Raw genomic sequence first — 72,089 nt, forward strand, 5'->3', positions numbered from 1 at the left:
GGCGGCTGAATTAGCATTCCCTCTGCTGCGACCGCCTCGCTGCTGTGACCCCCACACTCTCCTGCGCCAGGGGGCTGCGCCATTGTATCTATCTGCAGACTGCCGCGCGCTCAAAGAGACGACTAAGTACATTTTCCTTCGTCATTTGGATCTTAAAACACGCTGTAATGCCCCAGATCTGATTTGGGATACACTGGGGTACGTTCCTAGTCAAATAGATTTTTGTTCTTTTTTTAAATGTAAATTTTTGCAAATCTTCGACCGTTTAAAGAGAACTCACTGGAGGGTTATTGCATTGCAAGGACTTCTTTTCTTGAGTTGAAATGTTAATTTGAGGTTTATATTTAGTCTCAGCTTGAGCTCTCTTTTTCTTGTTTATAACGACAATAATTCTGTCAGTCATGGGCACTTTTTTGTAGTTTCTAACAGGATTTGGGTTCCCATTAGATCTAAGACCAGCCAGCCAAAGCTTCATAGGCATGGATGATGCAAACTACAATGATTCAGTAATTAAATAAAAATAATTATGCCTCCCTCTCTGCTTTCCAAACTAAATCTCGGTTGTGTGTAGCTGCCTTTAAAATTTTTTTTCTATAAGTGTTCACATAAATAGTACATTATTTAATGTGGTTGTGTTTGTACCAGGAAAACCAGAGCTTTAAATAGGTTTGTCAGATTGGGTAAACGAGATAAGGACTTTAATAACACATTTTGTTTTAAAGCCTGGCGGCATTTGGCAAGGGTATCTCTCTGCAATGAATCTGAGTTGTATCTGAGACCTGTCATAGTTATGTTTAGCTTGGATAGGATGTTTAGGGAAAGGAGGCGGGGGAGGGAGGGCTTGGATCTTGACATGAAAAAGATCCCTTTGCTGAGGGAATTAGTCCAGAGGGGAAGGAGGAATTTCACTGATAAGTGCATACAAAGAGACTGAGTTCACAAGAGGATCATATTTGAATAAGAGACCGCGTTGACTCATTTCTGGCGCTAGCTTTGGGCTGGCTCCATATCTGAGGTCGAACTGCAGTTGACTGTCACTTGATCTGCTGACACAACGTGTTGCGCTAAGTAGCTGACCGTAGGCTTTCCAAATATAAAAGAGAACAATGAAAAGTGACTTCATACCCTCCTCTAAAGACTGGAGCCAGAATGCTCAGGTTTTTAATATCTTGATATGAATGTAAGAAAAATGAAACACCATAGTAAAAAAACAACTCTAGGAAACTCTTAAAGTGTTTAAATGAAGTTGCTTCTTCAAACAAAGTCAGTCTTTTCCAATATATAATTATCTGTATGTAATAGCCCTGCACGTATAAAAAATACCTTTTAAGAAAAAAGTAAAATATTATAAAGGGTATAAAATTATTAGTACAATAGTTTCATACCAGTAATTGAAAACTTTTATTGTGTTTAAATAAATAGAATATATACAGTTCATACATGAGAAGGAATTTGCTGGTGAACCTCATGAAATGCTTCCTGGCAAGATACTCCTCCTAAGAGCTGGAGGTCAAACGGAAGGTTCTGGGGACACTGTGCTTAGCATTGTGGGACACGTTCAAGTTCCCCTTTGAGGGAATGCCATTTTACACAGCCCTTACCAGCCAAGTGAGTGTCACCTTGGCTTCTGAAGTCAAGTTGATGTCACCATCAACATAGGTGTTCAACTGGAACTTGAAGTTATATAAGTATTTGGAAATTCATCATGTTTCGTTGAATATATGTCATTTCTAATTCTAATTCTATGGTTGATAGATAAATGCTTGGTCATACCAAATGCTTTCCCTGGGATCACACTGTATGCTTTTGAGTTGTGTCCAAGTAGTGCTCTCTATATGTCAAGGTACAGTATCAGGCATCTCCTAGAATGAAGATTTTTACCATGTAGGGCCTGATTTACTGAGACCACTAGCATGTACTAAACCTTTTAGCATGTGCTAAACCAATGACATGACCTATGACTAGTTGTGATATATGTTTTGCACCAATCATTGTATATGCTGGAGGTACATCATTAGTACCTTAGCTTTTTGTTACCCATCTTTAGTCTTAAGGGTATTCTCGGGATCTCTCCTTGTTTAGTGTCCAGGAAGACTTTTTTGGGCGTGTAAAGGATTCCTCTTTGAGGAAAGCCTGTGAAACATTCCTCCCCAAGGAGTGATTGTTTTTATGGGATATTCATTTGGAAGCTGCTGGAAGTCAAAATACTGAAAATATATTATGATTGTATGATACTGGGTTATGATTAATAATATGTATCTTATCATTTATTCACCTTTGAAAATATCACGGGTGTGTTTTGAAGACAGGCAAACAAAATATTTTTATGAATTGGTTGGACTATAAGATGTATAAGCCACAGATGTTCTTTCAAATTTTAATAGACTTTCGATGTTAGGGTTTTGATGTAACTAATGATTCTCTGGATACACAAACAAGAAGTAGTTCCCATTCTAGTTTGCATTCTTGTACAGTCTTGGTGCATCAAAGTCAGTGGATTGTTCTCTTCCTGTCTGTCTGAAAATTAAAGGTGTATCAGTGAAACGTAAAATAACGTTTCAAATCCGACAGTTTAACTAAATTCTTGGTTCGGCTAAATTAGGTCATGCTCATATCTGTGATGATCCTTATTAATATGCATATTCCTAACTGCGTCAACTCTTGAGAAATTCTCTTTTATGTTTGTTTTGCAAAAACATAATATTGTCGGTTACCGAATACATTCTATAACTTGTTCTTTTATTTTGTAGGAGTGTGTTAAAAGTTTGCCCACTAGGAATAAAAACTTTGTTTCTGTCATGTTGTTGTCATATTTTTTTTTTTTTATAATTTGGTTGTCTGCAAAATGTAAGCCTTAATAATATTCTGCAAAAGCATACATTCTGTTCAGCTGATACAGTGTGCTCTGGCTTTCACTAAAATGAAAGTGTTTGATTTTGCATTGCATTGAATATTAATAAACAGTTTTCCACATAAAAAATCGCATGAATACCTAATTACCTGCACTGAGGTGTACAGTATATATGGCATTTAAATGATCAGCAGAGAGCTTTGAATGAGCCTATTCAGTGACAGTAGATTGCACCTACAGTTACGCCTACTCAGTACATAAACCTTGTGCAGCTTATATCTTGGGGCAGTTGATACCAGTAAGGTATTATTTGTTTGGAGTACTATGCCCTTGTACAGTTGTGTGCACTGATACTCTGTGCAAATCAATTTTCTCTGTAGAAGTGGGGGAAAAAATGTGACATTACTAGTAAGTGAATACTTTTTTTTTTTTTTTTTTTTGCTTTTTTCATTTTTGTATACAAATCTCCATGGACATGAATTAACATCGTTTTCGTTATCAAAATAAATAATCGTTAGCAGTTCAAACAAAATGAAATGTACATCCAGTAGTTTGGTACCTAAACAAATGTGGTGTAGGTTAACCACAGTAAGTACTTGAGGAAGTCTCGAGGAGGTCGTTTGAAACATGCAGAAGTAATGCTTCAAGTTGAAGCAGCCCGCTTTGGAAGAGGCCTTTGTTATTGCCGGCGTGTGAGTCGCATCATCGGTCTTTCTTAATCCAGCGTTGCCTTAGCCCCAGGGAGCTCAGATCTGCGTGGCGATGATCTCCTCGTAGTGAATGTCCGCGCTTTGGACGTCCGCGTCCAGCTCCGTCCGGCTCTCCATCTCCGCGGTCAGCTCCCGCAGGATCTTCTCCAGGTCCTTGTTCTTCCTGTGCATCTGCAGGTAGTTGTACTGGAGCTGCTTCTGGTACTTGATGACCTTGTCCTTCTCCCTGTTCCACGTCTGACGCTCCTGCTGGAAGCTGCTGGCCATCTTCTCCTTCCTCTGCCTCTCCTCCCTGAGCTCCCGCCTCAGCCTGTCCACCTCCCTCAGCAGGGCCTCCGCGTCCTCCTTGGCCCCGCCCTCCGGCTGACCTTTGACCCCGCCCTGGCCCCCTCTGGCGGCCTCCCTGCTGCTCCGCTGTTGCTCCTTGGCCAGGGCCAGGTCCTGCTTCATGGCCCTGACGTCCGTCTCCAGCCGGCTCACTTTCTCCCTGAGCAGGTCGGCCTCGTTCTTCTTCCTCTGGAGCTCGTTTTCGCACACCTGCGACAGAAGAGCACATATGTTAGAAACAAGTGTGGAGATTTACCGTAATCCATGGCTGCAGCTCCCAGCAGAACATCTACATTTCCTGTTCCTCCATCTGCATTCCCTGTTCCTCCGTCTACATGCACTTCTCCATTTTTTTTTTTACATCTAATTATTTATTTAGATCGAAAATTCTGGTGATCCATAATTCAGTACTCCCTATGAATGATATATGTATGTATAGCCACTCAAGGTTTCTTTAAATGCTTGTAGTGCAATAGGGATTTGGGTGCTTAGTACCTCCACCTCCACGATCCGTGAGCGGACGGCCTCCTCTTGCTCCTTGTTTTTTTGCTCCAGCGCCTCCACCCCGCTCTTTGTCTCCTTGAGCGCCGCTTTCAGGCTCACAATCTCGTTCAGCTTGTGAGTCACGTCGGCCTGAGAGTCTTTCAGCTGCTGCTTCAACAGGGAGATCTCTCCAGATTTCTGGCAGACCTGCAGATCAACACAGTGACAGCTGGGTTGCCATTTCCGATGATTTAAGCTGCAATAACGCACAAAGTACATCACCGCCGTTGCTGACGCATCACAAAAACCCAATTCTACAAGTGCCCAGCCGCACAGAGGAAAAAAGCTTGGAGTTAAACGAGATTAATGGGGAAGTCCTGATAATATTTCATGAACAGATTTTTTTGTTTGTTTTTTGTGCCCTGGACACTTACTTCCCATTGAGTTTCCTCCAGCGTTGGGACCAGTTGGGTCTGCTTCGTCTCGTAGGACCTGAGCTTGACCTCCATCAGGTCCTTCTCCTGAGACAGTTGGGTCATGTCCTCCTCCAGCTGCTTCTTCTCCTCCTGGAGCTGGAGGACCTGCTGCTGGAGGAGCTGCTGCGCCCGGACGCCCCTCTGGGAAACCTGGCGCAGTTTGGTGGAGCACCTCTGCTTGAGGCCCTCCATCTCCTCGGCGCAGTACTTCTGCTTCTCCTGGAAGAACTGGCAGGTGTCGGTCTCCTTCTCCTCGAAGCTGACCTGCAGCTCCTGGAGCTCCGTCTCCCTCTCCAGGAGCCTCTGCTCCAGCTGCTGGATGAGGGACTCGTCCATGGAGATGGGGGTGCGCACGCAGCCCCAGGCGATCTCCGAGAGGGGGTCGTGCTGCTCGGGTGAGGGGCCGGGGGCCTTGGTGGCGCCCCCCCCAGGCCCAGACAGCGCGACACCGAGGTGCTGGGGGAGGCCGACGCCGTGCGCGGAGCCGCCGCAGCGGATCAGCAGGCCCGTGGAGCCGCTGAGGTTGTCCGTCTGGCTGCTGCCGCTGGTGCTGTGGGTGGGCAGGCTGGACATGGAGTTGCGGCCCGAATCTGACAGAGTCCCAGAGCTAGCGTCCGGCTTCCGCTCCGGCTGGTCCTTGGCCCTGTCGGAGGGGCTCAGTCTTTTGCCATTGATCTGGCTCAGGGGGTTATGGCTGTCTGAGTAAGTGCTGCTCCTGGGAATGACGGGCTTGAAAGCTGTCGGCCGCACCAGACCCTTCTCGATGCCCTGAGTGAGACAGAAAATAAGGGAGGGTCTGTGTTGTTGTGGCGACTGATTTTTCATTGGTGTTTTGTTGATGAAAACGGTTTGTTGGATGCAGCCTGATTGTAAAGTTGTCAGTGTGTTCAAAAGGTAGATTTCAAGCCATCACATAACTACCAGTTCTTTTGTAGAACTCTGAGGCATTCTGTGACAGTCAAATCATGGAATGTTTCAGGAAAATACAGATGCACTCAGTATCTGTTCTGTAAAAAGCAGCACATATTTACTGTCTTTCTGAAAACTGTTTTATGACGTCAGTTTACCTGCCTATTGCCTTTGTATTCCATGGTGTTTTAAGTATCCAAATTGCAGAGAATGACAACAGAAATTTTATCTTTTTAACAGATACATTTTAATTGACGTATACAAAAATTGGTTCAGTTAGCGTAACCTACTTTAATTGTGTAACGATTATACAGGCACCACATACCGTGACTTCGTTTTTCAACTGAAAAGTGACTTGAAAAGTGCTTAAATAATTGCTTAACTGCACTGACTAGACAGGCCCCAAGGCAGCCATTCTTAAATGTAATTACACATAGGCTGCCCCCCACTAGTTTACAAGTGGGGCAGAATGTTAACTTAAATGTGAATTAGGGGCACTATCTTTTCCCTCAGAATCTCTTTGAGACTATTAAGCTTATGTGTATTATTGCGGTGTGCAACCTGAGCTCTCAATGCCATTAAAACTCAAGGTCACGTTTCTGTAGGCTAATGTTTGCCCGGTCACAACTCCAAAGGGAAAATAAATGACTTGTTTTCTGGACTCATTGGTCTTCAGAAGCCCACAGGGATTTATCCAGGGAAAAACCTAAAAGCTTCCTCTCTAATGCTGAAGTTGATATGAACTGACCCAGGAAAATTGTCAATATGTTGTGTTCTTTATTGACTTTTTTTCACTGAGTAGACTGAAGTTAAAGTCTGGACTGAAATAAAAGCTTTGAGCTGTGAGATTGAATTATTGCAGCCCCAGGTTTGAATGTTTGGGTTGAAGTTGCATTTTTTGCTTTGTAGCTGATTAAGAAAATGCCTAAATTAAACAATACAAAGCATGCCTGTTGCTTGGCGCATTGAAACTTTGGAAATATTTATTTCCATATGCATAAAAAATGTGCTGAATAATCACATTCGTTTGCAATACATTTCAAAGATAAAATTGCAATATATTTGTGAGGGATGATGAGGAAGAAACAGTGCCTTCATGAGTTCCCAAATTTAACTAGGCGAGATGTGGGAAATAACATTGCTTGCGTATATGTAAATGCAGTGACCGCAGTACTGTGATTACATTTGCTCAAATACTTTGACACATGGTCAGTTATGAAAATCATGAATTTCTTCTGCTTTTTATAACTGGTTAGATATGTTGCAGGCTGCAGTGTGGCTGCAGGCCCCTGCACAGGCTTCTGATCTTCTGCTGTTATGAAAGGAGTGGATTCCACACTCATACCCCCTCCAACCCCACCCCCACCACCCCCACCCCACTCGTACCCTCAGCATTGTTTCACAGCGATGGATGGCACCACCGTCTCGTATTAATAACAGGCATCGCTGGAGTGCGAGAGGTGAGCTTGTTGATTCAGCATTCCTGTTCACTGACTTCATGCCTGAAGACTGGGATCTCTTCCACAGTCAGAGGCTTATGCTCATCCTGAGTATAAAGGCCTATTGAGAGGGTGTAGGTTTGCATAAGCTTGACCCTGGCAGCGGATGAAATCTTTTAGGAGATCAAGGCATTCTTAACTCGTCAATCTTGGGGCTTAATGAAGTCGACTGGACAACGCTAATCTTTCAGAGTTTCGCTGCCTGGCCTGAGGGATTATGAGCCATCTACTGTACTTGTCTCATGTCTTTTTTTCATTGCAAAAGATCAGCACTAACTGGCTCTCATCTCCTCAAATTTACAAACACTTTCACGCAGACACTGCAGTGTGTCTCCTTAAAAAGAAAAGGGTCGTAAGTGCATAAGTAGGCTTTTACTCTATTCCTGGTGAAAGTCTAACTTTGTAAAGTTTTATTTATTTATTTTTTTTGGAAATTTAGAGAATTTTTGCATGATCAAAAGACATGGAAGAAAGTCAGGTAGTTTTAGTGTGTATTGCCTACGTAATTTATTGCAAATATGATTTTCCTTTCTATTAAGAAATTTGTTTGAAATAATGCTAGCTGACAGTTTCTGCTGCTTATTGGCCAACCTCACTAAAACACTATCCCTCATGTAGGACAGGACACATTCAAAATCAGGTGAGGACCCGGGGGCTATCGCTCGCTCGGCTGGTATGCTCACCTTCTCCAGCTTTCCAGACATGGGCACGAGTTTTGGCGGTGTGCGCCTGCCCGTTTCCATGACAGCCAGTCCCTCTGGTTGGTCCTCCTCCGTGGTGCTCCTGCGGTGGCCCGCCCTTGGCTTTTGGCTTACCTTGATGTAAAAGAAGTCGTCGCTCTTGCCCGACTGGAAGGCGGCTTTGGCTTCGTTGTGGGCGGGGTCCTGAGAGAAGCCATATCTCAGCAGGCCGTCCAGGCTGCGGCCCGACTTCTTGGACGACGGGGCCTTCTTTGGCCTGTGTTCGGAGGCGCGGCAGTGTTTGCTGTGGAGGCTGTGACCCGATATCAGGCTGCTCACACTTCCCATGGTTCTCCGGGCCTCTGTGGGGGCGTGGCGACGGTGGTGGAGGATCTCGGATCAACAGACGCGGAGGGGGTTGACGTGGGATCTGTACTTAACGGATTCATAGTCCCTGGAAGAAGTGCTCACTACTCTCTTCAGCAGACCTGAGAAAAGTAGTAGAGAAAAAATCTGTTGAGAAATTTGTTTAGGATTTGTAGAATGCATGACATTCAGGAGTTCTTTGCATGACATCTAAGGCAGATGAATTTTGAAAAATAAAATTGATAATGGAATCATTAGAAAAATGCAGTACAGGAATTCCCGCTTTCTTTGATGATTGTCAGGAAATGGAGAAAAGTGTAAAGCAATATTGCAATAAAGCAATACTTTAGCCTCTTTCCCAGATAGTTTCAACGGCATTTTGCTTTATTGCTAGTTAACTTCCGTTTCTCTGCTTGCTTAATCTAAATTTGTTAGGGAAGAAAACAAACAATGAAAGATAAGGAAAGGTCCAGAGGAACCACAGCAATGAAAGAGATAAGGTATTACAGCCGTTGGCAGTTATTCTGCGTTTCCTCTTTTCAGAGCATGTAGGATAGGCCTCGGTTCTGCTGCTTGTTCAGGATCTGTAAACTGGAAGCCGTTTTTATGTGAACGATTGCGCGAGCTCGTGTTTCCAGCAGACAGAATGTCCCGGCGTGTTCCACTGCAGTAAGCCATTTCCCCCAAGAATCGGATGTCTACTCTGCCATGCAGCGGAAGCACACAAGGTCATGTAGGTCTAGAAAAAAAAGATCAGAATTCAAAATGCCTCACCTTTGGCAGATTGTGTCTTTGTCAGTTTGGTGTGGATTTTGCATGATTTAAGAGAGGCCTGTTGGGGCCAAGGTGCGAATGAAGTCGGATCAACATCCAGAACCAAGATCAGTGATTCTGAATGCTCTGGCGCACTACATTGTCTTCCATTTAATGTGATATTGAGAGAAAGTGTGCAGGTTAAGGTGATATAGCCTGGAGCCTCAAAAAGCACTGCGGATATAGTTTAAAAAATATTGAAATGCACGCCAACATCTCATGCATAATGCCAATACACTGGCATGAGAGATTTCATATCCCTTCGGTTAGAGATAATGAATGTAATATAGCACTCATGTCATTTCCTTCGCTTGCCTTCATAAATGTAATCAATACTTTAGCTCTTAGCTGCATTATTAGTTTTGTGCTTTGTAAAGTGCCATAATGACCCAGTGCAATACCTTCCTCTCTCTGCTGCTGATACTGGTCAGGGCTCTTGAATTAGAGGAACTAAGAAACGGCGTTGTCCTCTGCTGAACTTTAATTTCCAATTTAAAGCCCTTATCACTGGTTTTATTCGCTGTTAACGAGCTCAACCGTTTTTAAGAAATGCGATTTGCGAATGCAGCGTGCGTGTGAACATGCCTGTGTGCCACCGCCGGTGTGCAGTTCGCAGCGTCTCCCGTGCGTTTGCGCTCGTGACCCTGCCGCAGCGTTGTGATTAGCGGGGTGCAGGTGGTAACGTGAGACAGGGCATCCATCCGGGCTGTTTGTGTCTATGGATTTGCGGCTCTGAATTTTGATGAGGCCGAATCCAGTCGGCCTTTTTCCAAGATAAGCGGCTAATTCCGCGGGCCCGCGGGCCCTGTCCTCTTGGCTCGGAGCGCCGCAGCTGTAATTAAAAGCCTGAAATCCTGTTTCCTCTCGGCCCTCCTGACAGCGGCCCGGCCTAGCCTCGAAATACGGCAGCTTCCCCGCGGAAGAGCTAATCGGCGCAATCAGCTCCGTGGCAGGCCCTCCAGCTCCCCAGCCGGCTGCCCGCCCCCCCCCTCCATCCCAGCTCGAGGACCCAGGTGTTCCCCACTGCGAGCTGCACCTCCCTGGAGGACCGAACCCATAGGAACGACTTGCAGTCATCTCTCCCCTGACTGAATACCAGGGGTCCCACAAGTTAATCCACAGGCCTCTAGGCATGGAATCACCTGCCCCCTTTCCCCCGTTTAATATAGTTTACCAAATGAGCACAGATGCTGTACTGACTACCCTTCTGCGATCACTCCGTGTACAGAGCAGTGGCTGCTGGGATAGACATTTGGAGGTCTCGTACAGCGCATCCTAGGGCAAAGCTTTAAATCTTTACGTTGGATTTTTTTTGCAGGATGAGTGGCGTTTGTAATTTAGCTAATTCCATCTCAGGAAGAAAGGGGTGGGGTGTCGGCTAGCCAGGCGGCGGGCGCACATTGGCTCGTTATCGTCGGCGGTTACCAACGCGACTGCGCGTACCCCGCGTTCTCCCCGTTACGCATGAGAGCTGAAAACGAGACGGGCGCGTGGCCATCCCGTTACTCCAGACATCTGCGCACAGCCACGTGGGACCAGCGATTTGTCAACACGGCCCGTGCCCTTTCAGCAAAAAAATATTCATAAAAAATCACCCAAAGCTAACAAGTCCCATTAGCAAGTCCTCCGATACAAGCTTTTCCTCTCTCTCTCCTCCATTTCGGGGGGCTTCTTACAGAAAGCCCCAGGAACGCTGCTAAAAGACCAGTGACTCACTTGCCTTTGACTCGCCTGATTTTTATTTGTCATTTGTCACAGCACGAACGCCCCGGTCCCTCAGCCGTGCAGATTGGACAACAAAACAACTGATTTCTGTGCGTGCGCGGGTTTGATTTGGACCCGGCGAAAATGACGTTCATTTTGCCCGCCCGCCCGCCTGCCCGCTAGGGCTGCACTTCTAGAAAATTCCCTTTAAATCATCCTCCAGTCCTGAGAGCAACAGCGAGAATAATAATGGAGATTTGACTTACTGCTAGAGCAAAACATCCCCTTGGCAAGCTATTGCAGAGCCATCCTTCCCATCCCGGGACGCGGAGGAGACACGCGTGTGTCCCTGAATGAACCAGCCGGTGAATGCATGGAGCTGCCAGCAGCCACGCAGATACCACGCGGAGGGGCGGGCTCGCCTCATTCAGAGGCTCGCCGGCTTTGCATAACTGACATGTAAATGCTGCCGGGGGGAGGCGGGACCTTTGCCCCCCCGCCCTTTCCCCCCCAGGGGACGGGGGGGGGGGCGCGCGACACGCTCTTCTTTACACAAACGTGTGCCGCTAAAGTGATTAACTCCCTTTCCCAACAATGGCTTTTTACACCAACGTTTTTTTTTCTCCTTTCTTTTTTTTCTTCTTCTCTCGGCTCTTGACTAGCTAGCTCACTTTGTAACCCCTCCTCCTCCTCCTCCTCCTCCTCCTCTGCAGACCTCTCTGTAGCACTAGTGGAAAAAGCACCCCTGTATAAAGAAGGAAGCCCTTGCTCTTTGTTTGCTGAAGTGTGCCGCCTTTGTGCTCTTTCCTGACCGAACCCTTATTCACTCTTGCAGTGCATCATTTTTCAGACATAGTTAAGTAGCAGCATTATCCTAGTGCTTAGTGGCATTATTTTCTTTTTTTCCTTTTTTTCATTTTTTCAGAAACAAATTTTGACATTTTAAGACACGAATATGCTACAAAAGAGGCAAAGTGCCTTTCAAAAGTGGTGTGTGTTAAGCCTTCTTTCTTCCTCTCAGGGTTGCACTTTAAATTCTCAGCGCACGCTTGCGTCCGTGCCCTCCTTGCTGAGCGCGGTGAATTTTTTACGGCGCGTTCCGTCTTTTGTCGAGCGTGTTCAGACGCATCGTGTTTTACACAGTCTGCCGCGCGTATCGGTTTTCTGCGAAAACCAGTTTGAACAGATTGCGAAGAAATGGCATATCAGAGAAGTGTAACGCAGCGCCTTCACAAGCCAAAGCCTGATTCATGGCCGCTTCGCTGAAGACTGAACGTCAGAGAGGGCACGGTGTTATGCTTGTGCGTTACGGCCCCCTCACAAAAGCACTGCGGGAAAGTCTGAGGAATATTAAGACGTATTGCATTTCATATACCTGTCACATCCCACTGCTTTAATTCACAATTCACATTTTGATTTGGCTTCTGGAACAACAGTCGCCCATTCCATCGCCGGGGTTAAGTTTGATGTAGTGTTATATCGGCCGCATAAATCATTGGCAGTCTCTATGTGTGCATTAGTTTGATGAAAGGTGGTAGTAGTGAGGTAATGCTACATTTATGGATAATTGTTAGGCACTAGATCTATATCGACGCGTAAGGAAATGGTTCGGGGTCATTTTAAAGTGATGTGTGAATGCTTAAATCCACTGTGGTTGTAAAACTGGAACCTCAGCACTTTTACCCAGCATATAGCTTTTACGTTGATGTGCTGCTTGCTACTCTGTGGCAGTTCCTGTTCCCTTGTTGCTGTTGTTCCTTTGTGACACACACTTTGTGCGTCTTGGCACTGTGGTCCCCTCGCATTAGAGTCTCCCTTGTGAATAAATACATAATATTAGTGTAACTTCATTCAAGGAAACCAATTCAGCTTCTCTTGTTTTGAAGATGCACTTTACATGGTGGTGTGATAATGTATCTTGCGGCTGTTTCTGAGCCATCTTTCAGGTCTGGGGAGGAGCAGATTCAGGGCAGTCCGGTCGTCTCTTTCAACAACAAAAACAAACATAAAAAGTCCGCAAAGCGGTCTGAAGTACAGCTCCCAGCAGAGATCCCTCCACCGCCAAGAAACGCCGTGCCTGGAGGCGTTCAAAGGCAAAGCAACCCTCCCCCCCAAAAAAAAAATCTCATTCGTTTCTCCCTCAGTGGGGTCTCTCAGTCTGTGAAAGGCCGTGTGGCACGAATGCACAGTGTTCCCTGACTCTGTGGGCACCAGGAGACCACAACTGTTTTTATCATTTTCCCTACCGCATAAAAAAAAAATCTTTTCAGTTCATAAAACGCAAAAATGAGACCGAAGAATAGGTGTTTTATGCAGCGTTTTGTGTCAGGTGTTTGTATCTGCTTTCCTCATTGAAATCCATGCAAACGTTTTGTTGTGCGACATCACAGAGGATTAATTACTCTGGGACCGGGTTGCCATGTTTGCTCATAACCGTCCTCTCGCTGTCGCCTATGTCGAAAATGCGAAACGACTGCGATCGACCCTGACGTGCGGCTGCTGCAAGTTGCTCGGTCTGTTCCAATTCTGCGCCTCGCCTTTGATGCCGTTTCAAAGCGCGTCGAAATAACGAAGAGCGAAGTGTTCGCGTGCCTCCGAGAGTATATCCCATCCAGTTCTTATTTTCTTGGAACGGCAGACGGTCGCAGAGATGCGTCGAGCGCTGAAACGCTGTCTCATCCGAGCTGCTCAGTCAGCACCTGAGGGAGGATGACTAAGCCACAGAGCTCCGGCACAGGAAGAACACCTCAGCACCTCTGGATGAGGCCCTTTCTGTTTAAGACCGCAGGGGAAATGTACCGCTAGCTGTGTCATTAAAAGACAACAAAAGACGGCCCGTTTCTAATACTTTTCGGATTGAAGAAAGAAGGAAAGCAGAAGGAGAGGATGGCGGACGTGGCCAGTTGATGAAAACGTTCCCCCGAGCCGGCGTTTCTGTACATTTCCATTTCAACGTATGATTGAAGAACCCTCGTCTCCGAGCTAATCAAATAAAAAATAAAAAAAAAACACATTTCACTTGCCATCCCTAATGAGATGTTGCTTTGAAGAATACTTTGATCACACATAATAACAACAGAAGGCGTGATATTGATTCTGTGCGGCCCATTGTATGCGCTCAGCTGAGAAATCAATGCGTAAACAGTCAATTCCCTCTGAACAATGCCCCGATGCAGTTGTTAGGAGCGCGATAAATTAAAGGATGCGCATCTGAAGCTCGATCTGCGGCACCCCTGGGACACGGACCGCAGACGTTGCAGAGAAAATAATCTCTTTAATAATGAATGCCATTTTAAGTGGCTGAAAGTCCCCGGCTGTACGTAGAGGAGGACTCTGCGGCAGGGGGATGCTGATGGTGATGTCACAATGGGGGGGTCAACTATGCACTCGCTGTTGGTCAGCGATTAGCCAACCACCCATCTTAATGTCTGTTTACATGTCCACGTTTGCAAGAGAGCGGTCTGATTGGTCAGTTCGTTCCGAAGGCTCCAGCAGGTACGGCTGCTCACGAGTTGGAAATCCATGGGGTTGATTTCACCCCTGGCAGTGGGCCAGATCGCAGGGGACACAGGAAGCTTGGGGGTACTCTGACCGCGGAGGGCTGTAATCACCGGAGGAAGAGGAAGGCTAAAATTTCGAAAGGCGGCAAAACCATTATCGGATCCAGAAATGTCACCCCCCCTCCACCCCCACACACAGGCCAGTGCCATTGTTATGAGGAGAAATTACACAGAATGTAGGCTGCTAGTCTGCTTATTTTTAATTTTTGATAGTGCCAGTTAAAGTATGCTTCCTACTCAACAGCATTAAAACAATACTTTTTCTCTGTTATTCCGTGTATTTTAGTCACATTTTCAAAATAAAGTCGATTATAACGAAACACAAAAAACTCTTTAACCTCTGGGTCATTCTGCAGTTTGACTAAACAACCACATGCTGTGTTTCAAAGGACATGATCTTTCTCATATAGTTCCTTGCATGGATAATTTGGTGACATTTCTGCCTGATGCAAATGTTAAATTTGCATTTATTTCTATTAAGATTGCAGACAGGATAGGATTATTTATACTGATTTAAACAGAACACCAATACCTTTACAAAAAGACAAAAGAGGACAAATTAAAAAAATAAAAAGGTTGATTTGCATGAAAAGAAATACAAAGGCAAACCACCTGACCTCTCTCTGCAGTCTGATTGGTCAGTACTGGAACAGAGGATGGATACTACTAGATGAGCAGCCCTAATATCAGGGCAGTCATCCATTATATACTCCTCACATATACCTCAGCGTTATCTCAGTTACTCAGCTTTGATTAGTAATCTCACATTTGATCTGTTCTTCCAAAGTCAGAAATGGTGTGTGCTTGTTGCTCACAAAAGTAGCCTCTTGGCATAATCACTGGTTTATATATCAGGAAGTCGGCAGTGCAGTGAAACAGTCAGTATACAGTAACAGAAAACAAGCCTGACTTGGGTCACTGCTCTGTGTAGCTAATGCGCTAGGCCATATATATCCCTTCAGTATTCCTGCATTCTGACTATGACTACCAGCACACACTGGCTCCATTAGGCACGGGGGAGTTCAGCTTCCCGCTGTGCCTCTCTTTAGTGGGCTTTCCTGCCTGAAAGCCTGTGCGTTTGCGGCCTGCTGTTCTCGCCCGTCTTCCCGCTCCCTCCCACTTCCTCCGTTCCCCTCCGCCCGGGGGAGCCCCCCCCCCCCCCCCATCCAAGAGGTAGAGCGGCCTTACGCCTTCAGCTTAATGGGTCTTAAGTGTCTGAGAGGAAGCGAGCGGTCTCCCGGGTAACGGTCCCGGTGCTCGCGGGCGCCCCGCGGTAAAGTAGGGATTACGCTGTGCAGTACAACCAAAGGGCGTTTCGCAGAAGACTCGCGCTGTTTAGGGTTTGCCGCGTGTGTGCTGCTGTTCTTCTCAGGTCCCGGGTGGGGTTCCCTCATCTCCGTGGTTACGTTCCGCATATTTCCAGAAACAATCTAGCAATACCGGCCCCGGTGCTAAGCCAGAACACGCTCGGCGGTGGCGTGCGAAAGATAGCATTCTCATGCGAGCGGAGCTGTGTAGGAGCTGGTTGGTGAGGAGCAGGGCTGAGCGGGGGCTGGGGGAGGGTGGACTATCAGGGAACAGTGAGCTCTTCCACCTGACGGGCTCCTACGCCGCGCGGCCGTCCGTGGGAGAGCCGATGCCGTCTCGCCCGTCCCGCGCATTCGTCCCTCTCTCAGGCCCTTTCAGCCTCCGCCCCCTGATGGGCCCGCTTTGAGGGCGTGCCAAACCGGCCGAGGTCATTCGTTGTGCTCCGCCCCCGTGTCTCATCTCATGCGCAATCCACGCCTGCCCTCCCACACAGCTGTACATTCTCCACGCCGCTGTACACTCACACACTGATTACCTACAGACAGCTATCTAGTCTGTAGGTAATCAGCACTAGGTGCAATTTAGTTGGCGAAAATGGCGAGCATTGTTGGGCTGAACGGCCTGTTCTCGCCATTATGTTATTTTATGTTATGTTATGTTATTTCTTGTAGACTTGTACCAAGGTATAAAAGTGAGACATGCCCTCCCACACAGCCGTACCTGCTCCATACCGCTGTAAACCTGCGTTTGTACTAAAGCATAAAAGTGAGATATTTTTGAGTCGTTGGCCCTATAATCCCAGAGAGGGACTCTAATGGATTAAGTGTTCTTTTCTGTGTGTCTTGCCTCTTGTCTCAGTCTTGCACTCCTGACCAAGGGCTTGTGAGTTTGAATCCCTGCTGGAAACGCTCCTGTCTTACACTTTAGCAAAGTGTTTTAATATTACACGTTTGCTCCACTCAACAAGCAACAAAACAAGAAACAGGAACAGCAGTAGTTGCCCTTGACAAGGTGTCTGCTAAGTGTTACCAATATTAATTATTCTCTCGGTCTACACCAGCGTCCCCGTGAAAAGGGGCGTAAGCACAATTTATGGTTGCTGTCAGTAATAAGCATTTTGCGATAAGCATTATTGCCGACACGATTGTGTCTAGCTCCATTGTTTAAGCGTTAATGCGTAATCAATTTTAATGATGCATGTCAGCACGGCTGAAGGGCCTTAATAACAGAAGAGCTGATTGGATCGCGGCGCCGGCGCGCTGCTTTCTCGCTCGGTCGGCGGTGAGATTTCTACGCGAAACGGCGAAGCCTTTAAACGGTGTCCGGGCCTGATCAGATTTTTTCTGTTCGCATTAACGGGCTCTGCCTGCCTGTCTCGTTATTGCTGTCAGGTGGCCGTCCCCGGGGGGGCGTCCCGCTGATCTCTCGTAAGCCTGCCGTCCTCGCTCTGGGCGATTACGGGGGGGGGGAAACGCGCGCGGACAGCCAGCGAAAGGTTACGCGGCCGAATCGGCGCTGGTTTTTTTATCTCCGGCGGACTGCGGGCCCCGTGGCTATCGGCGCCGGCTCCAGGGGTCGGCCGCGTGGTGTTGCGGGTGGGGGGGCTGGCGGTCAGTGAAGGGGGGGGGGGGATCTGCTTCCTGCTGACCCTGGCAGGCTGCAGAGAGCGGCAGGGGGAGCATGCTGTCTGTACAAGTCACACCACAATGGCCTGCTCCCTGTTCACTACTGCACAGCGAGCTAGGCTGTGGGGGATAGTGCAGAGATCACACACACACACCCACTCATCCCTTTAGAATAGGACGACTTGGGGGGAGGGGCGGGGGGGCAGGGAGCATGAGAGAATCAAAAGGACAGCTCTTCCTCGCCTCGAATTCACACCTAAAGCAGCTTTCCACTTAAGTGCATCCAGTGGAAAGGATTTTAGCCTCCATTTGTGAAATAATGTCACATAATAGTGCAACTTTACTGCCAGACCGAGCACAAAATGGAGCGTGCGCAGGGGCTAAGAGCTCCTCCTATCTACAAAACCCTCCGCTCAAGTGTTACTGAGGGCCTCGTGTACGACCCCGCTAACCTAATTACTCCAGCAGTCAACCGTGCCCAGTCCTGCCTGGCCATCTGCCCACGCCTGCCCCCGTAAAGGAGGCCCGACCTGGGGCACGGCGTTCTCCCTGCCGGCTCTGCACCACCCACCCACCCGACGGCCCGCCTTAATGAGCCAGCTCGACCTCTCCCCTTTGTGCCATTAAACCATAAATGTGTTCTTAGAGGCTTGTTAAGCCATTTGGAAACAATTATTCATCAATCAATAAAGACAGCGCCTTGTGTGTGTTTGTGTGTGTGTGGGGGGGGGGGGGGTGTGAAGTCCTTGCACAGACCATCTCATGTCCGTCACTGTCTTCAGGACAATGGAACACAGTTGGGTGATATCTGGTCCTTGTGCATGGACAGCATTTGGTGTGTGTGCATTTGATTTTGCTGTCATATGTAGCTGATGTGTTTTTGCATTCTTATTGAATGAGTCCCTTATGCAAAGCATGTATGGTGCCTTATGCAAAGCGTGTAGGGAAAACCAAATGCTTTTGTGTCACACATCATTTCATGGAAGCATTTTTGACACGCTTTTTGTTGTTTTGGCTCTGTACTTCAGCACACTGGATTTGAAATAAAATACTGAATAAGTGCAGGTTAAAGGCCAGACTGACAGATGTAATTTGAGGGTATTTACATCCATATTGGGTGATCCAGGTAGGAATTATAGCCATTTTTATACATAGCCCATCATTTAGGGGAGCTGTGCTTCTTTGCACCATTAGTTGTGTCAAATTCTTAAGCACTGCACTGTACATACACACACAGACACACACACCACAGATATTATAGTAGTTCTCACTCTTTCACCCTAATAAATGTCTCAGAAAAAATGCAGAATATGCTCTATTCTACCATAAAGTTAGTTCCATATAGTGTGCTTATTTCATTTTTACATCAATTTCTGGACATAATAGCTGCTGTTGAGCATTTGAATCCCGCCTTTGTGAAATGTGCTCTTAACAGTGTCCTTCATTTCCCATAATTATGACATTAGGGCCATTACTGGGGTAAATGATTTTACCTCAGCCCTACCGCAGAATGTAGCTAATTACGGTGTAATCAGCGTTGGAGGGACGGCGGAACACAGGGAAAGCCAAAGGCTTTGGTTCCAAAACCTTTCAGTTCAAGTAGGCCAAATCTTTATAGTAATGCCTCATAAAGATATGTAGGGGTGTCAATTCAATGTGCGGGGGGGGGCGGGGGTGGTGGTGGTGTTGAATGGGTGGGATTAGACAGGGGCTATGTGCATCATCTTGACATGTTGTCAAGGACCCCAAGAGGTGGGAGCTCATTGTTCTTGGAGCTCTGAACGACCTCAGCCCTGTACACGGGGGGGGGGGGGGCTCCGGGGGCCATTGTGAGCGTGACGCCCGAGGCTCCCCACCTTTTACAGCGGCCCCCCACAACAAAGGGCCCCGACACGCGTCGGCCCAGCTGGCGCTACCCCCCTTCCCCCCCCCCCCAGCGAGGTGCGGCCCGTAAACTCGGGATTTACACCTTGTCAAGCCATCCACAGCCGGCTCCGCCGCGCCTCCTCGGCCATATGGCCCGCCTAGACGTACAGTATTCACACGCCAATTTTTCACACCTCTTTTTTTCTTCTTTTTTATTTATTTTTTTAATTTGTCCTTGAATCGCGTCGTCCCCGTAGCTGCTGCGCGGAGTCGTAAATTATTGAAAGGGCTGAAATGGAAGTGGGAGGGGCCTTCCCGAGTGCTCCTCGGCGCGCAGGTTAAATTAGGAAGGAAATGAAGCGCTAAAATAAGAACGTTTCATAATTCCGCCCGGTGAACTGCAGCAGTGGTGTCGCTGTGGCCTGTGCTGCTGTGAAAACACGGGGAGGCATTTTAAAGTGTACGATCAGCACATAGTAATTAATCATATGCAGCACAGTGATAAACCCTCTTGTCCACAGATATCACATTAAAAAGCTGAGAACTGAACCCAGCCCGCACCATAGTTTTAAACCTCTCAGTCACCCACTGCCAGTAATTTTATTATCTTACTACACTTTAAAATCAAAAACCATTTGCTTATCTTAGTTTTTGGCTTTTTTATTAGCACATTCATGCAAGAGGCACTCGAAATGAATTGCTTTGTTTCATACTTTGGGACATTTCTTATTACTTCTTAGACGTTTCTGATTTCTTCAGATGTGCTCGTGTTTTGATGTATGAAAGAGCTCTCTTTGCAGTCTATAATTCAGTCTGAACAGTTGGAGATGAAATTAAAATGTTAATGTGGCCGGATGTAAAAAAAACTCTCATTACTGGGGAAATAATGTGCCAGGATAGACTTGTGCGAGACTGGCTCGCCGCTTCGGAACGTGTTTAACAATGCGCACGGCATATCTCTTACTCCACTGGAGAGTTCTTTTTGCAAATGTAATATGATTTTTTTCCCCCTATTAACGGAGAAGAAAAAAAGGTCTGGTGTTTCTGAGCGCTTCCTGCTTCCTGCGTATCTCCGGGTGGACGTGTACGCCGTTATTGGGAGAGCGGGGTTGATAAAGCCCGCAGCGGCGGGCGCTCGTTCTCCGTGATGAATAGCACGAGAAAGAGATAAAGAAAATGAAATATCCGGGGCTGGAAGGCCCCGGGGGGGGGGAGGGGCCTGAAATTAGTCCCAACGTCGCGGAGAGGAGCGGCTGCCGTCTGCTCTTTAAAGGCCTTTCCGTCGGCTGCCGAAGTGACGGAAAGACGGAGAGAGGCCGGGGGCGCCACGTCTTCAGCGCAGCGTTCTGTGTGGCCCATTGTCACTCGCTCGCCCAAACGTCTCCTCAGAACGCGGCGATGCGCCGCATCTTCAGGGCGAAGCCCTCATGTGACGTCCTTATTATGGGCGAGAAATGACTGGGTGCAAATCCAGCGAAAGCACCCTGAAATGCCTTAATCACCTTATAGGTTTTGTCATATCCACACCGATGCCTCATCCATTGAGTATGACTGGCTCTTCTGTAGTGTGTCACTCAGCACTCAGCCAAATCATAGGGCCCACACATAAGAAAATCACAGAGATAGATGCAGGTGTTCGTTTTTTAAAATTATTATTCTCTGTTCATAACGCGTGCTTTAATATTTGCAAATGAAATATATTCTTTTATATAGATTTTATCATTTAATATGTTGAAATTGAATATTGATTGTTATTACTTGTTAAATGATAGTTCTGGGTTCAGAGAAGGACATGCCTGGCCCGTGAGGATAAAGGAGCCTCTGTAGAAATTCAGCAGTAAAATGTCCTTAATTACTTATCTGAGTGACACACAATTTAATACGATCGCAGCAGTTTTACCCAAAGAGCTTTGTTGCAACTGCTAATTAATGAGCTATGTGCACATCTTGAACAAGACTTCCCATGGGAAATTCACTCATTCATTTAATTGCAACGTATCCTCGTTCTCTTCTGTGTTTTTTTAAGGCAATGATAATTTCAAGGACAGAGCTGATTGGTTTTAAATTGATTTACTTGTGGTTAGGTAACGTCTTGTGGGGTTACGGTAAAATGATTTGATTTTAGTCATTTTGTGCAGTTTGACGGACTGAAATAAAAGCTGCTCGAGTTTGTTTGCTAAGTGAGCAACTCCTGGGGCAAGTACTTTAAAGCCGTGGCGGAGTACGAAGTGCCACTGAACTTTCTTGAGGGTGTGCAACTAACATTTTGCACATTTTACAATTGCCATAAAATGAAAGATAATGAGTGACTTCGAATGCCAATCACATATGGTGCATTAACAACCAACCCAACTTATCTATGTTTAACTTAGAAAACCCGATTTGTGGAATCCACTGGAATGCCAATTCCAACTATCTGGGAGCATGGACCTGTTACTCATTTAGAAATATGATTCTGTGAACCTATTGAGATGAATCCGCTCAAACAAATTGACCCGGTATTGAGATACAGGAATTGTGCATTTCAAAGCTTATATGATTTCAAAGGGCAGAATTTTCTGAAATGTTCTTTGGAAATTCTTTGGAAGACTAGACTAGATTTCACAGCATTAATAACACTGGATTGATTTGGCTGGCTTTTGGGTTAGGTTTTAACCCAGATAACATATTAAACTGGGTGATAGCCATGAAATAACATTCTTTGTACTCAGAAATAATCAATTTAGTTGTAAACATATTTTTAAATTACACAGAGCAACCTTTATTCTCTTTATGTACTTGTGCAGATAGGCTTTTTTTATTTTTAAGTGCTTTTATTATTTTTTTTGAAAACGTGAAATGAAAAGCCGGGTCTTATCCCTAATTCATGAGGATTTTCGAGAGCGGCCCTGCAAGACTTCACGGGGAGGCTTTTTAGAAAGTTTTAAGGCACGAAATTGGCCGTGACAAATCAAATCATGGGTTCAGTGTGCTAAGCGAGGGGGAGCATTAGCCGCGGAGATGGCCGTGGTCTGAGAGTGACGTCAAACGGGGCTTTAAAAGGGAAGGCTACATCTCTCGCTTAATACGATCTGCCACTCTGAAACATCCCACAATGCTCATATCTCCCTCTCTGAAAGAGGACAGGCGCCTGCAAGCTGTCTTTTTTTTTTTTTTTTTTTTGGAGGCCCCTCTGTTCTTTTTGTTTTTGCGGCAGAAGCCTATCCCAGGTTGTTCACACCGTGGAGCAACAGCTTCCCCGCTAATCATCAAGGCCAAGGGCAAGGGCTGTCTGCTTGCCCTTCACCGCCGGTGGACTCCTGAGGCTTATCAGGCCCATCTCACTGTCACTGTGCACCGATTGCCTCCGTCTGGAAAGAGCCCATTAAAGGAGAATGTTTCTAAAGCTCAGCCAATTTCTGTTGCTGTCAGTGAAACTTTTCAGGTCATTTTTGTGCCATGTTTATCCAATACATGGGTCTCCATGAGAACTAAAAGGGCTGCAAACCCCCAGCATCCCACTATCTCTGAGCAAGCTCGAATGCATGTCCAATAGCAAGGCGGAGATTGATCGTGGAAACTCTGTTTAGTAGTGTGCTAAGCACTCCAAGGCCACTGGTAATGAATCACTCTCCCTTTGGCAAGAAAGGTTTTGCTTATGATATTTGGCGAGCACAATATGACAACCGCATGATGAGCAGATTGCACAGATAGCAAGCTTTTTTCACGTTTCTCTGTTTTTCAGCTGTATATCAAGTGATTATCAGATGGTTAGACAGTTAAAGTCTGAAATTAAGCAAGCTGTCGCTGACCTGTAGAAGGCTGTGGAATATCATCTCACCAACAGAATTTTGCCCATAGGTCACATGGTTTGTCTGCCGTTTTGAAATAGCTGTCAAACTCTTAAATGCCACATACAAATAATCAGTGTGATTTCTATATTAAAACATGGCCACATGTTCAGTATTTAGAATTTTCAATCAATTTAGAATGCAGATGCTGCAGATCGTACATTAATAATGAGTCAAACCAAATTGGTAATTCATTAAAACCTAGGTTGCCACAAATTGTTCAAAACCCCTGAAACAGGTTGCAGACTTAGTTGCTCCTAAAATCCTCTGGGATGCAGTATTTTGTTTAGTAGAAGTAATAATTCATGATATATGCACTAAAAATATGATGGAATGTTGAGTGACAGTAAAATACAAGTGTTTTCATTCATAGCTCTATTTGCACACAGAGTTGTCAGCCTTTCTGCCTGCTTGCCTATGGCATGCAAAAACCCACAAAACCCCTGTATGGCACATTTTCTTTAGTGCTGGTATACATAATAGTCTGCTGTTCTGGGAAATCTTCTTCTCAGCTTCATTTGCATTTGTTTCCGGTATAAAAATGTCAACATGCAGCACTGCAAAGTTACCGGGATATTTTCCCTTATGCTTCTCTCTTGCTCGTCACGGTGTATCTGTCACCCAACTTGCACCTTATAAACAGCCAACGCGCAAATTGATCTTGTTGGCGGGTAAACATTCAACAAATGTTTGAAACCTAGAAATAGTGTTTGTTTGGACATGGCTGCTTCTTGCTGGCAGTTATTTGCTCCCCGGTTCCAATTTTCTCCATTTAAAAAAAAAAAAAAAGAATGTACAGAGGCTTGAATCTGTTTCTAGAGCTGATTAGACGCTAATCAAAGCGATGTGGAACCATATGGACGAGACAAAGGAACCGAATGGCTGTGGATTACTCCAGCAGTAAGGCCTGGAGGGAAGATTGGAATATGACTTAATTGGCTACATGTTGCCTAGAGCCGCAGAGACCGGTTCCTCTCCGCGAGGCGAGCGAGCGAGGGGGGAGGGGGCAGGGGGGAGATTGGTTGTTAGGAGACTCGGAACGCATTGCCACGTGTGGACCACTGTTCCTAATCAAGACAGATTGTCACAAAAATATTTCTTGATATGTGGCCAAATTGTTATTCCGCCACCTGACACCCTGCTTCGCAACAGCGCTCCCCTCGTTGCGCTAAATTTGCTTCTGCTTATTTCCCGGTTTCAGGAGACACTAGTTTAAATCGCAGCCTGTTTCGGAAATATGAACGAGACCAGCATGACTGCTACTCTTTCCTGATGCAACACGTGCGTGTTTTATTACTCAGGGACCTGATCAAGTCTTGCATTGGAAGTAAAACATTTCATCACGCTCATTTGCTGAATCTCCTGTTTACCACAAACACATACTGCCATTTTCATTTGGTTGGAAAAGAATTAGCTGGTTTGATGTTTCAAAAGGAGTTTTAATTCAATGTGCATTGATTTTTAAAGTGACAGTGACTGAGAAAATACTGCCGTATTTCAGCTAATGTGTTTGTTGGTAAATCTGAAGGCCGTAACGCTCGGTATACTATCTGTATTTAAGTACACGTTGACTGTGCAGGCACAAAGTACAGGCCTGTGCCATCCCAGGCCTCTGGGTATTATGAGTATTAAGACACTGTTCTATGTTCAGCCTCCTTTAAAAAGGGCAGACCCATTGTTCAAAGACATAAAAACAACCCTTCATAGGGTAGCACAAGGCCTTATGAATGTTTCCTTAAAATTGCACTCTGCCCTAGTGGAGTATCTTAATCTGTGAGCCACCAGAGCCTCCTGAAGTGGGCTTCTGCAAAGACGCACGTTCAGCAACATTTGTAAGGAGGAAAATTGTTTGGTTGCCGGCAGCCATGAGGAATTGAGCCCCCATTGTTAGTGGCTCATAGATGGGTACTGGCTTGAGCAGCAGGTTTCCATGGTAACGTGGTGGCTTTGTTCATCTAGATTGCAGGTTTTGTATTCTTTGCCTTAATTCTAGCTCAGCGGGTGCAATGTCGAGAGCTAATAACAAAAGTAAAAAAAAAAAAAAAAAATGGAAATACATGGCAGACAATGAAATGCTATATAAATACTCAATTCCTGTTGGGCATATTGCATATCTTCATTAAGCGTCATCAAGCAATATCCTTACTCCCTTTTCGCTTAAAATATAAAGATGCAGTATCATTATGTGGTGAGTGAGTGACTGCATTGTTCTGATTAAGGTGAAAGGCAATTCATTATTCAGACAGCATAAGTGTTTTTATTATGTGTGCATATTTTGTGTCAGTGATCGAAATAGGATTTGCAGGTACAAGGCTCTTACTGTGACGTGCAGTCCACACCCGAGCCGTGCCAGAGATGGTTGTGACAAGGAATAAAAGGATCTTTTAAAATCTTTCAAAGCCCTGCTTTGCTCCCGGTGACACTGACATACGCTGTATTCTGCATGAGAAATACACCCACGCGGTAAGAGGGGCAGGCTCGGAGGCAGAAGCATTTAGGTAATGGGTGATTTATTGAAAGAGAGGACTTTCTCTACCACTGTCAGTCAAGAGCCCCTCTTTCGTCTTTTAAAGCGTGCCTCTTATTCACAGTGGTTACTTAGGCAGTCTAAGTGGTGCTTCCCTTGTAAAATTATGCTCTCCTGATAGTTGATGGGATTTATGGGGCAGAGACATAAACGTATCCGTCATTTTCTCTGTAGTACCCCCCCCCCCCCCCCCCCCCCAGCCCCCCTCCCAAACCAGTCACCTCTTCCGGGGTCTGAGCACTTTGCATGTTCCGGTGCAATTTTTTCCCCCTTAAAGCACACAATTGGAGCAAATTGGATAATCCACTTAGTTCATTTGCGAGGAGGCAGAGAATGAGTAATCCCCGCAAGCTGAAGAGCGGTTCCCACACTGTCATTACCCGGAGCGCGCGGGGCGGCGCAAACAGGGAGACCCCCCTTTTTATCAATGAGCGCCCCCAAATGAGCGCCCCAAAGTGTTTCTGAGGGAGCGGCCCAGTTTGTATGGGGGCGGGGGGAAGGGGAAGGGGAAGGGGAAGGGGTGGGGGTCGAGGGGAGGCGGGGGGGGCAGTGCCGAGGTTAAATGAACGGGAGCGGCGGAGAGAGCACGCGCCGCTGATGGAACCCGCGTCGCCGAAATTCGCCGAGGTAACAAGGGCCGGCCGGGGAATTGGACAGATTCCATCAAGGCCCCACCGCGCGAAGTAATTACATTTTTATACAGTGCGGCCCGCGCGTGGCGTCCCGAGGAATTCATCTGCTGCTTTATTGCTTTTGCTCTCCACAAATCATTTTAAGTCCCAGGATGAACACGAAGCCATTGCCCTTTAATGACCTGTCGGAGGGGGGGTTTTTTTTCTTTCTTAAATCAGAAGCGGCATTTATTTTCAGAAAGATGCCATTTCCCCGGAGGAGCAAAAAAAAAAAAACGCAAACGTATGACATGTTGTGTTACCGGCAGCTCGGCTGTAAAATTGCTCTTTGTTCGATGCTGTCTTAGGCCCGACCTACTGGGGGGGTGTGAACCGGCTCCACAGATAGCTCAGCCCCTCCCGAGTCTTGTAAGAGGGAAACTGATCACAGGGGCTCCACGGTCCCAGAGGCCTTTGGCCAGGTGCCTAATATAAAAACGCCTCAAACAGGCCTGCAGCAGTGCCCCGGTCCCACAGCAGCCTGTAGCAGCTTCTGATCTACGGCAGGAGACTGGCACGGAGCTCAGAAACAGGGCCTGCTTTCAGAGGGGCGTCTGAGCGCCGAGGTTTACGCTCCCTTCCTTTCAGTTCCTTGGCAACGTGCTGAAAGGGCGGGGCGCGTGGGGGTCGAAACGTCCGAGCGATTGTCAGGCCGGGCCGCCAGCGCGAAATCCACCCCGCGCTCCGGATCAATTAATGTCGTCCAGCTACGTTCCCCGAGAGTGGTGGACTCGCTGGAGACCGTCCAAAAAGCGTTTTAGCCAGCTAGTGGTTTCTGGACGTTCAGAAAAATAAATCGTATTCATTAAACATTTACACAATGCTTTAGCTTGCCTTGTCTGACCCAGCAGGGAAATGGCACAGTGAAAGCTGTTAAGAAGGTGTTTTTTTCAGTTGTTATTTGAAATAGTCCCTTTAGGCTATTTGAAATGTTTTTGTAATACTCTCATTCTCTAAGAGTACAGGTTGTATCTAAAAGTCCTCTTACAAACAGGGGTGTCTGATAGTGTATGTGTTCTTGTCATCGCGCACTCTGAACTTGAAGTGAATAAGGAGTGGGGCGTGACCTAGGCCCAAACTCCTCCCTGAGATAGTTCTGCTGCGTTCAGCAAGACGAGGCTTCACTTATATCAAGCACACAAAGAAAGCCTTAAACACTGCTCACAGATTGGATATTTCACATCATGGAATGGTTGCCATGCCAATGAAGGACTCTGAAAAAAGAGTATGGCACGAGTGAGAAGGTTTTGATAAAAAAAAAAAAGTTGCTTTCTTCAAGTTTGAGCTTTACATGCAAAATCACAGAAGTACTCCTCATATTAATACTAATTTGCACAACATAATATTTTCTTTACTCAGGACAAGTTCTCATAAATGTTGAGTCTGAAAAGTCATGCAAATCTGAGGTGGCCACAATGAACAGCAAATCAGTGGGCACTTCACTGAACTGTTTATCCAAGGCATGTAATTACAGGGTAAAGCAAAGGGAGTGCTGTTGGCTGTGATGAAGACAGCAGCTCATAAACTGAGTTTGCACAGTGTTTGCATATGTCTCACAGCTCAAGGGAAACCATAAAAGCTGGATATCATTCTCAAAATAGTTTTGGTGATGGGAATGGCAGTCAACTAGCACTTGCTACTAGATCTACTTAGTGAACAACAGCTTTTCTACACAGCAGGAATGATAATAAAAATGAAATAGCAAAAAAAAAAAAAACCCAGAGAATTCACCATTCCTTTAATGCTGGCTGCTCTTGAAATTTACACATTCATAATATTTTTTGTATACTTCTGATAACTAGCACTGAATTACGTAAATAAGCAGGAATATGTCATGATGCCCATTAAAAACCCTTTTCTTTTAAGCGTAAACATCCCAGTAATTCATGTAGAAAAAATAAATAGGGCTATGCATCAACTCAACAGTGCATGGCCTCACTGGCCCTTTATAACAGTTTACTTTTTTGAGAATTTTGCATATCTTTTAGTGAATCCTCCCCTACTGTGTTTGAAAATACAACCAATGAATTTTCACTTGCAAGAAACATCCTAGCTAACTGTCACCAACAGCAACATTTATTTACTTTGATCTCAGGGGGTATTTTTTTGAGGGCTTCGTATTCCACTGATGTACAAGGGTGATGTATTTTGCCCACTGAAATTAAGATATATCAAATTATATCAGAAAAAGTAGAAAGAAAACACTGAACAGAAGGCAAGGGAATTGAACTTGGAACAGAACAGAGAGCACGAAAAACTTTGAGCTGCTTCCTTTTGTGTGTGTGTGTGTGTGTGTGTGTGTGTGCGTACGTGTGTGTGTGTGTGTGTCTGTGTGTGTGAGTAATGTAAAAATAAGGTACATCCAGTAACACTGCATGATTGGGCAATGAATGATTCAGGTCATTCCAAAAATAGTGCAATTATCTTTCACAAATAAGCATGCACGGGAGAGGAATTCACCTTTCCCCTTCAAATCCTCCGAGGCTCGATGATGGACTCGGCTATTTCAGAGCGGTGACACGTAATGAAAGGAGACCGGAGAAATGCGAAAGCAGGTACAGCTCTCCGGCCTAATTTTAGACGGGAAAGAAGAGATGCATGCTGGGGTATTTTGGGATGTGCGCCTCGAGCGTGCGGATGAATCCGGCTGACTGCGTCGATCCCTTGAATAATTGAGAAATAAAGTGAAACTCGGCCCGCTTCAGAAACGGTGCGTACGAAGTGCGGAGTGCCACTGTGAAGTGTTACTTGAGCTGCTCAAGGTGTCAGAAATCTGCGGTGCTGGTGTCCTTCCTTATGCAAGTGGAGCAGCGTTTTGAAGGGTGAGAAAACGAAAGTTTCTCAGCGAACTATACCAGAGTAGACAATGCGCGAGAGCTGCTTTCTCTTAGCAGTTTGCCTGCAGGGGCTCTCGTACATATCTGGTCCTCTGGGCTGCTCTTGCCTAATAAACGCTGGGAGGTGCTCCTTAATTTTAATGTATAATGATTGCTAAATAGCACAGGTCTAGCCAGAGCTCCTCTGAATGAGTTTAGCGTAATCTCTCCCACCAGCCATTTTGTGTCATCTTCCCTCATCTGTTGGAAGCAGAAACACAGGCTTTATATTTTCCCCTCCATTTAGGGATTCCTACTAATGTACAAGGAGAACTTCTGCAGGAGCTCACTTTAATACCAGATATGCAAGTCTGCACAATGTTTTTTTTTCCAGAGTATCTATGCCAGCAGTAATTTATGTGTTTCTCTTGCAGTAGGATCTGTCTAAAGCAAGTCAATTTTTCATAAACGTTCACAATATCTCAGCAGTTTTTTTTTTCTTAGGGGTTACCTTTGTTATGTATAACCTGGGTGTGGTAAGCATAAGCATGGAATTGTGCTGGAAATGGAAATTCAGAACACTAAATGCATACTTATCCTCCCAATCTTTGTCTGGGACAGTGGCTAATTCATGTGGATCACAACCAGCTCTTTTATCTTGTCTGACTGTTTTGAGTTAATACATTCTTTCAGTGCCTTCAAAAACATCCACCACATTCTTTCTCCTGAGACAATTCGCTCTGATCAAATTTAAGAAGCCCTGCTCTGTTCGCGTCTGCTTTTTGCAGGTTCTGAGCACCTTTGAATCAATGCAACAGGGTTCATGATTAAAAAGTAGAAAATCCCTGTTCAATGGTGTGTTGTGATAGCCTATTTTGAGAGATGAACAATCGGCGACTGATTAGACGATGTCTTTGTGGACAGAGGTTCGCTCATTGAATCTGCTCTTTAGTGCTGTGCTGAGTATTAATAATGCATTAGGTGTCATTATAAAAATGGAAATGAGACAAAGGATATGGGGATTTCCAAAGATTATGAAAAAGCTTTTGACAGTTATTTGGATATTGTATGACCTCTGGCAATTGATAGATTTGTAAAAGAAAAACAATGAAGGTAAACGTTGGCGTTCACAGGATGCACTGCCAGTGATGTCATGTTGCATGCTGGTATGTTGGCTGAACCTGGCCTACGCGTGGGAGACATAAACGCACGCAGTTGTCAGGATTTAAGGCTCAGAGCCGTTGAGCTATAAAATAGCCAGCACCAGGTTAGCGAGACGGCGATAAAGTTGTCAGTTCGGAGCAGGACCGCCCCCTGATCCATGCCGTTAGTTAGCGAGGGATAGCGGTGCTTCCTGAGGAGGGCTTGCCCCTCAGAGCAAGCTCCCCAATCCCACTCTACTTCCTCATTCCACACTGGGGTTCAGACACGCCTCATCGTCATTTCACAGTTCAGTACAGCTCCACGGCCCTACATACTCTACTACAGTAAGTCCACTAACACTGTGCTTAATATCCTCAGGCTCTTATAGGAGCCGCAGGTAAAGGAATTGACTGAAATCGCATTTTTCTTTACTTTTTTCCTTTCTGAGTTTTTTTACTGGAGCATATTAATTAAATGTTCCATTCTTAGCAAATGAAAGGAGTGTTTTTTTTTGTTGTGGGTAGAACTACTCTTATTTATGTGGCTGTTGTTCACTTGCACATGAGGTACGGTGTAAAATGGGATGAGATCAGCCGGATTGGGTCTGTGGTTAAAGTGTGGTCAGTGCAGATGAGCACTGCCAGGTTTCAGGGCTTCAGTGGCTGGATTGCATGTAGTCTGCATCCATGTGTCTGGAATCTGTATTAACTTTCAAAAGCATGCCACTTCAACCACCCGGTCTGCTTACCAAGTGAGAACAGAGATTCCTGCACCTTCAGCTAGTTTGAAACTCTACCCTGTTCCTCTACAATAAAGACCCTTGCAAGCTTGGAAGGTCGTACAATTGGAATAATATATTCTTGCACAGTAAGGAGCAGAGGACAGAGCTGTGCTGCCTTTGCTGTAATGGATACCATTCGATCTGTCTTGGGAAATACCTCTGACAGCTTCCACTGGTGTGTCAGCTGCAGTCTGAGGTCTGCAGGGTGAAAGGTTAAAGCACGGGTGGCTGTTCGGTTTGGTATTACAAAACCTTATGTATGGCATTTCTTTTGCTTTTGGAAAAGAGAACCTTCCAGGAAATATGGTTTATCAAGAAATGAATTAGGAATTAAGTTGAAGTTTAAGATCAATCCCTTTTGGGGTTAAGGTTTAAAGAAATGGGTTAAGTCATGATGTACCACATGCATGAGTGTTATTCTGTTTCTGAGCAAGTCCTACAGAGGTGAAAGTTGGATGTGTTGCCTTATTAAAACATAACCCACTTTTAACCTATTTAGAGATCCTTGGAGATGGCCTAGTGCAAAATATAGGCAACCTATTTTAAGTATACCATTTTCTTATTGGGTCATGGTTTTTTCTTGTCACTGATAACTCAAAAGGAACACAAAAGCCTTCGCTGTGGCTTTCGAAATGAAATGTACTGATCCTCTGAACTTTCGACACCTCCTTGGTGTTCAGTTTTCCCAGCATATTAAAAAAGTTTTGTAATGCGAGGCTGAACATGCCTGAACCAGCCCTCCTGTTTACTCTCTGCATTAGCTTCCCTGCTCTCCCTGGATTAACCCTGACAGTCAGTGGCATGTGAAATGCGCGCCTTACAATGCAAAGATAATCTAGTGGAAGGTATGATGCAATTCCTTTCTCAAAATTCATTTTCGTTTGGAAAGCAAGTTCACTACCAGAATAGAGCATTACAAAACAAACTCACGTCAAAATATGTGCTACGTATAAATTTGAGGTGAATACTGTCCAGTTTCAAACTTTTGAGAAACTCAAACTCAACCTGTAAAAATTTTTGCTTTTTTTTCAATTTTTTAACACATTAAAGCGCTTTGGATAAAAGCGCTATATAAATGCAGTCCATTTACCATTTACCATTACATTGAAAAGGCAGACATTTCATAACGATGTAAATCAGGACCCCGTAAAGACATGCATGCAACTTTCAGAAGTACTGCTGTTCTCCTAGTTCACACTCTTTCAGATGAATTGATTTCAGATTGTGATGCATTGCTTTTGTCAACAGGGCTGGGTAAAAAAGCACTCTAAAAGACATTTAGAAGACCCAAGTTATTATAATTGTAACATTTTTGCATAACCTTCGAGGCTTACTAAATTTCTGATAGGACATTTTAAGCATCATTTATTATTATTCTGTGTTTGTACACTGATATACTGCACACCTCTGAAAAGAATGTGTTTGGCTATGCTGAAGTTTTACACATGCCTGATTTCAGAGAACTTTAATGACAGAGTAAAATAGCTCGCCACTGACTCAGAAAACAGCACTAAATGCATACACCTCAGTGCACTCTCTGAAGTCCAGGTACACTTAAAACTTTTCCTAAACTAAAAAATCTTGGACACCAAAATAAAAATAAAAGGGTGAGAAAATAATGGTAAACATTTCTATTTTTTCCACAATGAAGGATGTAGCTCCAATTACCTGAACAGCATTTATATATAAATACACAAAAAACATGGTCCCTACCCACATTCTGTGTACAATAAACCTACTTCATGCTACAACACAAAAACCAAGAAATTACAAGTCTCTTCTGTGGACAGCCCTGTAGTGCTGGATCAATACACTGAGAATGGCTCCAGCACGGTCAGAGTCAGAAGAGCAGCTGTTAGACAGAAGCCTGAGGTGACTTACCTTCACTCATGGCGCTGTGCGTGCAGGTCCTGCCCGTGTGGAGACTGATGGCTCTGGCTTGTGGAGGGAAGGCTCCAGACACAGCAGGCACGGTGCCCCCTCCCTCCCCCCCCCCCACCTCGCCCTGCAAGTTCTTCCTTTTTTTCCCTCTCCCTTGTGCGTGCGTGCAGTACGTCCCATCACCCAGGAAGTGAACAGTCACATTCCGACATAAACACTCTCCTTCTCTTGCCTTCCCTGTCTGTCTTCTCTCCCTCCCTCCTGCTTGCTCTCCCCCTCTCTCTCCTCCCCCCCACTCTCTCTCTTTCTCTCTGTCTCTCCTTCCCTCCCCCCTTGGCATTCTGCCCAAGGGCTCTGTTATCCATCATACCTCTCCCGCTGCTGATGTGAAGGCCTGCCCACCGCTGACTCTCTGAACTCTGATTGGTCCCTGCTGTGACACTGCGATCCCACTGTTTATGTGTGTGTGCGTGCACGTGTGAGTGGTGGTATAGGGTTTTGTCTTTAAAGTGCATTTTTTCCCTTCTTCCACTGTCCTCTCCCAACTCCCAGGTGCACTGTTCCTATTTTACAGTGCAGTGGAAATATGGAAATCCGTGAAAAGTAGCGCAAGACATTCCTAGTTTTTTTTGTTGTTGCAACACTTAATAGCACAGTGTGAATCTCCAAACAACTCCGTTGTAGTTCAGCCTGCCAGGAAAAGATCAAAAAGGGCAATTACCCAGCTGAAGTGCTGGAGCTTGCTCTGGCAAGCTTCATTTTGAAACAGGTACAGAAGAGGTGGCATAAGTTGTTCCTGAACTTGGACTTGTAATCACGGGCGGGGCACTGCCGTTGTACCCTTGAGCGAGGTACTTAACCCGTATTGCTTCAGTAAATATCCAGTGATATAAACAGATAATGTGAAAATCTGAACCATGCTAAGTTGCCCTGCAAGGGCATGTGCTAAGTAAAGAAATAATAATCGACCTTGGAGCTGTAACATTTGTAAATGCCAAAGCTGAAGAAGGAAAATGGTTTTGTATATTCTTCCCTCATGTTTGCTTCTGGGCTAGAGAATTTTCATATAAAAAGTGCTGTGTACACCATTTTGATAACACTTCAGAACTCTGGTACACAAGTAAGAAATGTACTAATACTTAAACTAACACACAAACCGTGATGAATGAAAACATAGACAAATGCTTAATAGAAAAAACTAACAAAGTACCTACCTGAGCAACCAACCGAGGGATGTATGAATAATCATTTAAAATGTTTTGACTCCCTGTTAACATATGCTGTTAATTACTACTAATTAAGGTATTGATTAATCGTCTCTAGTAGTCCTAATCAAATGCAGTGTAGGATAAAAGGTACGGTGTAAACCAAAACTTTGTCCAGCCCTGTTGCAGGGGCTCCCTATCAAATGAAACCCATGCCCTTATGCAAAGTTAGGCCTTTTAATCGAATGGGGTTCAGTCCAGGGGTGTCAATTGGTTAACCTGTGGCAGCTGCCATTTATGCCAAATTATGCAACATAATAGAATTGTGTTACACCCAACAATTTCTCAGTCAAGGAGGCCACATCCAACGTGTAGATTCTTGTAATGCTCCTACGTGAACTTTTGAATGGTTAAGTTATGTGTGGCTAGAGAGAACTGCATTCTCATTAGTGGTCTGATATGCATTATTATATTGTATTATCTCATCTCTGTGATACAGAAGTGTAAACATCATTGAAACACATTTACTCTAGAATGTTAGATTTGAGTGTATAGCTTATGGCTTTTAAGAAAAATGTGATTTCCAGTCATTCTTACAGTCCTTGCTGTGATTCATAGAAATGAGCTGCTTGACCTTTCTCTTTGTTTCCCATTCATTCATGTTTTAATCTGGGCTACCTGAACACAGCTTCTGAGATCTGCTGCCATTGGCTAATATCGTTTCCGTAGCATCGGCCCTCAAATTGCTTTCATGCAATAGAAACCCTAGAGGACAGTGTGTTCTCTCCTCCTCCTATGCTCTGTGATAGACACAGACTATGCTGTCAGTGATATAGTATCTCTAATTCCATCTAGTCAAGCACTGTTGGAAAAATTGCAATTGCTGAGCTTTTGACCAAACTGAAGACAACAACAGACACTCAACTTAAAGGTGAAAATACTTTACTTCTGTTATTTGTCTGATAAAGCAGTTCATGCCAGGTTAGTACCTACATTTTGGGATCTGATTTGACCTTGAACCTGGTCATTGTGTTCGGTCTACAGTCTGCTGCTGTTGGTAGGTTATGGTCTCTACACTTGCCGTTTTAAGATTAGTTAAGACACAATGTCATCATTTGTTATATGTACCCTTCATATCACATTAAAGGTATATGGATTATATTGTGGCAGCTTATAATGTAATATTGCTATAGTGCTATTTCAACCTTTTTGTATTTTGTGGCGGTTGTGGATCAGTAAGGAGAAGCAGAGAGGATTAAATCAGTCTAGGCTTATGTTTTCTATTGATTTTGTAATCCCTTCCGGCATTTTATGCCTCTTTAAAAATAACAAAAAAGGCAGAAGTGTTGTTTCTGCTTGAAACAGTAGATACAATGGTTATACTTCAGAGCACTTCTGGGGTAAACATTAAATCTCAAGACAGAAGTAAAGCACCATGTTTGAGAAGTTAAACAAATCCAGCCAGTATCAGAAAGCGATTCGCAGGATACGCAACATCGCAGACCGAACGCAGATGTCTGCCTGCACGATATGAAAGGTCAAGCCCTTTAATGAGCTCATGTGTGTGAGAGTTCCCCTGTGAGTTTCATGCAGACATCTGTGATCCCCACTGAGGTCATGGCTGCTTTTTAATAACGCGGTAACCGCGGTCACGGTAACCCACCATCATGGACGTTGAGTCACACTGTAGCTCATCTCTGACATAAATCCATCCAGGCAACCGTTAACATGCTCTCTGGTATAGCCTGGGCCACTGTATGATCAGCACAGAACATCCAGACCCAATCAGGTTTGATCGCACTGCTGTGATGGAGTATAAACATTTCACGCAGGCCAACGGAGACATTTTTCATATTTTCAGAGTTGCAAGTGATTATTTGGTGCACTGGGATCTGTTCCAGGCAGTTGCCAGTGACTTGACAGCATTTCATAGGAATACATTAAATTTACTCTGTTTTTTGGTATCAGTCAAAGACGTCACCAAAAAAACCACATTATTTACAACATGAACCTTGCAGTGCGGTGTCTCACCGTGTGATTGGCATCGATATACTCAGAATGTAAAAATTATTCAATTTTTCAATAATGATGATTTTATTGATTTATAAACTTATAAAATGTAATGGAATGGGAAAATCCAATTATAAATACATTCTGAAGAATAGGAGGGTTTTCTGTGAAACAGAGGGAAAAAAAAAACCAGAAATACACAATTGTACTGATGTTCAAGGGAATGTTGTCTAATTATTTTTAAGCATTGTGGATAATGAGGCCGGTGGCATTTCGGTTTAAATGGTGGTATAATCAGCATAATTGCATCATATGTGAATACTAATTCAGTCTATTTGGCAGATGTAGTTACTGCTTTCCCTTATTAGGCTATTGTGATTGTCAGCTGGAAATAGACATAGAATTGTTTTTTTTGTACTTTTTTGTTAATGTGGCAGCTGAGGGAATCTGGCATTTTTCTACAAAATCCATGCATAGCCTTAGCCATCACATTGCCAGTAGCTGTGTGAATCTTTTTAGCGTGAAGGTGGTTTGAAGTCCGCCGCTATTTTTGGTTTAGCGTCACTGTGTCAGTTACATGTCTTTTCCTGGCTAGGAATTCTCAAGGTCAAAGTGGAATTATCGCCTCCCCTGTCAGGTACAGGGGGCCTCTCACTGGCATGTCAGAATTTATTCTCCACGACAGTCGCAGGCGTTCTTTCGCACCTGGAATGTTCTGAACTGTTGTGCTTCCTAACAACAGCGAGACAATAATGCGTGATATGAAGTGTATAAAGCTTTTCTATATTCCCTAAGTAATGTACTTGTAACAGATACACTACATTTCCAGAAGTATGTGGACACCTGAACATCACACCCTTTTGTACTTGTTGAACATCTCATTCCAAAACCATGGGCATAAATATGGAGTTGGACCTCCCTTTGTTGCTGTAACAGCCTCAACTCTTCTGGGAATGCTTTCCAGTTAATTCCACTTGCCAGTGATTTTTAATGGAGATTGCATGGCTGTATGCTTGATTTTATGCACCTGTTAGCAATGGGTGTGGCTGAAATAGCCAAAACCACCAATTAGAAGGGGTGTCCACATACTTTTAGAAATGTAGTCTATTTTGTCTATTCAGTTGACTGGATTTTTGGTGAGTTTACTCAGTCTGAGTAAAATCAGAGGCCACTGACCTCTTAATCTGCTTTACTATCTGGAATATCCAAAATCAAATTGATTTGTACCATAGAGTAACACATTTTGGAGTACGATGGGTGAGCCATCAGGGTGGAGGTGCTTTCAATTCAAAGCGATATTGGACCTGTCACAGGTAACTAGCATTGAGAAAGCCATCTGTGCCTCTGTGGGAGAAAGCATTGTGCACAGAAAGAACAGCTAAATTGAACTGTGGGATGTGGACTTAGAGGGAGAGAAGGTAATTGGTGTCAGTTGGAAACAGTTGACATCTAAATGTTTTCATGTACACAAAAATGTATATTTTTGTGTACATGTGCACTGCATGTGGTGTCAAGTCAGCTGAAACGTTTTGTTAAAGGCATTTGGGAAACAGTATACTTTTGTTCATGAAACTAAATAAATGGATAAATAGCCATTTCATTTCATTTCATTTTCTATGTGTGTCTGATATTTGTGTACAACAGGTTTGAGCTCAGCTGCTTTTTCTGTGCCTCGTGTTTTATTTTGGAGAGTAAGCAATGACCTGTGTTTTTTTCAGTATAGATTAAATGCGATCTGATCTAAATCTTCAATAATATTTTTTCCCTTCGATGGTCGAGATACACCTCACTGTATAAAATGCACTGAGAATATTTCGATGATTTACTGCATAGGAAATGGGGAATATGGCTCTGGAAATGCTGTACTTTAGCAGCATCAAAGTCATTGCTCCAGAAAAAGAACTCGCTGCTTTTATTGGCTGAAATTCATATTATTTTGTCAATTTTACAGATTGCCAGCAATTTGAAATTCTCAATGGGCCTTCTACCTGTCATAGGGTCTATTCAGGAAGAAGGCATTATCTTCTGACAGCCCTTCATGGCAAATGCTAGCCTGGTTTATTAATAGACGGTCATGTGCATGTTAGACATGTGCGGAGGCAATGCACTGTTAGGCCTCCCTCTCTCCACTGACAGAATCTCTAATATTCTTCATCACACTTCCTGCTCTATCTGTGTCCTGTTTGATATGGGTATGTATGTCACAGCAGGTGTACACAAATATACGAGATTGACAGGCAGCATTTAGGTTGAAATCAAGTTCAAACTTCTCAGTCCCTGTGATGCTCATGTTATTTGTCTCTTAAAAATATATATTTTATTAGAGCAGCATTGCTCATCACTTTGTGACCTAATTTGAATTCAACCCTAATGGCGTTTAAAAAAAATCAAGCAGGAAGCTTATCAGAATAAGATATACTCCACAATATTTGGCTGTCTATTGTGACTTGTCTTCATGCCATATGTCCAGTGATAGATCCATTACATTAATTTACTAGGCACTCTTATCCTGAGCAACTTTCAACATAGCAGAAGCATAAATGCATTCATAAACATAAAACCACAAAGATATACCATAAAACCACCAAAAACAAAACATATCTTGAATGAGCACAATTGGTGGGAGTGCTAGAGGGTGGGGGTGGAAGGGGAACCGTGATGCAGTCCGAAGAGGTGGGTCTGCGTCGGAAGATGACCAATGATTCAGCTGTCCTGACCACCGTGGGAAATTTGTTCCATCACTCGGAGGCCAATACAACCCAGAACATTACGGCAGATTGCTTGTGTACCCTGCTGTACAAGGACTGCGGTTTGTTCAGTTTTTTTCCCCCCCGTAATTTTAGTCTCCGCTTGGGTAGAAAATGAGCCATTTTAGAAAGAGAACAGGCATAAAGAGTTGATAATGCACACAGTATTTTTCACCGCGAGTCCTCGTTACGGCAGCTCTCCGTTTGCAGCCGGTGTCTCTAACTGGCGATCATGGGCGCTCCTAATTACTGCCCGGGAGTAGCACTTAGGCTTCCTTATGATTTCAGCCTTCTGCAAAGTAAGAAAATCTGCAACCAAGCACCGCACATGCCTCAACAATACCAAATCTCCTGTTTTATGAAAGCCATATTTTCAGAAGCGCTCCTTCAGAAATGACTGTGCTTTTCTGCGCCCTCGGCTTCTTTTATCCCGCCTCCCGGATTTCGAAAGTGCCTCGACGATTCTCTTGTCAATAATTCAAGCTGCGTCTCATTTCTGTTCTTCCTCGCAGGTGAGATGAATAAATTATTGCAGCGAATGCAGGTCACTGCTCTTCCAGCCGAGCGCTGAGTGCACTGGACCTGATGACGTCTCTCTCATTCATACAAGCCAAATGGGCCTTAGCTTTACTGTACTGTACATTGTGTGTGTGTGTGTGTGGGTGTGTGGTGGGGGGGGTGTTTTTGGGTGTGAGTTGTGTGGTGATGTGTGTGAGTGTGAGGGGGTGTGTGTGATGTGTTGTTTTTGGTATGTTGAAATATTTAAATGGTTTCGTATTCCCATCTATACATTGACATTTTTGTAAATTTTTCGAATTGTTTGTACACAGATGACATAAAAAACAAACAAAAAAACCCCCCCATAGTAGAACTGTACCCAGATGTTACAAATGTGAGAATTCACCAACCCAACGGTGCTCAGAAGGGCAGCCCTGGCTGGCTAATAGTAAAGACAGCGGGACGGCGCTGCAGCGCGGGCCGGGCCGATAGATTGTGCGGGAGAGGCTGGTGCGGATCCAGCTGACCGCTCGAGCAGGACCGAGCCAGATGTCCGGTCAGGAGCCGGTCAGTGCAGGGGCCGCCAGCTGGGTTATGTTTTAATGTGGACAGACCCCTTCCAATCACAGCCCCAAAGAAGCCGGCCATGCATAGCCGGTCGTCTGCCTCTCTCAGAGGAACTTTCATCTCCTGTAGCACAACAGTGAGACTAAAACTCTACAGGGCTTTAATTATTTTCTGCCTATTACTACACATGTTAAGATAGCCCCAGCATACCTGAATAGTCGGCTTATCTATGTTTTAATGTTTGATGTATAACTTTTTTTTGATAGTTTAGCTTATAATAATTTTTTATGCTCCAAAACCCACTGGATTAAGCCATGGGTTTCACTGGATTTTCTGTTAGATTTATAGATTGGCATTTTTAATGCTGATGCACTTAATTGAACATACAAAAGGATTACAGCTAAGATGAGTACAGCTAAGCTTGCAGAGTGGAATTAGAGGAAGACCTTTCATATACAGCTTTCGCATGCAGTTTGTGGGTGCCCATTTGACAAGCGGCGGTCACTAGATAGGGATGAATGCAGATCCCTAACCGACTGAACCCTCTCATGCCCTGGACAGACAATTGCAAATTATGTGTTGCCAGTCCGGATTCGATCCGAGGCTCAGCCACACAGCGCCGTGCAGTGCCTTAACTGAACGACCCCAAAATAAAAGCCAGTTCTACAGCAGAGGTAATCACGGGGGACCGGCAGTCCATATTTGAGGCTGTTCTCGGGAGCAGGCGAACCTCCTCCACCCGCAGGCCACACGCACTTTAGGTGCTGCTGACAAACAAGCAATATGAGCATCACGTGATCACCCTCGGCGGAGCAGGTGCGTGAGGCACGATTCGCGGGCCGAGATGGGCTCGGGCTGGCGAAAGTGAATAATTCAGCAAGGATACGGCGAGGAGAACGGGCCGCCGCCGCGGCGGACAGTGACTAATTACGCGTTCGACTTAATTGGAGGACAGAGTGGAGAAAGTGGGAAACCGCCATGAATCACCGGCGTGCCAGAAAGACTCATTGGAAAAATGTCAGGTGAAGTTCACGGAACAGATGTGAAACTGATTAATGTGCCACATATCATAAAATAGAGCCATTTAACTTTGAGGAGAGCGGGAGAGAGAAGCCGCATCTGCTTATGAATGTTTGCATCAAGGGCAAATGGCAGACGTTAATAATATGGCCGATAAGCCCTGCGTGATTTGTGGCTCGACGCGGCCCTCTTTCCCCGTAGTCTCAACTCCGGGAGGCGGCGGACATCGTGAAACGACTGTTGTTTCAGACGCGGTGGGCGGTTCTGCAGTTTATCGGACGTGTTGATTCTCGCTGATATGACGGGCCTGCCACCTGCCTCCGCCGTCTCAGGAGACAGGAAGTCGGGATACTAGGACCCTCTGTGCTTTCTGCCGGACGCAAGCTTTTTTACTTCCTCTTTCCCCTCACGTCGTCCATTGTTTACGGCTGTTGTTGTCTGGGAGAACGGATCCTGTGAGTGTATTTAAAGTGATACAGTAGGCTGTGCCCACATCTCGGGTCACTGGGTTTGTCTCGGCCTTACTCTGTCACTGAATGCTGCTAAAGGAGATTTAAGAAGGTGTCCTCAGAATGCTCTCGAGAATGAATGTGCTTCTGCCTCACCGGGACGCCCCTTTGTGTGGACTGAAGGATTTGGCGGGGACGACTCCGTGTGGTAAATTGAAATTCAAGTCCAAATGCCGCTTAAAGTGGCAATGAAGTGTTCTGCTCCTGGGTGTCTTTCAATAGGAATCATTCTATGCAGCAAAAATTGGACTGTGTAATGAGTTTCGCGTACTTTAATTTAGTTTAGTTTTCAGACTTCGCTTGGTCTATCCCGCTGCATTTAATTTTTGCAGGTGTTGCTGCGATAATCTGTTTTGGCCCACATCATCGCCACATGGCTCAATTGCTTCTCTGCAGTCTCTAAGCCTTCCACAGATATCCATCCCAGCGGGAGAGAAAGAGGGGAAGGAACACAGATCAATACTATCCATGAATACAAGAGAAAAGCCGGGGGTAATCTCTGAGACCCCGCAACCGTACGCACCTGACCCCGGGGGGCGTGTCCCCTGTTTTGGGGTCACGTGACCTTGAGCTCGAGGCCTGTATGTGAGCGGTGAAGTGGAGAGAATGGAATTGAAGGTCTCCGGGGGGGGCTCTGAAGAAGCAGGGTCCGGTTTTATGCGCTGCCTTGTTTTGTGTTTGCACATGTGCTTTTTCGCCAGACACAAAAGCGAGCCGCTCCCCGGTTCACAAAACCATCAGAGTCACAGATGTCCCTTTCCAAAATAACTGTGACTAGAGAATCATTTTCATCATTTCTGGTAATGAAGTAGCTGAGTCTGTCACAGAAGATATTGTTTGGTAGATTCTGTTTCGTGCTAGATAGTCCATGGTGCTTTGTCGTATAATTCAATTCTATGTATCTATCCGCATTCTGATTCATCAGTAATGATGTCACTCACCGTTGATGGGTTTTGTGCATTATGGATAGTGTGTTAGAACACTCCATTGCGGAATACAGAGAATAAGCAAAAATACTGCTCACAGATAGTGTTTATTTTATATCCGAGATCAGACCCAGACTGTCAATCAAATCACAATTGATTGTCCTTAACTTCATGAAAATGTCACATATTTTACTTTCACACTTGCTAAGAGCTCTGTGGTTCCTGAAATGAACTAGAAAAAAAGAAAAAAAGAAAAAAAAACACTTAGCCATTTAAAAAAGATTTTTTGTTTTTAAGTCTAGTGCAAGCCTTAATTAAATGCATGACTCTTAATGCCAGAGTGCATTTCAGTATGGTACAAATTGTGCCTTAATGTATTCATCTGCAGAAGAACTCCTAGCCTGTTTCCAGGTAGTTTTCCCCTGAGTGACAGTGCTTTTTTTTTTTTCCAGATTTCATTTTCCTTACTCAATATTGCTGTGGTATGTATAGCTGATCAATGACCCTCTATCACCCTGGTTTACAAACAGCTCCGTCAACAGAATATTAATAAAAGCCTTGAATTGGGCTGAGGCATTGAAGCATCAGCAGAACGGTGAAATCCACTTAGCCATTTTTTCTTTCCAGCCTCGTGCTTATAATCTGTCATTGGAGGGCACAAGGTGTAATTAGATAATCAGCTACACTTTGCCAAAAAAAGGCATTTTTCAGGATCATCTTATTAAGGACTTAACAAATCTTTATCTGGCTTGCTTTCAGTTCCGTTGCTTTTCTGAATTTTTTTCTTTCCGATTTTGCTCGCATATATGTGATTATCCTTGCCCCGTATAATACAGCATTGTTCACTTTCCATCGAACGCTTCTTTGGTCGCACATGCATTCTGATGCGATTAGTGGAGCTGTGGTATTTAAGTGTTGTTCCGGAGATAAAAAATCAAACTACATCCTGAGAAAGCAAGATGAGCCGGATGGTGAGAGGATTGACCTGGTGACGGGGGCTACGTATTTTGGGGGATATTTGCATACGCTGTAGTACGGTAAGGCCTGTACAGATTTATGTGACGTCCAAATTTTGATTAACCACATTAGTAAGGAAAAGCTTTGTCCGAACGCTGCAGATGCGTTCTCCCTTCATCTATGAGCTGAGCTCTGGAGGTGTTCTCGAGTCACATGGCTTCCGCTCACTGCATCACATTCCACGTGTTTATCGTCGGCCTCCAGAAATTTCCAGAACTGCTTATCAGCGGGACTACAGCACCGTGTGGCAGGCAGTCAGATGCATCTTTGGCATCTTTGGAAATTATCCGGAAGTCTTTTCCTTCTGCTTGCCCTAGTTTCCAGGAACACAATTCAATTGGCATCTGAAAATACTCGCGACTGAAACCTCTGCCATTGCTAGGTCTCCTAGACTGCAAAACCTGGAGTACTTGTTTATCAGCATGACTGGGAGCTGTGATTCTTAAAGTTGTTCTTTGATCAAATCTTTGAACTTAAACAGAAAGGTAGTGCTTATCTCCTGTGTTCGAGGGGTGCTTGAAGATGCAGCCCCTTTAAGAACATTGAGTCACAAGGGTGTGTTTGTTTTTCAGGGATTTGTTTTGTGGTAGAATAGTTCTGTACCCTGTAATTAGGATACAATGAATAACAGGCTTGGTCTAGTTACAGCACATCAAAGACTATTACTCCTGATGGGCCTGGACATGAAAACTTCAGTCTGAGCTGTTAGATATTTTGCTGCACTCTGCAAGTGTAATTTACACCTTTAAAAGTTAGGAGTCATTTGATATGGTTCTAGGTAGAAGTAATTTTATTAAGCATATTTTCTGGTCCAATTCTTTCATATAGTAATGATGTAACCAATTCCCATATCTAACCAAGTGCTTTGATTTTTGATTTCATGGACATAATATACTGTCTGGTGCCCGGGGAGCATCCCCTTACACTCAGGGTGTGGAAATTTAGTAAAATTTCAATAATCTGAAAATTATGAGTGTAAAGTCGTTTTATCCATTCTTCTACACGAAGCTTAAAAATGTAGTTTGCCTCTGCGTCTGCTCATTGCTCATTCAGAAACGGTACTGACGTAGAGTAAATTTGCGGTTATGGTTTTTAATTCACGGTCGACAGCACCGCGTTCCTGTTTACCACCAGGGCTACTTGGGATTCACGGCTTATCGTCGGAGACGACTTTGAATTCAGAGCTTGTTGGGCCATCTGTCCGAGTAGAGCGGAGTCTTTGGGCCTTGATGCATATTTACGCACGGCCCGAAATTGAGTTTAATTTGTGTTCTCAGCGTTCAGCTTTTTTTTTTTTTTACAAAATACTCCGATTTGTAATTCTGCCACGGACGCCACAGCATGATTGCTCGATTTTTGTCAGGGAAGGAACGACAACAAAACAATAATGCTGTAAAGCACGGTTAACCACAAACTGAAGTTCCGCTCATACATAATTCTCAATTCAAAGGCAGACGTTAAATATTGACCCCTGTTACACAGGATGCAAACATTTTGATTAAGTAAGGTTCCAAAGCAAACAGATTATTTCAAATCTATTCCTGGGTAAATTATTTGTAAATGACAGCACAACTAAAACAATTTTTTATTTATGTTTTTGCTGAATGCTTTACAATAGTCGGATTTTGGGTTGTTTCCTGTTTGCTGTTTGTATGTGATGCATGCTGTACCTGCGCTGCTGAACTTAGTATTGTCCTATTGATTTCTGCTGGTCCATCCCCACATGTATTTATTTACTTTTCCCCCATTGAATCTGAATCAGGACTACAAACTTCAAAATAACTCTTGAAATACTTTGGATATTATTCATTCAAGATGGATACTCTGTATGGATGGTTGGTTAAACAATTGGTTGGATCGTTTGTGCAGTTATTATTGCCACAATTGTTGTGCATGATGTTCATGCTAGCATGCATTTTATTTGTACAAACCACTTACTCTATATCAATAAAAAATACCTATGCTGCAAATATACAGTAGTCATACTCATTGCCAAGCCATGCCTATAATTATTCAATGGTTTATAAACCACTGGCACTTGAATATATTGTTGACAACTGAAATTAAGCATAGAAACAGATTGGTTTCTGAAGGCTTTAATGTAGCAAATGTCTGTAAACTTAGTGTGCCTCCCATAGTTTTCTTTATAGGACGTTATTTATGATGCTAGGGGGTTTAAAGATTCACCCTACACTCCTTTTTCAGCTACTTCACGAGAAAACTGCAATTCAGCCATTTTATAATTGCTGGCTCAGAAATCTCCACTTTAGCTGGCGAGACATGATCAAATGCTGTAGTATATGCTCTTTGAAGCTAGACAAAGTTTAGAAAGTGAATGTGTATTTTTTCAAGGTAGTATTTCTGTTGTTTAGCTGCAGCTGTAAGAACAATGACCAATGTGCAATGAAAAGAGTGGTGTTGGTTTGTGCACAATTACTGGAAGAGGAAGTTGTTGAACCTTCCAGGCTTTGTTCAAGTTACTAATAGCACGCTTCAGCTTGGTAAATAATTTGCTGTTCTTTCATCTTCGGGGTTAACAGTGCACTTGATTTGCTGTAGAGCTGAAAAGAGTCCATCACTTGCTTCAAAATTTATGATATTGTTGTCTCTGGTTTTGTATGAAAAGTAGTTTTATTCAGTCAGTTTTTCTATAATTGACTTTTCACTGCGTGATAAGAGAGAGATAGGGAGAGACGGAGACGCATGCCATTTGTCAAATTTCAAACACAATGGCTGACGGCCATTATTTCCCAATTCTAACTGTGACGTTAAGAGAGGAACTTTACGCGCAGATGAAGGCTGTTTCAGATGCCTTTGTTCGGGGAAGGAAACTCAGCGTTGGTTTTGGTTTTTTGTCTTTTTTTTTTTTTTGTCTTGTTGTTGATAAGAAAGGCGGCCCCCGGGCGGCATTGCTCTCCAGTCTTATCTGGCTGGAGAGTAATTTGATTTTAATGATGATGGAGGGGCCTATAATTACAACAAGAAAAGAGGCCATTTAGAGTCCTGTTATTGCCCAGCCTGTGTCTGAAAGGACTCAACGATCCCTTTCGGAGGAGGGTTAAATCTATTGAATTCTCTCGGTGTATTTAGCCTGACGTGGCCGGTAAACACAAAATACCACGGAGGACGAGGCACAGAATGCAGGAGCGCGCTGAAGGATGAAGGAGAAGAAGGGAGCGATGGGAGGCGGAGTGTCTCTAAGCCCTTCTGCTGCTCGAATGCAAAGCAGAGGACCGAACGGACGACTTTGACCGCGGTCTGCTCTGGCCGGGGTCGGTCGTGTAGAATGGCCAGACGGGTCAAGGCTGTGCTCGGCTGAGCCGCGGTTCTGCCCGGCTGCTCCCTCTCAGCCGACCTGCTGTTGCTTTCGCACGTGGCGCACGCCTCCCCCCACTCCCCCCCACCGGGCCAGCCCACGCCTCTCGAACATAAGCCCCCTTTTAATGGGTGAGGGGGCGGGGCCTACGTCTGGAGGACACCCTGGCGAGGGGTCAGGCCTCCCACATCTGTCTGGAGGGGATGGGATGCTGTAGGGTCAGCCGCAGCAACGAGCCACCAAACGCTGACTCATCCCGGAATACAGCCAATCAGATTATCCTGTACCCTCTTGTACTGAGCTTGCTGGAGTGGGCTTCCTCCATTTGCAGCTGAGGGCCTCCATAAATATACAGAATATAAATATATAGAATCTATATTTAAATTGCAAGTGTTTTTGGATATCCCTTCCTGTTTATTTAGAAAACTGGTTGTAAATGACATTGCAGCTCTGTCCTGGCTGTTCCTTCTAGCACTTGCTTTACTGTAACAAAACCTGGAAAACATGTCCTGCATTGAGGGCCTACAGAGAATCAATTGTCTTCACATGTGGACAACATACTCCATTATGCAACATTTCAAATCAGCAATATTGTACGAGATTCAACCAATCGCGTGGTCATAGGTGGAGTGCTCCGGATCAGTGGGATTAAACACACCGGTGTATTCGGCTGCTTTGCATATTGTTCAGCCGCAGTTTGTGATTGGTATCTCTTCAGACTCCAGGCTCTTGTGAGCCCTGTTTCTTGCGAGACAGTCGGAGAGCTGCTCTAATGAGCCAGATAACCTTCCGCTCAATGCAGAAGGACTCCAGCCTTATTTACAACTCTCTTTCTTCTGTTGCCAAGGTCGGGGAGCCCAACTGTGCCACAGCGGGGCGTACCGTGCTTGTGCCGCAGGAAACAGCACGCACGGCCGCGGCGTCGAACCCCGTCCTTACAAACAGAGATAAACGCGAGGCCCAGAAACGAGAGCTTTGAGGAGAACGAGAGGAGGGTGGTGATTCGAGGCGAGTTTGGGAGGCAGGACCCGCGCCCGGTTGCGGTTGATAAAATGGTCTCCGTCGCGGGCTCTGTGTGTTCTCCGAGGGATCGGCGGCAGGATGATGTATGGAGCTCCGTTTCCAGCCACGGCTTTCGGGGACAAAAGTCCCTCCCTTGGCGGACGGGGTCAGGCTCCACAAAGGCCTTCCCCCGGAGACCGCTCCAGCCAAGCATGAATCAGGGGTGCTTCCTGGGGAGAGCACCCGAAGGCGCCTGTTTGTTCAATTCTGTTGCCGTGGCGATGCATCATCGGTAACCAGGAAGCGACGACGCCGGGCCAGAGCTCTCGGGCCGCAGCGGCGCTGGGGGGGTGCGAGCCGTAGTGTGAGACGGAGAGAAAGAGTGTAACGCGAGCGCTGCCAAGACACGGAAATAAAAGAAGACGTGAAATCAGAAAATAAAAATCTGCAGTGCCGGGGACCGCGGTGTGAAAAAAAGCCCACAGCGCGTCAACGCCCAGCGCTCTGCCAGCCGGCGGGAGCGAAGGCCGACCGAGAGTTACAGGGCTTCCGTCACCCTCGGCGCGTCAGCGGCTCGATCTCCCCTGAAGCTGCTCCGCCAATCAGCCTGTAATGAAGCTATCGATCCTGAGCGGAGGGAGTCCGACGAGGGCCGCGTGGAGGAAGGGGCCGCAAGACGGCCCGACGAGTGACTGACGGCTCCGGATCTGCCCGGAGTTTCCCCTGCCAGGTAGCGGGAGTGACAGGGAACAAGCGTCGGGCTACGCGTTCCCGCTGGGTCTTTTTCAGCCCAGTTAATCACGTCTCATTTGGTCTTCTGTGTTTCTGGTCAGTCAAGTCGATGTATCCCACGGGGGCTAATTTAGTCCTGTAGCAATTGGACACGCTATTGGTTCCTAGTGTTCACTCTAGTTATTTCAAAAGGGCCAGTACCTTACATTTTATACACAACCTTCAGCCTGATAGACAAGGAAGACTGACTTTGTTCGACTGCATTCAAAATGCAACCATATGGCGTCACTTAATGAGGTGAAAGGCTAATGCCGAGAGTAGGTTATTTATCTCTGCATCATGTACGAGCGGTGATTAGACTCTGTTTATGAGATTTTGAAGGATTATCTCCATGCCATTTCTGTAAGAGCCTGTTACAAAGTACAAATTGCAAACGGTGGCCATTGGAACCTTGCATAATCCGGACCCCCCCTCCCCAGAAGCCTCCTATGATGTCTGCTGAAATGAAAAAGGTTCCACATATAATTGACATGACTCAGGCTGAGAGAGGACGAGCAGGGTTGCGCATCTCCTGCTATGAGGGTGACAGTGGGGATCTTTGTGCGACACTGCCCCCTCCTGGCGTTGCAGGAATCCGCTTTCTGTCTCCCGGTGTCTGGCGCAGCCGGCCTCCGCTGCGATGCGCGTTCTGCGCGGGTCCTGCAGCTACACGCGCGCGCGGTTCGCACCGTCGCCGGAGCTGCCTCGCACGTCACTCAGTCCGCACATTAATCTTCTGGCACAACTCAAGGAATTACTGCAATCTCCTCATAGATCAATGCAAATACAGAAGGGAAATGTAGTGTAACTTATGAGAAATGCTATTAATGACAGCAGCTACTTTATCTGATTAAAAAATGTACAGTAAATGACTGAGCGGGTGAAACGGCTGAAGACATTTTTTTTCAATGGTTATAAAGTCGAAGCTATGCAAGAATGCATATAACCAAAGAAAGAATGATTAGAGTTATTGTATCCTGTAGGAGAGTGAAAATGTGATTAAATATGTTGTAGCATTAGCACTGCACTACGATATATATTCAGAGCGAGTTGCGTTTCTGTCCATGCTCTCAGCACTCTTTCCTCATACTGGGCAAGAACATAAATTCTGTTGAGCTTGGTAACACTGGACCAACTGAGCTCAGACTAAAGCGCAGATAAACCTAGGGAATTTATGAACATGTGGTGTTTGTTTCAGTTCACATACTGTGATTTCATAGCTCCCTTGGTAGCTACAGTAGTTTATGATGTTTTCTTGCCAGTGGTACAGTATATATCCAAATCTTTTCTTTGGCATTAAAAATCCATCCAGCTATTTGGTAACTTCAGATTTCTACATGCCAATGCTACTTGTTGAGTCCAAATGCACATAGAAGGTAGACTAGACTGGTTGCACTATACTCTTACATCTTACTGTCCTCTTCCTCCAGTCTCCCCTAAATATAAATATATGGAAAGTAATTTTGCATCTATTCTTTGTACTTAACAGCAACCAAAGGTCAAACCGGATCTGTGTAATTGCTTTTTTGATATGGTGATCATGAGTTCATTTTGTGATGGCCTGTACCGGGCGATGTCTATATTGTCAGCTGACGTGCGCCTCTGCCCGCTGTGCTTCTGCTGAAAGGTGTGTGACGCTGATAGGAGGCCTCCTCCGTGGAGCCAGCACATCGCGTTTCATTTGCGGAAGGCAGCATTGTGCGCTGCGTTTCATTACAGCCAGGAACACGCTGCGCGTGCCACACACAGCGCTTTGAGGTTAAAATGTCTTTGCGTGTTGATTCAGGGGAAATGAGCGGCGCTGTATTTCACACCTGTTTGAATCACGCGAGCTGCGTAAATACGATTGTTTGCATTAGTGAAATGACATGGAGGCGATGCCATCTTATATTCTCGAAGCTCGAAGACCAAGGCTGTTATAGCGCAGATGTGTCTCTTCATTAATATCAAATAAACCAGCTGCTAATGACTAAAAATCCACGGGGTGAATCTGGAAGGGCGAATGGCATGGTTTATTTGCAGCTGCACTCTCCTCAGCCATTAGAGAGACACTGCTGCGCACATTTTTGCTCTCCTGCACCTTGCGGGCCGCAGGACCGTAAATGTAGTACGCGTGTGTCCACATGGGGGCGCTGTTGTCCTTCGCCTTCAAAACGATGTGTTTTGACATTAACGGTGCTCCCTTAAAGTCAATAAGTATACAACAAATATGACAGAACATTATTTTTAAAGGGAGGAAATGCTTGACGTCATTTTCCTTTCCAACGCTTAATTCCTGCTTTAAATTTAGCAAAGTGTCAGCAGAGAGCAGTCACTCTTTTGTGTGTTTGTAAATGAGGGTCTAAGTTAATTAGATAGCGCTGTATTAAGGCTTACATCTCCTGAAATATGGGATATTTACAATATATAATTACTTAGATGTAGTGCCATTTCGGGGAAAAACGACAGATTCTCATCACCGCAGAGGGGGGAAAAAAACTGAACTGTGTGGCAGGAACATTGTTGTTATGTTCCATCTCATGTAATTTTACTCCTATGGACATTTTCTGGTTCACTGTGTAACATTATATTTGTAAAAAATTGTATGCAACTGATGATGAATCCTGCAAAAGACATGGACATTTTTGGGAAAGCAGTATCTAGGTGTCATTGCATTCATCACTCACAAATATGGCAGCAAAGTTTGACCTTCCTCTGAAATGAAATTCTGCTTCAGTATCTCTGAACCTTTCCAGATGACATCTTTCTGTAGTTATACTCTTGTTTTTTGATCTGCTCACTCTAATAGTGCTACTATTGTTTGCATAATAGTGCATTCTGCCCTGACTTCAAAGCAGCATCGTCAAGGAATTCATCAGTGAAGTCTGGTATCATTTTAATGGGATGGGGGGGGGGGAGTGGGGGGTATTGCTGAAGCTCTGTGCAAAGGCTGTTTACAGGGTAAGGCTTGACCTCTGCCGTATTGCCAAATTGCCAAATTTTGCCACTGCTCTCTATGACCAGTGCCTATTCCTGCCCCCGGCAAGCATCTAACTTAGAGCATTAGGCTTGGCTGAACTGTATTCCATTTTAATTTATAAAGTAACTGATGGCTTTTAACATGCTTCAGTCATAGCCTAGCTGTAGCACAGTGGCGCTCACGCTGTTAAATTGGACCAATGCAAATGCACAGTGTCAAGAACAGGCTGGGAAGACCCAAATGATAGGAATAAGCAGTACTGTTTAATTTTTCCTTTCTGTAGTTGATCAGAGTAATCTTTAAAGGCATGGAGTCAGTGAGTCTAAGAACCATATCCACACTGAACAACAGATTTACAGAAGTATCAGAATTTCTGTCTGAACGTTCGGAACTTGGCAAGAAGGGTACATGGAGGGTTAATGGGTGTTGGCCAGGTCGGATAAGTGAAAAGGTGACATTTAGAAGCATGGGGTCAGTAACTCTGGAGAAGAAGAGAAAGGCTGTGCGTAGCCACTCGTACGCTACAGGTGTACTGTAGCTCCCATCTACGTAAGCTTTGCGCTTGACCCGCGTTGTCCGTGGCACTAACCCCTCTACTGTCCTAGTCCTCCAGCTATAAACATCTCAGTCTACTCCGCGCACCATTTTTCTTTAACTTTCAGCCTTCCCATTTCTCAGAGATGGCCCCAATTTGGCCCACCTTGCCAGCCCCCTCTATCTCTCTCGCACATTTTTCTCCCAAGACCTACAGCTGTTTTCATCTCTGGAGCACTCGACTCGAATACCCTTCTAAAAAAAGCCGGCTCAGACTCGGTGCCTTGGGGTTGGTCAAATTGCCAGACTAACTTTATTTTTTTTCCCGCAGTCAGAACAAATGACGTTCTTGTCCTTGTAATGTCAGACACGACCTGGATCAAAGATATCATGAAGATTGAAGTACAAAGGATTTAAAATGTGCATAATGAAATGTGCAATTGTGCCATGTATTATTTATGATTTGCATACATATGAGGACATGATCAGGAAAAGAGAATCCATTTAGTAGGACACCCACAACTATGTTAGGTTAGTTTTCAAATGTGATAATAACGGCAAGTAATAAAATGGTGGGATTCTTTCTGAGGTGCTGCGCAGTGCTTTGACTAAAATTAAACGAATGCAGGAACTATCATACCCTAAACCTGTTAATCGACATATCAGACAGCCTGGATTCAGTCAGCACTCAAATTTGACTCACAAAAACTTAGAAGCACTAGATTTTTATATATTATTTTACTTCACAAACAGATTGGCAAATTAATTTTGCCGATTTCTGAATTTACCAAGCTGGGGAAAAAATGCTGATCCAGGTGAGAATCATTGATGAATGATATAATGGACCTGCACACATGAAACATAGACCTGGATTCAAGTTTAGCTCTGTAATAAAAGTTTGGTGGGTTATTTTTTGTGATCCCTTAACTTACCAAACTAGACAAAGGATTATTGTGCAAAAGTACAAGTGAAAAAGATATGTGCTATTTTAAAGTAATATAATAGGCAAAAAATGGTGGCGACGGAGAATCTTCCAGTACCTAGTTTCCAGCAAAGGGCAGTGGGTAGATCATGTTTTGGTGGGGTTTGAGTGTCGAGGGTTGAATTTCACAGGCAGAAAGCCAAAGCTAGCTTCTCTCTGAGGTAAAAACAAACTTGCAGTAAGAAACAAGAAATCCTCGCCTGCCATTTCCTTGACTCTGAATATAAACCTCCAGCTCATATTCCGAAAGGTCTGCTCTGACTTATTTGTGTTCATATGTGCTCGATTGCACACAGGCCAGGGCTGGAGAGAGCGCAACCCTGAGGCTAAACCTAAAAATACAGACTTCGGTTCACAAGGAGCAACTGCAACTGGCTCTTGAAATATGGCTTCCTCTGAATTCAGTTGCCAAATAATTGTGTTGATTTTTTTTTTTTAAAGCTGCAAAAAGCTTTGCTAAATTTTAACAAGATGTAGCTGGGTGTTCAATTATCATGTTCATTCAGTGCTTCTTGGTATAATTTTCAGCATCTGTTCTGGCCTGACAACACTACATAAATACGATCTGAAATCCAGCCACAGCAAATTGGGCCGTTTAAGGAAGGAATTTATGAGCAGTGTATTACTGATCCTCTAACTCTTTCTTTCTTGATGGTGCTAATAGTCTGGACAAGGCTATTGCTTTGTCCTCCGTAAATATTGTATTTCCAGCAGTAACACATGACATCGGGCAACAGATGACATGTATATACTCTCATTAAAATTAATAACTCTTCCTATGTAAAGTATATTTTATATTTAAATATTGTGACTTATTTCTATGTAATTTGCCAGATGGGTGAGGAACAATGTACTAAATGGCAATCCGAGATTTCTAAATAAATAATTGTATTAAAAAATTGTGCAAATGAAAAATTTATGAACTTGAACTGTTGAAAATGATCGCCTACATCTGCAAAGTATGGGATAAATGTTTTTTTATAAACTATCAGTGGAACAGACATCCACAAATACAAACATTAGGATTCTGTGTCAGTGGTTGTTAGGATGGACATATCACATCACTCTTAAGAAAAGAAGAAGAAATTGTGAAACTGTATTTTATTTATGTTTAACATATTGCTCGGTTAAAGCAGGAGAAGAAATGAGCTGTCGTTGAGGGGGGTGTGGGTTGCCAAGGATATTGCTATAGTTTATAGTCCAGTTCATCAGAGAAAACACTTTTTAAAATAGCTTTTTATCATATGGTAGGAGTGACCATGTTTTAAAACTAATTAATTTAATAAATTGGAATGGATTGAGCCAATCTTACGTAGTAGTGCAATGGTTTTCACCGAATGCAAAAAAAAGGAAACTATTCTACATTCTGAAGATTCACTCAGTTGTTTATTGACGGTGTTTTTTGGAGTTTTATGCATGTTAAGAGACCGCTCATTTTTAGGTGGAACAACAACAAACATATTTGTATTATACAGCATACCTGCAAATTAAAAGGAAACTCAGGCTTTAAAACAACTCTCTCTACATTCATTAGCCCTGTCCTCCTGGAGTCTCTGCGAGGGTTCAGAGCTGATTATGTGTTCGTTCTTTGTTACCAAATCTACGTGCAAGCCTCGCTTGCGTCCACAGAGGGAAAGAGAGAGATTACACTTTGATGAAACAGCTATGTCTTTATAACAAGTGGATGTGAAATTCTGTATTTTCCCCGTAGACGTCTTTTGTGGCTTTGAAGATCAGTGGAAAAGCTGGGGAAGATACCGTAATTACGTCTGTGGAGCACGGACTAATCCACATGCAGGGAATAAGGAGCACTGACAACAACCGGGGTTTACAGCTCAGTAGCCTTTAGTGCGGCAGTAATCAGATTTCCATGTCCCTTTATGACTGAAACTACAGGTCTATACTTTGTAAAAAATTTTCACAAAGTAATCTCGCTAGATGTATACCAAAACCTATAAAAAGGAAATAAAGAAAATATGAATATATTCAACTGTTCAGATGAAATTAATGAGATTTTTATTTTATGAGATGTACTGTTTTGAGAGGCAGGGTGGTGTAGAATCAAGGTTTAATCTCAGCAAAACAGCAGAACAAAGAGCTCTATTGTTTTGAAGGTGTTGTTTGTTTAATACCTTTTATGGGGTGACATTTTGGTGGTATTCACGATCATCTGGTGTGAAAATGTTTTTTTAATCAGAGCAAGCTATTCTCTAAAGAGCACAGGGTTCACACAGCGTTCAGCTCCCTTTATACGTGAAAGGAACTTGAAATAGGAGCTAATATTTGAAAAAATTGACATGTAATTAAGTTCAAATACCCAAAGATTTTGTACAGCATTAGTTCTTATAATTTTTTAAATAAATATTTATTTTCACCAGAATGCAATGTTCCCCTTTTGACGTCATATTCCAAGTTTTTTTTTTTTTTAACGTGAAAGTGCAGAAAATTAAAGGCTTTGCCGCAGGTTTTTATGGGTATTTTTGTCATAAATTATGCAGTCTCGGACTCATTACCGAAATATGTCATGGAAAAGCGGTGAGGGCTCACCCAAAGTAACGCCGGATGAATACAGATAGATATGTGGAGGTGCAGAGAGAGAGAGAGAGAGAGAGAGAGAGAGAGAGAGAGAGAGAGAGGAGGGGGATTAGAGAAAGCTGAGACATCTCTGAATAGAATCCAAATGTCACTCTTTCATTTCCTATGCCACTGCTTATCACCTTCGGCGTCTGCGAGGACCAATTTCTATCTAATATTTCCAGTGAAGGCCCGTGCAAATAAAGAGCAATCACCGCCCGCCACAACAACCGCACTGATTAGGCATCTGTAATAAGCTTTGGGCAGTGTGAGCCACCTTTCAAAAAAAGGCAATATTTGGAAGAGTGAGTGCGGGAATATTTACCGTGAGGAAACAAAGCGGAGACATGGCAACCTTGAGAGCCGGGCTTCATCGGGGAATTGAACGTAGTCTTTGTCTCGGGGATGTGATGTTCGGCTTGCAATATGATTGCTTAAATACACAATGAACGGTGCCTGCTCAAGGTCCTCTGCCGTTTAATGTTGTGATTTGAAACAAATAAACCCAGAGTGCGAAATCCACAAAGCCTTTTACCGTGCGCAAATACATTGTCGAAGGCATTTCTTCTGGTGTTTAGAAATTCATTTTTATCACTGTGTGGGTAAAAGATTACATGTGACTCAGCACTGACCAAACTCAATGCATTTTGGCGTTGCTTGGGTTGGGGTTGGAAATGAGACTCGGTAGAGTAGATTAAATGCCGGGTTGGGTGGCATATGTCATATACTGTACCTCTTTGGTTGACTGAATATCACAAATGACAAGCATGAGCGTTTCAGCGGTGAGTTCTGAATAGGGGGCATGCTGGTGTGGCTCGGGTCAAAGTGTTGATATATTTCCCAATCCAAAAGCAATCAGAAATCACGTTTTCAATCAGTGATTCTATTATTTTACTTTACAGCAGTTGGTACAAAACGGCTTTGAGGGAGCCACAGTGGCGTAATGGTTTATTGCCGTCTTTGCTTTTGTGCAAGGTACAAGCTGAGTTAGGCTGAGTTAATATTGAGTTGTGTAAATGCCGAGTTGCTAAGAGGAAATATAAGCTGGTTTGCGATGCCCTGGGTAAGAGTTCCTGCTCAGCAAACTGTCTATATTCCACAGAGGCTGCATTGTGTTACTATCCAGAGAGTGTATAAAAAAGCACAGACGTGCAGCGACGCTCGGAAGCCAGTGATATTTTTGGAAGGCATTCATTCAAACTGCCGTTTTTCATTGCAGGGAAGACAGTGGCTGTTCCATTGCATGCGTTAGGCCTGGGTTCTGACCTGGTGAGGGCAGAGTTCTGAGCTCGGGGAAACATGTTGAGAAGCAAAGAGGACACCAGGTTAGATCCCATAATGGATCCATGACATCACATTATCTTAGCGAATCAGACAGCAGTGGAAATGACAAGTGAGACGGTGGGAGCCACAATGAGAGTAAAAAGCCAAGGGGAGATGGAAAGAGGGAGTGGAGGTGGGGGTGGGGGTGGTTGGGGTGGAGGGTGGGGAGGACGGTGATTGCGGCTCAAGGGGAAAGAAAACAAAGTCTTGTCTAAAAACAGCTCAGAGGAGAACAAAAGGCAATGCCCGCCCGCTCAGAGAGCGGTACCTCAAGGTCAGGTTGAATGTCTACCCACACTTTGCCCAAGCTGTTCTGCACCCCCCTAGGTCCTGTAGATCTCTACGCCAAGAGTAGTTTGACTGAAATCTTATTTACCTAAAAGTCATATTTTTAAGTGTTAGTGTAAGTAGAAATTAAAAATAAAAAAAGTTTTTTTTTTTTAAATGACAGGTGGCCTAATACTTTTGGCCTGTATTGCAGCTTAGAAAAAGCAACGCAGAATGCTCATTTTGGTGGCATTGTCATCAAATTTGAAAAAGGATTTGTCCAGCATTGTGGCTGTAGCGCCTTTGTGTTTCCATGGCCACCAGGCACAACCACAAGCATCTGTATCCACTCAAAAAAAAAAAAAAAAAAAATCTTTTAGGTAAGAAAAGACTTCCACTTCCACTGTGTTTGGGCTTCTGTTACTTTCTTTCAGTAATATTTAGTATAATTTTGACTCTTGGAAAACAAACAGCCTTCCTTTTTCCTTGTCTTACGTAATCGTGTTATTTAGGGGTCTTAAGCATGTTTTTTTCCATTTTATGTTTTTGCTAAGACCCCGCTTGAGCTTGAGTGCTTGGTGTTCAATGAAGATGGTTTGGAGATTTTTTTTAGAAACCTTTCAAACTTTCTTCCTAAGTGAACTGGCTTTTGGAGAGAAAAAAAAAAAAAAAACTGTGGACATATTATTGCCCTGTTCACCACAAAATGGCTTGAGTTGTTTTTCAGATGTTAAGATGAATGCCAATGAAAGCAAGGGAGAGCAGAAACTTTGTTTTGCTAATTGTATTGACACATCTGCAGCCTAATTGCATAATGTGGCCCACACAAAGGGAGGGCACACTGGTGGCTGTGGATTTGATTAGGGATTATTTGAGGAGGCTGGATGATGCCTGTCATGAATAAAAGAAGGTAAATGAAATCTAACAAAATCAGGACTCAATCTGTCTTTCCTGCAAAGGGCATTAATTGGATCTGGGGTCAAGTGCTGAATTCGGAATGAAATTTAAAATGCGGGAGATAACATTCTTTTAACATGGAAATTGGGAAAACATTTCCACACTCCACATACAAAGATCCTTTCCTCCTGTCACAAAATGACCGGGTGTAAAATTGTTACTATTGTAATAATACTAGTAATATAATACTGTTAATGAACAGCACAAAACATGCAGACACAAGCAAGAGTTTTTAGCAGTTGTTTAATAGAAAGATCATAAAGATCATATTAAAGGTGTACGTGCTATACCTAGTGTGCTCAAACACAAACAGAGCTGATTTTGAAGTATTTGTTACGTGAAATCTTTTTTTAAAATTCCTGTTTTTGAAATTGGTACCTTTGGTGTTTCTTGGGTCCATAGTTTTTCACAGAATTTTATTTCACCTTGCTTAAAATTTCTGATTGTATAGTACTGTAATATGTTTTTCTGTGTATAGTTATGTTTGAAAGTAACATTATGTATAAGACTTTGCAACAAATATAAAAAGAATGACATCCTTAATTTGCTAAAGACTAAATGTGTATAGTACTTAAATAAGTTCCGTGAAAATATGAAACTAAAACGATGTCTTCAACTGAAATACTAACTGAAGATAAACTTGCATGGTGTATTGGAACTCCAAAGTTTCAGCAAGCTACCTATGCCATATAAAATAACTGTACATTTCATTATTTGAAAGGGCATTCCAAACAATAGGAATATCCTGTAGCTGCTCTGTAAGAGTCTCAAGATTGTCACTGTGTTGTCCAGTCAGGCCCTAGCAGCTGCGAAGAGATTCAGTTTGGTAAGCCTGTCATAAAGTAGATAGCTGTAGAACTCAAAGGTCAAGTAAATGGATTTGATGATGCAGGAGTCTATTCAAGGTATCACAATATAAACCCAGTGCCTTCCAGTTAACATTTTATTGCTCCTAAAGGCTCCTGTGGGCTTGTGTGAAAAGGAGAAGGGGTAGTTTTTATTGCTGCTCCCCTCCCCGCAACAGTTACTCCTGACTTGGCTGCTCGCTGATGGCTATGTAATCCGACAGGTCTTGCTGCAGCTCACATTTTGTATTCGACGTCAAGCAGTTCGTTGTCTTTCCTGATTTTGTCTCAAAATTCATAGTCGCAGCCTGTGCCTATGGAAGAAAATCTGTCTTGCCTTACCGTGGTCTGCTGTGTCAGTTTCACTGCTAGCATATTGAACAACTTGCAGGTCATGATTCCCACCATGGACCGATGGTTTCATTATTTTTATCGGTTTGTGAAGGTGGTCAGGTGTAGGCTACTTTATTTCTCTGTTGTGCTGGATACAGCAATTAGACAAGCCTTCAATGCAGTACTTCCTGTATAATTTAGGTATATTTGCATGGCAGATGCCTGAAACAGTGGAATTGTCTGTGCGATTTTTCTTCATTCAGCTTCATTTAATCTGTAGCTCTTTTTTTTTACAGGCATTCAGGTAAATGAAAGCCTGTAATTGTTTGAACTGCTTGCAAATTGTTCGCAAAAAAAAGCATTTTTTAGGGACCTTGGACCTTTCCCTCATATCCTTTGTCTGCATAAAATGACACAAATTTTATTTGTTTAACGTCCATTTTTAATCGCGGGCGCTTGCTGGAAACCTACAGGATGCACTTTGCAAGTCTTTAAAAAAAAAAAACTAAGGAAATATACACAACTGAAATCATTAGTCCTGTTGAATAATGCATGAACAGACAAAATAGATTAAAATGATAAATACAAGCTGTAAAGAAAGCAGGGCTTCAAATTCATCAGTTTGGCTTTTTTAGCATTTCACGATAAATGTGCAATCATATATAAAGTCAAATTCAGTCAAACATCTAATTCATAAGAAGTGGAGCATCAGATTCCCAACATGATTTAGCTATTTCACTGTTTACAATAAACATATAAATATGAAAATATATAGCATGTGAAATATGTAATATTTCACATCTTTTTTTGCCCAGCCTACCAACTCTTAGCCATGTTTTTCTAGTGAATATCCTTCTGCACTTCTCTAAATAAGGGACCAGATTACACACAGTGTAAAAGTGTGTACTGTAGCACTCAAGTAGCTGAAAACACAAAATGAATCAGAACATGGCCCAATCATCGCTTCATTGTCCAATGGAAACGTCATGGGGTTTAATAAAGCTGTCAGAACATGGTGCTGTGCTGCCCAGTCTGAAGGAATTAGGATATAGGTCCATCAGGTTTATGCGCACTGCAGCTGCTGAAGCCATTCTTATACGTTTATTTAGTGTAGTTCTGGAAGGTTCTGGATAAAAGTGAGAGTAGTAGCTCCCAGTGGAAGGCTGCACAGAGTCCAACATATTTAGAAGGAATGACACGTTTTTGGGGGTCTCTTTGAGGCTGTGATATTTCTGTGACATGGTTATGATGTCTAGATGCTTAACAAGTAGCACGTTACCATTAGTGCCTTGTCTGATGTAGGGTGAAAAGACAGGAATATGCCTTGCATTGTTTCCACACTGATAAAGAGCTGATTACCCAACAGCGGGAACATATAGCACTTTTGTAAAGCATTCCCTCAGGAAGCTCGAGGAATTGTGTGAACACTCTTCATTTGCACCTGAGTATTCCTATTGTCTCTGACACTTTTCAGTGTAGAGTGATCTGCCAGCCAGTAAAAAACAATGTGGGATACATGGGTGTAATTACATTATTTGTTTGCTTTGCACATTCTCCCCAGAATATCTTACATACATGCTATACTGCATGATTGGCATTTGATACAGTAATAAACCAAGATATTTAGCATGACATTTCAGATAAATAGTCAAACCAGGATTCAAGAATGGAATTGTGTGGGTACAGTAAGTCTAGGTTCTCAAATGTTTACTCCATATTGCAAAATTGTTTGTTCTCTTAATCGAATCCATCTGAAGTTTCACAATGCATGTTCCAATATTTTAGCATAATATCTGGTGTTTCATGCAAACATTCAAATTCTTTGTTGGCTTTCCTACATCCCAGATATTTAATAAAACCATTACTGTGTAAATTAAAGACACACTCAGACATGAACTTATAGCAGTGTGTGCTGTCTGTTTGATATTAGCAAGCACGTGACACTGCTTTTAAAATGGCATCTTTCGAAATTAACTGATTGTCCCCTTTATAGTCCTGCAGGCACTCACAAGCCCGAGTTGCCTTTCTTCAACTGAAGTTTAATACATTTTTGAGCACAAGTGAACTTGCATTAAAGCCCTGAGAGATGCTATACTGCATACACTAATGGCACGCTACATGCTACATGCAAAATGTTAGTCTGTCAGCCTCACAGCCCCAGTGTAGCGACGGTATCACTGGAGGGGAAACGCAGGCAGGCGGTAAGTGAGAAGCTCTACACAAGCAGAAATGCATAATGAATGCATGTTTTCCCTAAATGTGAGGCGAGTTCAGGGGGACTTGGCTCTGTAGGTGGCCTTGTGTAACCGTAATGCACACAAATGGCAGTTGTTTGCTCTTTTGAATAACTAAGGTAACCACACTCAACTGCTCTCTTCATGCATAAATTATGAGGTTCTGCATAGGGCTAAACGAGGCTCTCGAGCCAAGCTGGTGCATAAATGATATGTGCGTGAATTCATCATCCACAGCAAGGGAGGCATTGTGTGTGTGTGTGTATGTGTTGGGGGGTGTGGAGGGGTGGTAGGGCATTTGCATTTTTTTCAGTTCAGGTCTTTCAGCAGTATGATAATTCACTGTGCAGTGCCATGTGATGAAATGTGCTGCAGAGAGTCGTGCATTTATTCTTGCACAGACAGGGGTTCAGTGTGAACCTACCCACATAATAAAGACCATCCTTGAGTGCAGTGTCTGTACACCAAGGTGCTGTCCTGGCTTTGCTTCTGAAGTGAAGGTATGGGCCACCCTCTCTTTAATTTCTCTGCCAGCGCTCTATAATCACTCCTTCAACTGCTCTGCAAACACACCTCTTCTCTCCTCCAAACCCCCCATTCCCCCCTCCCCTAATCTTCAGGCATTTATATTAGGCCCCCTGTCAGCCTTGACAGGTGAATATTGTCCAAGCAATTTATAGCAGCTGAATAGGGTTTCAATTAGCTCCAGTGTCAACTCTGGACTAAGCTGTTGTAAGCCCATCCTCCCACTCCCCCTCCCCCCCCACCTCCAGCTCCCAGCCACACTAAGAAACTAAGAAAGAAAATAATGCTTTCTGTTCAGACTTTATCACTTGCAGCCAACGTTGGTTAGATGAATATGCAATGAATGCTCCAGGGGCACTTTAATCCATTTGTGTTTCTCTCCCTCTCATCTCTTTTAATTCTGACATTTAATTTGGACGTTCTTAAACCCCGTAGAATAATTAGTGGTAACCTACTGTACAGAGTGATTGTCCATAGCCCCCTGCCAACCTCATCATTTCCCCCTGCTCAAAGTGGTGCATAGAATTGTGTATCTGTACTGTAGATGACCTACATTCTTAAAATCTTATATCTAGAACTTGACAAATACTGTAGCTTTGTTATTGATAATGATGTTGGCCTCTCTCGTTAAACAAGTTCATATACATGCAGAATTTGGCTGTATAGGTTCTGATCTGAGTTTTTAATGGCTTGAGCCATTTTGTAATTTTTGTGTCATTTTGTCATTTTCGGACAGGCATGGATTCAACCAACATTTGCTAGTTTTGTGATACATACATCTATCCATCCATTATCTATACACGCTTATCCTGGGCAGGGTCATGGTGGCTGCTGCAGCCTATCCCAGAATGCATTGGGCGAGAGGCAGGATTACACCCTGGACAGGCTGCAAGTTTTGTGATACACTTGTATTTATTTGTTAAAGACAGAGTTAAGAACAAGTTATGAACTAAAGTTGAAAGAAAGTCTTGTTGAGAGCCATTTGATAACTGCCTCTTTAAAGGGCAGAACTGAAGTAACAGAAAATTTTATTATAATGAAGGCAGAGACAAGAGCAAATTATTTTTTCACTGATGTGTTCAAAACTTCTAAACTTAAAATCTTCTCCTATTTTAAGGTTATTCCTATAATACAAGTCTTGTCAAAACATTTAGGTTGCTTTCTAGCCTACAGATATCGTTAACACAAAACCAGACAGTGATTTTAAAAGAAAAAATGTTTTCTTTTTTTACTGTGGTATATCTATCCACAATGTCAGCATGCACACTGATTCTATACATTTTTTTTCTCCTTGAATGGCACATGTCACTGTCCCTCACGCTCTTGTGCTATCCAGGATAAATGCATTTTAAGCCTTTTCAACTCTAGCTAAATGTAGCTCGACTATTATGTTCCATTAGCTTATGATGTATTCCAGCGTTTGAACCAATTGCATATTTCTCAGCTACAGTATCTCCATATTCCCCAAAGACGAAGAATGCCTGAAAGTCATACATGCAAATCAAGAATAAAAGTAGCACTTCCTGCAGGTCTTTTCCTGGTGCATTTGTGCTTGTCAGCATGGAATAAAAGATACTAGCGACAGTTACCCCCAAGCACATGCTTTAACAAAAGAAATCTAACTTTAAAAAGATGAGAAATTGAGGCTTCTGTCTGGGTAATGGCACTGAAGGGAAGGGATGTGTCACAGGTAATAGAATCAAAGTTTCCCTGTGATATATAAATTGCCAATTTGGTAAAATGTGGCTGATGCTTTAAGTCGTGATGTTCGGAAGCTTGCAAAGAAAAGGAGGTGAACATTGTATCAGCAACTCGTTTATGGTTCAACAAACTGTAAATAAGTGGAGTGATGAACAACATTGTCAGATTTCAAGCAAAACAAAAAAAAACATTAAAAAGAATGAAGTCCATCCCAGTGGAACATTACGGAAATACAGTTCTGCTGTGAAAATGAGGTCAGGTACATAGAGCTTAACACTAAAATGGGAAAAGTTGTTTTTATTTTCCCCTTGTTTTTGAGGCCATCTAAGGCACCACACAGAAGACCGTGGTCTGGTACTGTTTGGAACTGTCATGCTCCTGAGCAAAAATAGGATATTTGCAGTAATACTAAATGACATGTTGGTGCATTCGCAAAGTTAAAGGTCCCAGAAAAAAGAAACCCTTAAAATCATATCTATGTAAAAATATTTTCTTCTTGTTTACTGAAAGAAAAATTTTATCCATGTTTTTCCGACATAAAAGTTTCATAAAAAGAACTGTATATAGTGTACCAATCCATTTTCACAATAAGTTGCAACAGCCAGGCCCCCCAAACCAAATCAAGCCTAGGTGCAATTTTAAGGGATGGTTCACCCAGAGTTGGCTCTCTGCTACCTCTCCGGATGGCCTGTATCCAATCCAAATTTGTCCTAAACTTTAACTTACAGGTAAATGCAGAAGTTATACTTTTTCCCACAAACTTTGGCGAGTTTGTTTTAGTGATTTCTAACCTCAACAAGCCATGTTTGTGAAGAAAATAAAATTTTGCGTTTAATTTAGTCAAAGCACAAATAATGTTTGAATCCCTGCCAATGGAATGCCCTGGAGCCTTGCAGGGGAGGGACAGACAGACAACCGGTGTGTGAGAAATGCAGGGCAGGAACAGGCTTGTAGGGAGAGATAAGAGAGTCTATTTCAGGGCTGCCCAATCCTGTTCCTGGGGATCTACCATTCTGCAGGCTCTCATTCCATCCCTAACAAAGCACACCTCATTCAACAACGAGAGATCTTGCTGAGCTGCTAATTAGCAGAATCAGGTGTGCCAAATTCGGGTGGAAATGAAAACCTAAAGGACGGCAGATCTCCAGGAATAGGGTTGGGAAGCCGCGAGGTACAGCATCAGTTGTGTATTACTTTCATAGGTGTACAGTTGTCAAATAAGCCTTCGCAAATCAATTGCTGGCAGCTGATGCAGGGAATTTTTTGCTGCGCGTTATGGTTGAAGATGACATATGCACAGGTGGCAGTGGGATAACATGCTTGTGGATGGGGGCAGGTGCAGGATGGGAGGTGGCGAGAGTGGGATTGAAAAACTGTAGGGGGTCTGCTCTATGGTGTCAAGATACGCCTGCCCCAGTCACTTTGCCTTTAAGCACAGGTGTTGGTTTGGATTAAATCAACATGTGTTCTCAACGTTTGCTTCCAAGTAAAGAGAGGCTTATGTTTTTCCCCTTTACTAACGCATTTGGGCATTTCATTTCAGTGACTCTGAATTCACCAAACTGCATTTGTGAACACTGTCAGTCATTAGTAAGTCAAAGTCAAGGTCGAAATCACTGGGTCCAGGCCATTGTCCATCTCTAAAAATGTGCTCTGCCTGTTTGCAGCATATTACAGAATTGGGCAAATCTGTTGCAACTCTACAGCAAAGTGCTGAATGGAGTGTATAATGTACTCCAAATTAGCAAACCAAACAAGCCACATTTTTTATCTTCAATAAGCATCGTTTTTGGTGGAAATGCAAAGAGTGTGCCCAATGCATCTGATGCATTCCTGCATTAGCTTTGAAGCCAACTGCTTGTCCCCACACTGTTACAGGAGGTGAGTGCTTTGATCTTTAGATAACTCATAAACCTTTTGACCATGGATGGCCCACTTCCTTGTCAGTCCATTTTCTGATTTGATTTATCAAAAATGAACTGCACCTGTTGTCTAGTATTCATGGGGCAAATTGCATGATAAATGATGAGTGAAATCTTTTGTCTAAAAACAAAAACTGTCTTTGAGCTGTATCTCCATGCATATATTTAGTCCACAAATTCTCTAGGACCAACAACCCCTCCCCTTCCACTAAACAGGAAAAAAAATCCATTTCCATATATAGACATGTTAAATTGGTGTGCCCACACATGCTACACTTCGAACTAATGTGAAACGCGTCAGTAGGCCCTGAATTAATGCAGCATCTGGGTGAGATGGGACGTAGCCTCTACTGGGGATGCGAGCAGGCGGGCAATTATCAAGAATAATACGCAGGATGGCATCTTTTCACGGTGCTCCCAAAAGCAGCGGCGATGACACTTATTTCAGCTATTAAAATGCGAATTTGCATCACATCTGTAGCAAGATTCCGCCGCCACATCGACGCTTTATTGTTGCTGTTCAGAGACTTACTCTTGGATTATTAACTTAAATGAGCACTGCTTTGCCTTTAAAATGGAAGACAGTGGAATGCTGGTCCTGATCATCACAGTGAATGAGCAGCCAAACCGTCCCAATTCAATTCGGCAGGACTGCTTAATAATTTTTAATGAACCCATAATGGTCCTGAGCAATAAACAGTTTTGGGAGCAGCTGTGATGTCAAAGTGAACATTGGTGCTGTTTCATGTGATGACAGTACAGCTTACATTACATGACACTGTGTTCATTTAGCACAAGCTCTTACCCAGAGCGATTCACGATATAGGAGAAATATACTGTGAAAAAGTGAGTACCCTCAGCTAATTAATTTTTTTCACACTTTTAGAATCAAAAGGACATCATCGCATGAGTCTGAAATGTTTTGACTGTGCCTTTCTTACATGCAAGCATTAGATCAGGTCCTTTCCACCCTTCTCAATAGACTTTTAGCTGTTTAACAGAGCCTGCTCTGGAATACTCTAGTACAGTGTGGAATACATGGTAGGCTCATGTTCAAACCCTGAACCTTCAAAGCAGCCCAAAACCATCATTATCCACCATACCACCACGTTACACATGCAATACCCTCTTTAATTAAGTCACTGTATTAGGAAAACTGTTTCAGTGCTGCAAATGTGTGAATTGAGTCCGCAAAATATAGATTTTTACTTGGTGGCATATTACCGCACTCCGAGATGTGCATGTCCTCAATATCATGGACATGCACAGTCGGGGGGGAGGTCCTCAATTAAGTGCATATGTACTGAAATCAAAGGGAATTGAATCAAACTGGGTCATCTGAAGAACTGAAAAGGGGCTTTGTTATTACACTAGACAGTACAAGCAAAGACTACAGTGAGATACAGTGGAAGTATATTTAAGCCTGCTGAGGACATCTTCCATCACAGTTAGCCTCTCTTTGAAGAAAAGGAATTACCCTGGTTTTGTTGCTGGAACATGATTTGGGCACTTTGGTTTCTATAATTTATTACGACCTGAGAGCTGGATGTAAAATTTAGAGCGGGATATAAAATGATTCATGAGTAGTTATTGCGGCATGTCAAAATATACGGCCTGACTGAATAGAGCAGCTTTCCCCATTCTCCCTGCTTGCAGCCAGGCTCTTTTTCTCCTCCAGAACCTTTACATAGCCCCCTGCCAAATTCTCATTGGTGAACTTATTCTTTTTTTCCAGCTTTGGGGTTGCCAGGATCTGTGGCATTTGGTTTGTTGCTCTGAAATTAATTAGCTAATGGCCCAGCGTCCTCAGATGGAAAATGGTCTGAGAACGCTTCTCATTCACAGCCAACGCCGCTGACATACACAGTTCATTGGGAGTCAGCGCATCATCAAATTAATACCATCTGTGTACAGATGATTGATTACTGTGATGCTCTGCAATCAAAAAGGCATCAGACAGAGATCAGGTCCTCGGGGGAAGTGGTGTGCAAACATGGGAAGCCGGCCCCGGGATTGGCTGGAGTGAGCCCGATGCCAGAGCTCTGGGGGCACGGCCCTGGCCAGATAAGCAATTCAAAATGGATTCCAAATTATTTCCAAATATTGATTAATGGGATGTTAGGTTGGGAAATGTGTTCCCTGCCCCCTCTCCCCACCCTGTCCCTTCATTTTCCACACCCTTCTCTGGAGATAGTTTCAAGGTTATTAGCCGCACTGTGGATGACAGTGGCATTGTGGGCCCTTTCCAAATCAACTTTCTTTCCCTGAAATGAATGGGGAGGGAGAACGATGACTGTGGTTTTTGGAATGTGGGCGACTGGAGTCATTTAGAGGCTGTCAGGATGATCAATGCCGACGGATCTGTGTGAAATGCGGCTGTGGCGGGGCTCGCCAAAAAACAACGGCCCACGGTGATGGCGTCTTCATCGTCACCCAAGGCCCTGCCAGATTGTGGGCCCGACTGCTCGTTCAGGAGAGAGCAGTCTTCCACCGTTCCCGAAAGAGCAGCAATTCCACTGGCATGGGGTGCGTGCCCGTGCCAAGAGAGCCCAAGATCCAATTGACTTTTCAAAAACCATCTGCACGTCAATGGTGTCATTTGTTAGAAGACATTATCGTTCTCCTCTTAACCCGCATTAATTCTGGCTGGCCGGGGTCTGAAAAGTTAAATGGCTGGTTGGCTCAAATAGAAAAGGCTGTATGAGTGGAAAGAAAATTATAGCTCTGCTGAGTTTTCAGGGGCTAAACCAGTGAAATGGTCATCACTGTACTTCCTTTTGTCACAGAAAGAAAACCATTTAAGGACTCTTCAAAATGGTTCAAAAATGGTTCTGCACTAGTCTTAATATAAAGACATCTAATCAAATATTCATAAAGCATCACATGGTTCATGCTGTAGGACTACTGACAAAATTCAGGAGAGTTAAGTACAATTAATCTTCATGCACTATCCACTTTCAACCAGTGTATGGATTATTTTATTTTTTGTTTGTTTTGATAGTAAGGAACAAATGTGCAAATCTGGGAAAGAAAATACATATGCATTTTGTAAACAAATTATGCATGTAAAGCAGTGAGATGTATAAAATGGGGGCTCTCTTGATTATAAAAAAAAATAATTTTTAAGGATTCCATCCTTATCTATTGAATGCACATGCTAGTCTGCAACAATTCTTATGCTGATAGAATTTTATACATGACAAGCTTTCTTCATTGATTTTGAAAAGGATTTTTTTTTTTTTAATTGACTGTTCCATGTTTGGTGGTCCAAATGAAATATGATCTGTCACACCAACCTGGGAAAAAGCACACGTTTCAACAGTTTATGTTGAAAGCGAAAGTGAAATGGAATGTTTGAACTCCTCACTTTGCCTGTCCTCGGAATATCAGTCGTTGCGTCTCATATTGCCGACTATAAAGCCTGTTACAGACCATGAAGCAGATCTTTCATGTGGGCTTCGAGTCATGTCACATCCCTGTGTAAATCCAGCAGACTCCCACACGGCCTGGTTTACATTACATTGCGCCCCTGGAGCCTCTCCCATGGATGAGCAGGCAGTTAGGGCGGGTGTAGGAAAGGCAGTGCTGGGACTGTGTGGAGCCCCCGCAGAACACCTGGGTCTGTCTAAGCAGAGCCCGAGGAGCTCCGGAGAGGAGTCTCTCGAGCGCAATCCACGTGTTGCGTTGGCTCAGTCCAAGTTGTAGTGACAATGAACTGCTCTGCTTCCTGCAGTTCCCCTGAAGTGTGGATCAGGCTTACAGGCACACCTGCAAACAGACACTTGTAAATCAGTTCAGTCTCACCAGAAGAGCAGTTTTAGGAGACATTTAAACATCTGCGCTCTTTTGGAGTTATGAGTTAGGGCCTTTCTTGCTTTCAGGAAAACAAATGTATGCCGGAACTGTATAAGATGTCAGGCCCGATGCCAGGGCAAATCAATAGAGGGGGCATTTTGGTTTTCATGAGCGGGCCCACAAAAAAGCACCACAGTGGGTGCACCAACAAAACTAGGGACTAATACAAAAATAGTTATGCTGCCGGCAAGCTATTTTCCAGTATTCATTGTGCAGCCATATTTGTTTACAACGTTAACGTAGCAATGCTGTCTCTCACAGTGTACTGAATGACATCACTTGCTGCGCTGACAGTGTTAACTAACACAGCTGTGCCCATAGTGAGTAGCTGCTCAGCATGACCAGTAGAAGTGTATGTATTTTTTACACATGTCATGCATGCCTGTTACAATGTATACTAGCACCTAACCCTAACTTATTTGAGGGCGTGCCCACTGCCAGGGGTCAGGAGTAGCAGTGGGATAAGAGGTCAATTGGGCAGGCCCAGTCTAGTTCAGCCTGCCCGCCCCCCCCCCCCCCCCCCCCAACGCCAGGCCTGTAATCTTAACGCTTTGTCTATCTATTCACCTCACAGATGGATCAAGGTTTTTCCCCTTTCACAGGACAGCAGGTAATTCATTTCACATTAACGGTGAATAATTGATAATTTAGGAGTAACCCAGCAACGCCTTTAATTTGAGTTTGTTTAATCAGTGAGCCCACTTATTAGAATAGAGACAACACAGTTGTGAAACAAAATGTTTATTACAATTAATTTACTGAAGACAAAGAAAAGAGTTATGAGAGGAAGATAAGGTTATGTTCAGACACAATAATTATCTTAAGCTCAAGTCTTTGATAAGAGGTTGTAATACTCTGTCTGTTAATGGCTGAAGACTGGGCAGAGTGTTCCACTGAGCAGCAGGAGCAGTATCCTCTGTCCTTAGGTGACACGGCCGGGCAGTGTTCTTCGGCTGTGTGATGACGCTGGGGTAGATCTGGTTTTTCTTCTTGTCAAAGGTCTACTAGTTTAGGGTTTTCACCAAAACAAACTGCTTGACCTCAGGTTTACTTGGAATCTTCCATTGCAAGCAACAGAGTGAAGAGAGGCTTGCCTTGTTGCAAAAGTTTATCACAGTCTACTGTATCAAGTCTTTATAATCTATAGTCTGTAATGAAGGGTTTGTTACAAGGACAGGGCTTGCTTTTCCAGGGCCTAGATTTGCAGATCGCAGAGCTAGCTTGCACAACAAACCATCAACCATCAGCACTCTCTGCAATCTCCTGGTTCCTGTGTTGTTGCGACTGTCATCCAACTGGTCAGTCAATGCTGATTGGCTCAGTGTGAATAAAAAGTCCTTCCCACAATCAAAGCTGTTTGTCAGTTTTGCCATCATACAGTGTAGTCTGTGTCTTTTAAATTTGACAGGTTCCCTTTCCATCCCGACTTTATAGGGGAAAGGGTTGGATTTCAAAGAGGTAATAAATACTCTCCCCTACTGATGGCAGCACCATTTCCTTTCTTAAAAGGAAAGAGGTGAAAATAAGAACGTGGAAGCCTAGCTTAGCATGCTACATACAACAAACTGCATAATTGAAAATTATATTATCTGCCCCAAATGTATTAGTCTTACTCATATTAACTACCAACAATTAACCTGGAATGAGGCAATTTTTACAAATTGCATTATAAACCCTAGGTAATGTTTAGCCCTCTAAGATCCTTCCTTTGAATTGAGAGCTGTTTGGTTATTCAGGCCATCATAATCTGGGTTAAAGGCTCTTCCATTTTCAGACAAATATCCACATTTAAAATATCAATTTGTGCTCTTGCAATGGTCATGTAAATGCACTTCATTCTTTTAATGAGCCAGTAAATTCATAATGTGTTTCCATAAAAAAAAATACTCTTCCATTTTCAGGCAATTCTTTTAATTGAGCAAAGAGGAGTGAGGTGGTCTATTAACAATGACGATTGAAAATGATACAGAATATATATCACATCAGAACATGTTTTCATGTGCCATTTCTCAAATGCAAATTATTTATAGAATTTCACACATAGCCTGGACCTCAGTGAGACACTGCTGTGTACCACCAGCTTTTGCACATTTGGCTTTTTTTTTCTAGAAATGCAGTTTTCCCAGACTGAGTACCATATGTAATGTGCTTTTCATTACCGTGTTTATCATCCTCTGAGAGTGACATAAAAAAAGCAATCTCTTTACAGTTGAAAGTAAAAAAACGGTTGCTCAGTTGTCATGATTATTAGAGCCAAAGGAAACCAGATCTTAAATATTTTAATTTTCATGTTATACTAGAGGTGTGTGTTCTGTTAGCTATGTGGCACAGTTAACACGAGAAAAAAAAAAATTTTCAACCTTGAAAACTTCTATATTTTTGACAGGCCTGTGTCTGATCCATGTCTGGTTTACAGAATGGTGTGGGCATTCCACTGATGTATAAATGAGTTACAGACATCACTCATAAACAAATGTGCATGGCTGTGGTTGCTAGGTTACACATTGTACTTCTCTGCAACAAATGTAGCTAGTTATAATGGTGGAGATTGGTGTCATTAATATTTCTATGGTGAGGTCATATGCAGTTAAATGTAAAGGTTTTGGACAAAGCTTTGTTACAATGTACACCAAGAACCTAACCTCAGCTGGGGTTACTGAAGTG

General features: G+C 43.7%; 1 protein-coding gene across 2 annotated transcripts; it reads right to left on the reverse strand.

The window, feature by feature from the left end:
* Positions 1-1,377: 1,377 nt before the first annotated feature.
* lzts1 (leucine zipper, putative tumor suppressor 1) lies at positions 1,378-33,063 on the reverse strand. Of its 2 annotated transcripts, none has more exons than XM_064347421.1 (5): positions 32,827-33,063; positions 7,939-8,423; positions 4,806-5,615; positions 4,384-4,578; positions 1,378-4,098 (listed from the first exon to the last, which is right to left on the reverse strand). In XM_064347421.1, the coding sequence occupies exons 2-5, from the start codon at positions 8,281-8,283 to the stop codon at positions 3,598-3,600; spliced, it is 1,851 nt and encodes a 616-aa protein (XP_064203491.1). In that variant the 5' UTR covers positions 8,284-8,423; positions 32,827-33,063; the 3' UTR covers positions 1,378-3,597. The 2 variants fall into 2 exon arrangements, with proteins under 2 accessions (XP_064203491.1, XP_064203493.1); XM_064347423.1 differs by lacking the exon at positions 32,827-33,063 and adding an exon at positions 11,085-11,230.
* Between the last annotated feature and the right edge of the window lie 39,026 nt (positions 33,064-72,089).

This window comes from Anguilla rostrata, chromosome 8 (genome assembly GCF_018555375.3).
Source record: "Anguilla rostrata isolate EN2019 chromosome 8, ASM1855537v3, whole genome shotgun sequence".
Classification (NCBI taxonomy): domain Eukaryota; kingdom Metazoa; phylum Chordata; class Actinopteri; order Anguilliformes; family Anguillidae; genus Anguilla; species Anguilla rostrata.

What these genes read in the sequence shown, in the direction of transcription:
- lzts1 (XM_064347421.1), bottom strand. Translation starts at nt 8,283, where the DNA reads ATGGGAAGTGTGAGCAGCCTGATATCGGGTCACAGCCTCCACAGCAAA. An exon ending in TGGAGGAAACTCAATGGGAA is followed by an intron (nt 4,579 to 4,805) that starts GTAAGTGTCCAG and finishes GTTGATCTGCAG; the next exon opens with GTCTGCCAGAAATCTGGAGA. An exon ending in CACGGATCGTGGAGGTGGAG is followed by an intron (nt 4,099 to 4,383) that starts GTACTAAGCACC and finishes CTTCTGTCGCAG; the next exon opens with GTGTGCGAAAACGAGCTCCA.